The 71586-nt window shown below is 50.5% G+C and overlaps 1 protein-coding gene across 3 annotated transcripts; it reads right to left on the bottom strand.

The window, feature by feature from the left end:
- Window positions 1-12525: 12525 nt before the first annotated feature.
- Window positions 12526-69753, bottom strand: DUSP22 (dual specificity phosphatase 22). 3 transcript variants are annotated; one of them, XM_025383557.1, is made up of 8 exons: window positions 69271-69753; window positions 58057-58090; window positions 50967-51049; window positions 29351-29400; window positions 18925-18999; window positions 16598-16769; window positions 16090-16162; window positions 12526-13066 (listed from the first exon to the last, which is right to left on the bottom strand). In XM_025383557.1, exons 1-8 carry the CDS (start codon window positions 69289-69291, stop codon window positions 13020-13022), a joined length of 555 nt encoding a protein of 184 aa, XP_025239342.1. In that variant the 5' UTR covers window positions 69292-69753; the 3' UTR covers window positions 12526-13019. The 3 variants fall into 3 exon arrangements, with proteins under 3 accessions (XP_025239342.1, XP_025239340.1, XP_025239341.1); XM_025383555.1 differs by lacking the exon at window positions 12526-13066 and having other exon boundaries at window positions 15671-16162; window positions 69271-69464; XM_025383556.1 differs by lacking the exon at window positions 12526-13066 and having other exon boundaries at window positions 15741-16162; window positions 16607-16769; window positions 69271-69507.
- Between the last annotated feature and the right edge of the window lie 1833 nt (window positions 69754-71586).

The following is a 71586-nucleotide window of genomic DNA, read 5'->3' as shown; positions in this document are numbered from 1 at the left end:
GAAGTTTTCTTTCCACACATGAACATTTGTCTAGTGCTAGTATCAGATCAAAAAGTATACAGCTGGGACAAAAGAAAATCTTTGCCACCCAAGTGATGCCAGTCAGGCTAATTTCCCAAATCTCAGGTTGTTTTTCACTTCCGAAGAATGTCACGGTTTTCTGCTTCCTAACCTTTGAGTCTGAACCTGGTAGACGTCGAAGAGGGTGGTGGTGGTGGTGCTGACTCAGTTTAGTCCGGCTCAGAAAGTCAGGACACCCACCATCCCACTGAATCATCGTTTCTTTACACGGGTGGTTGTCACAGCCACCTTTTTTTTTTTTTTTTTTTTGAGACGGAGTCTCACTGTGTGGCCCAGGCTGGAGTGCAGTGGCCGGATCTCAGCTCACTGCAAGCTCCGCCTCCCGGGTTCCCGCCATTCTCCTGCCTCAGCCTCCCGAGCAGCTGGGACTACAGGCGCCGCCACCTCGCCCGGCTAGATTTTGTATTTTTTAGTAGAGATGGGGTTTCACCGTGTTCGCCAGGATGGTCTCGATCTCCTGACCTCGTGATCCGCCCGCCTCGGCTCCCGAAGTGCTGGGATTACAGGCGGGAGCCACCGCGCCCACACAGCCACTTTTTAATCACCCCATTGCTTCTTTTCCCACTAGATTTTTCTTTTTAAGATCATTCTTTTCCAAGGACTTGCAGGCCTTTTTTTTTTTTTTTGGTAAAAGTTTTGGGGCAAAACAATTCTTACCTCTGGAGCAAGAGGACGTTGGTTGAACCACCTCAAAAGGATATCCGTTTGTGTTTGATGGTTTGTATTAGGCTGAGTAGCAGTCACTGGGTCAGAATTGCATTTCTCAGAACACATAATTCAGTGCTCGGTCTGTCCAGCTGTGGATGAAGCAGCTCTGCCCACCTCAAGTGCGCCCCAGAGCATGCCCTTCTGTTGAAGCACCTGCCCCTGCTCCCAGACAGTCACCCAGGTCCAACTTCCTCCTCCCTGCTTGCTCAGTGCTTGAGCCACTAGCCTCATCCGCCCTCCCACGAAGCTTCTGGGGGCCTCTTGCTTCTTTTTGGTACCTTTGTCTTTCTTGAATCTTCCAAGAATTTGGGAGACTTTGGAATTGTCTTTGCCTCGTCCAGCAATGTCTCTTCCTGACAAATCCATGTCTACTCACTGCCATCTAATCACGATGGCGCCCAGCTGTGTGTCCAGACGTCCTCGGTGGGATCCTACACACAGAGTCCATGCCTACTACTGGCCTCAAAGATGACTTCAAAGTCCTATAGCCTCAAGGCATATCCTCAAGGAAACCCATTTTCCTGCATGACTGTATTGAGTGGTGACAACGCCGTCCTGTAGATTGGGTAACTGTGGTCCCCTGCGCTAGTTGTCTTTTTTTATTAACTTAAAAACAAATCCATTTCAAATCAATTATGCCATTTGTTTAGGCTGTCCCAACCTTTGCTTCTAACTGATTCGGAAAGGGCTTTGTTTTGTTACTTGGCGAGCTCGTTGTCCCTGGGTTCCAATGCGGTATAGGGCAGAGCCTTGGACCCAGAGTCGGGCTGCAGTGGCAGATTAGGCTCTACTAATCTCAGAGCTAAATGTGTGCTAGTTATTTTACAGGTTTGTTGGGAAAAAGAGTTATTTTTTGTGAAAGTGCTCTGTAAGCGGAAAATATTTTGAAAGCATTCTAGAATTGGCCAAATAAAAGTAGTTTCTGGATTCTGACATAGATGAAGGAACAATACTTCTTTTTTTTTTGTAATCTCAGAAAGAAACTATTGGACAGAAAATCTAAAGAATCTGTTTTTTTTTTTTTTTTTTTCCTAAGAAACTACATAGAAGATGTTGCAAACTAAAACAGATTTGTAAACCTGGATGCCATGTGTGGTCCTGAAGTGTTCACAAAGGCCCTGTGAAGTCCAGGCCGGGAGCCCACAGCAGGAACGTGGTGGTCAGTCCAGTGGCTCGGGATTGATGGCTCAAGTTGTTCAGTGTTAACCTGGGCATTTTACAGAGCAGTGTGGGAGTCTGGTATCAGAAGCTGTGCATCTTTCAAAGAAAAGTTGCTTTAAACAACCGTTTCAACTGCTACAGTGAACTTTGTTCAGAGCTAGTTTCACAGCAGTCAACATCAAACTCTTCCAAGAAATGAGCATTGTGAGAAAGGTAGTGAATGAAAAAATCCAGGAAACAGAGCAAGGCTATCAGATAGTAAGTGCATGGATTTGAGTGAAAGGTGACAAGAATCAGGTCAATGATATGCTCAGAAAGAGATAATAATTTAAAGACCCAAACCAGAAGGTGAGCGAAGCTGGAGGGTGGAGCTGCAGGAGCCGTTCACACAGGCGGAGACGAAGGTGCTGGGCGCCAGGCTTCCCTCGCCTCCAAGTGCGGCCCCTCCCTCTCAGGTGGGTGCCTGGCGTCAGCTGGGTGGGCGCAGAGTGGGGCCAACCGTAATTTTATCATCTGATTTAAATGCAGAAAAGGGAATGAACGTGTCAGAATGATTTTTTTTAAGCTTAAGGAAGCAAAAAAGAAAGCTTTAAGAGGCTGAGAGTCAATTCCTCATTCTTCTTTTTTAACAGAAAGGCCCAGAAACAAATGACGCCCACACGTGGAGACGCCTATGACGCTCCAGGTGGCCTAACGCTGGCCCTGCCTGTTTGACAAGCGTTCGAGGGTCCGTGGTGGGAGGTGACCCAGCGCCTACAGTGCACTAGTCCCTTCTAAGTGGCGGAAAAGCCCCAGGCCCTGCCCTCAAGAAGCTTCAGGTCTCTTGGCAGGAAGGCTGGAGCCCCACCTTAGAGAAATGCACACGGGGATTCCCTGCACAGAAAGAGGCACTGGCATGACTGGACCTCATCAAAAATTCACAAATACTTAGATCACATCATCAATAGAGGTGTTCTGTGATTTTTTGTTTTGTTTTGTTTTGTTTTGGTGCAGTAGAGGTAGTCTTAACAAGTTGTATCTACATAAAATGACTACAAATCTGACTCTGAAATGCACTCGGGGAAATGGTAATTTCAAGACACCCTAAAAGGGTTTCTTTGACAAAGAGAAAGGGAGAAGCTTCTGCCTCTATTGGCCTCCGGCGAGATGTCCATGCGGAGTCTCTTCGTGGGAGGGATGCCACAGAACACACTCAGGAAAACAAAGCAGCTTTCTCATCCAGGGTCCTCAACAATCCCCAGTCATCTTCAGTTACCTTTGAAGAAAGGACTAGAAAGAATGAAAGAAGCTGTGAAAAGTCAGATAATTTTTGAGACCTTTTCACTTCTGTTTCTGTAGAAAAAACGAAATGGAACCAGTTGGCAAGTGTCAGGTGTTAGGGAAACCTGATTAATGTCAGCCTTCTATGTGACAATCATTCATAATCATGGGATAAAATAAATAAGGGACAGAAAAAAGGGATGCAGCAAAACTTTTCTTTTATTGGACTTTATCGTACCAGTAAAAAAAAAAAAGAAAAAAAAAGAAAATAAATATTACAGTAAAATAGGGGTATGAACGTGGTGATTCTTGGCACAGAAAGAGGGCACGCTGCATGACAAGTATTTCAATCAGATCACATCGCTAAACAGGTGCACTGTGGTTGCTTTTTGTTTTTGCAGTAGAGGTAGTCGGAGAGCGTGGTGGGTGCCCCTGAGCTCCGGCCTCTGCTTGGCAGTACGTGCTACTCTGGTCACACCCAGGTGAGGTGGGGGCACAGGGCCGGGCACCTCTGCACCCTTCCCCAACCCTGGCTCCTCGGAAGGGCAGTCCCTGCCGGCAGCTCCCACGGGGCAGGTGGAGATGAGGTGAGACTGAGCTGTAGTTGGAGGACCCAGCGGCCTCCTCCTCTTGTCACAGGTGTAAACCCCCCAGTGTGCCGTCTGCACCCCTAATGCTGCTTCCGCCTCTGGAGAACCCAAAAGCCACCACAGCCAGTCACAACAAGGAGACGATGGTGATGGCCCCCACATGGTTGCCTCATTTGTTGAATCCTTCTATGGAGAGGCCCCTGAGGCATCGAGTCCAGGCAGTGGCTCCCGCCCACTCCTGACTGCTTTTCCCTCCCAGCCACCAGCCCAGCCTCACCAGGCCTCAACCAAGCCCCAGGGCCTTCCACAGCCGCCCACAGCTCACAGCACAGGAGCCTCCTGGGCAGGCACCTGGAAACCAGCCCTTCCTGCTTCCAGTCTCTGGCCTCCCCAGGACAGGTCCTCAGCGTTTGCAAGTGCAATGCCAAGGCCATGCCAGTCCCGGGCCTTTCCCTGCAGGCCATTCGTGCCCCCGTGCCGTCACCCCTCCTCCCAGACCCCCATCCCCGTCCAGGGTACCCCCCACTGAGCAGCCCCTGTGGGCCTCCCTGCCTGGGCTCCAGGCTTCGCTCTGCTCATGGAATGTTCCGGAGTGACTGCCTTCTCTCCCCACCTCCTCTGCACAGTCTCCGAACAGAGGCTGCCCAGATTAAATATTCCTTTCCCTCGTGGCAGTCTGTGTGGTGCCAGCCTTGCTCTCACGGGGGGCTGTGGGCACAGCGGCTGACGGGGCTGCAGACGAGACCACCCCTCTTCATGGGGGTCTCTTAAAGGCCACCGTTCATGGCAGATGCTCCCATGCCCACAGCGCAGATGACCTTCCCCGGGAGGGGTTGGTTCTCCGACAGGCTTCCAGGAAAAGCAGAGATCAGTGGGGCACACAGGCAGGAATGCTCCCAAAGCAGGGGTCACGGTAAAGCTCCAAACAGCACATTTCTGGAGCACAGACTCCCCACTCAGACCCACTTTCAGTGTCAGCTTGTTGACACTCAGATGCTTCTCAGAAGCTGGTAGCACTTCCTCCATCCAATCACTGAGGCGCCAGCCCTACCCACGGCTATGGGCCAGGGCTGCCTGTGTGAAAGGCAACCCACCCGCTCTGTGCCCACCACCCAGGCCGCCCCACACACTCTTCCTTGCTGCACTTCCTAAAGCCTGCCCTGCCCAGGGCCTGCTGGCTCCCTCCAGGGTCCAGGTCCCAGTGGGCTCAGCTGCCACCATGGCCCAGCCCTGCTCCTCAGCCTCAGGGGCTGGAGGGAGCTCCTGCCAGGCTGGTTGCTCTGACACCCAGGGCTGCTTCTCTTGCCTGGTCTTGAGGAGCCCTTCTTCGTCTGAGTTCTTCGGGATGGGCTGCTTCCTGCCAGGACCTGGTGCCAGGCTGTGGGGAGGGTCCTGCCTCGACCACTCTGGACACACAGCGTGCTTTCTTGGACAAGCACAGCACATCTCTGCGCTTCTGAAGATACCTTGTGGGACATGCGGAGCTCACCTTTCACAGAGATGGAGCATCGAGAACAGAAAGCCCCCACCACTGCACACACAGGCAGTTCTATATTCCTGTGGAGGGCACCCTGGGGCCCAGGACACCCCCCACCACTGCACACACAGGCAGTTCCATATTCCTGTGGAGGGCACCCCGGGGCCCAGGACACCCCCCCACCACTGCACACACAGGCAGTTCTACATTCCTGTGGTGGGCATCCCCAGGCCCAGGACACCCAGGGCTCAGCAGGCTAAAGCAGAAAGGTCTGGGCAGAGCCGTGCATCGTCGTCCTATTGCACATGCAACGAGCACCCTTTGGCTGCAAGAATCACGCTCTGCCACTCCCCGCCTTCCTCCTTTACCTCCCCACACTTGACAAGGCCTCTAATCGAATGCACGCCCATCCTTGGAGAAGAACATGGTGGCACGATTGCCAGCAGTGCATGGGTTTCACCCTCCTCACCGTACTGGCACTTCAAAGGCACTGGGGTGACGTGGGCCACCTTGCCTGTGACTGGGGTCAGACTGCCTGCATTCCAGTCCTGACCTGGCTGCCTCCTGGCTGCCAGACTAGAGTTCAGTGTCTTCATCTGAAAGCAAGATCATAGTAAAACCTGTCTCACAAGTTGGTCACGAGGACGTGATTTCCAAAGAAAAGGTCCTCTGCCAGTTCTCACCACGAATCAGTGCCCAGTGGCTACTGGCCATGCTCAGGTCGACCACCCTGCCGTCTAATGGGAGGTCTTTGGGGAGAGAAGCAGCTTCCCAGACACATCAAAGGCCACCCAGAGAGGCTGGCTCTGGCCACATCAAATGCCACGAGACAGGGTGCTGTCTGCACCCCTCATCCCTTTAGGGAGTTTTTTTCATGGCAGTGGAGGGGAGAAGTTCCCCACATGAGTGTGTTGCCTCCTCGGGGACTTCCCCAAGGTATTCCAGAGAATCAGGATCCAACTGAACCTCAGCCAGGTCCGCCTGGCCCCAGCCACTTCAAGGCTCTCATCTGCTGATGCCACCTCCGCCCCAACCTGTGCACCTGGTGGTCCTGGGAGCTGGAGGGTCACGGTGATGGGAGGGCCTGGCAAGGCATGGAGCAGGTTTCTTGCTGTGGAAGTGACTTTCCAGGCATGAAACGATGGCAGCCCACCCTGCCGCACCTGAACCTGCAAACAGCCGCTGCAACCAGCCAAGATTCGGTTCCTCTCCTCTCACACCTTCCTGGCTTTCCCTGTGTCACCACACTGGCCCGGCTTAACACAAAACCCAGGAGAATCCCAGCAGCTGACCCTGGCACATGACAGGCCTCTCCCAGGACACTGGCTCTGAGGAAGCTCTGTGGGGCTGGGCCTGTTGCCAGGAAGGGCACACCCTTTGTAAAGCAGAAGGTGGCATTTCTTGGGTGCATGTGTTGGAGTCTTCTGATTCTTGTTTTCAAAAAAGGCTGCCCATCAGTGTCTGGGGAAACCCAGCGCCGACTGTGAAGCAGCAAACCTGCTCACCAGCAAGGTGCACTCCTGTCTGAGCCGACGGGGCCGCTGCTGGGGGTGGGTGCCCACGGCCCAGCGCAGGACCATGGACGACGTGCCTCTGAGGGAGAGAGGGGCCAACCTTCCCGCCACTGCTGGGCATTGTGGGGGCTGCTGCGTGGTGATGTGGCTCCTCGGGCCAAGCTGGGAAGGTGGCTCTTGCTGGGATTAGCACTTTTCCACACCCTGTCCCCTGTAACATTATTCCTTGAAGGAATTATTAACCCAAAAAGCATCCCTCACCCCCGTCATCTAGGGTTTTTTTTTTTTCAGACGGAGTTTTGCTCTTATTGCCGAGGCTGGAGTACAATGGCGTGATCTCCGCTCACTGCAACCTCCACTTCCTGGGTTTAAGCGATTCTCCTGCCTCAGCTTCCCAAGTAGCTGGGATTACAGGCACATGCCACCACGCCCAGCTAATTTTTTGTATTTTTAGTGGAGACAGGGTTTCACCATGTTGGCCAGGCTGGTCACGAACTCCTGACCTCAAGTGATCCACCTACCTCGGCCTCCCAAATTGCGGGGATTACAGGCGTGAGCCACTCCACCCGGCCTATATAGCTTTTAAAATCAGGCCTGTGTACACAGGACACGCACAGAAATGACCCCTTCCAAAATGTCTTTTCTGCTAAACCTACCTCTAAACCAACAGCCGCCACCACACGCAATTAGAATATTGAACTCCCCATACTTTCAGGCACCTGCTGAAATACATTTCTTCCAACACCAAGCTCTAAAAACTGAACTAGAAGCTTCAGGAAGGTTTGCTGTGAACTTCTACCTCTTTATGACCAACAGTTTGCATACAGATGTGGAGCCAAAATAAACCCAAACTTGCAGATGTTCAAACGCACACTGGCAAATCTTTCCCCCGATGGAAAGAAACACATGCAGACCCAGCACTCGCACCCTTCAGTCAGATGGTAATTTAAGCTGGTTAAGTCCAAGCCGCAAGAGAACAGTAATTGTGATACTGCGAGTCTCAAAGCAAGCTGGGCCTGAGGGCGGAAGGAGACCCGCTGCAGGTAAGAAGGGAATTCAGCCTCCAAGTGGCAAGTCAGAGGCTTGTTTCTTTTTCTCCCTTTCTCTGGGTGACGAAAAGGAAAGGGAAGAGGAACTGCCCGCTGCAGTCTTGGTGATTTCTTGTTAAGTACATATATAAATACAGCGTGTTGAAAGCATATTCTCAATAAAATTATTAATAACTCAGGATGGGAGGAGACATCTGATGTGGGATCACAGGGGTGTGATTCTTAGTGTGTTCCTTATTTTTATGACGGGAGGCTGGTGTGCAGAGCAGCACCGTGACCAGCTCTGGCTGCACGATGAGGGCTTGGCCATTTCCCTGAGCGTTTTCAGGCACCTGCTGCCTGAGCTACCTGAATGGCCAAGTACCTGAGCTCAGCACGCTCCGAGATGCTGCACATCCTGTAGGCTAAGGTGTTCTTTGAAGTAAAATTAAATAAATAAAATTAAAACAATAAAATACACATGGCTCCCACACGCACACCCCAGTCAGCAGAATTTATGGCTGTCTTGTGTCCAAATAACACGAGGCAGCTCCAGAAGTTGGAAACAGAATTCTCTGCTGAGACTGAAACTAGAAAGAGCTGGCACCCAATAAACAAGAAAAGCCACTAGCAGGAACCCAGGGAAAAGCACAAACGACGCTGAGAAGATCTGGAAACACTCAAGTTTAAGGAAGGTGATCTGAGAAAAGAATCACCTGGGGCAGACCAGGCGCGGTGGCTCACACCTGCAATCCCAGCACTTTGGGAGGCTGAGGCAGGCAGATCATTTGCGGTTAGGTGTTCGAGACCAGCCTGGCCAACATGGTGAAACCCTGTCTCCACTGAAAATATAAAAATTAGCCAGGTGTGGTGGCACACGCCTGAAGTTCCAGTTACTTGGGAAGCTGAGGCAGGACAGTCACTTGAACCCGGGAGGCAGACGTTGCAGTGAGTCGAGACTGCGCCACTGCACTCTTGCCTGGGCAACAGAGTGAGACTCTGTCACACACGCAAAATAATAACAGTAATAATCGCCATGGGCAGAGAGAGCAGGTGGCAGCAGGGGTCTGCCTGGGACCCAGAGCGGCAGCCTCAGGAACAGCAGCCCTGCTCTCGGATCACATGTGCCTCACCTGCTGCCCCCGCAGCGCCCCAGCCCGGGGACACGGCAGGCATGGACAGAGCCTTGGCTGCCAGCTTCAGGTCCTGACCACTCGTGCTCACCGCACAGTGCTCCAGGACTAAGGTAATCTCCCCAGATCTTGCTAACAACAGAACAGAGCCAGCCTGACCAGGGGATAACATTAGTCTTTGGAGAACCAATATTTTATCCTTCACAGTAAAACAGGAAATTGGAAATTTGAATTCAACCTTCATTTTCATGAGTCTGGTCCCTGGAAATGTGTCCTGGATGATGCACAAACATGAGTATCTCACTTGCAGAGCCATGTTACACCCAAGCACAGCCCCACTTGAAGGCCCCTGATCTGGGACCCAGTCGGCCCCTTCTGTAGCATCTTCCTTAAGCCTTTTTGCAGAGGCACACACACCACACAGTCCGGGAAGATGCTGGGACAAAAGGGCCACTGCAGTTAGCAAGATCCCAGGGAGCGGGCAGGGCACTGGGTCCCCACTCCCACTCCCCAACATGCAGTCAGTCACCAAGAAGAGTTGCGTGTCCTTCCCCGCCCTCCACCAAGCCCACTGGCCTGCTGGGCCCCTCTTCACCTCCACCACCACGACCCGTGGCAGGCTGCGGTTTGTTCTCACTGGGGTAGTCCTAGCAGCAGCCTCCTGGCTGGCCCCACATGCAGCCCCACCCCACGTGGGCACCCGAGTAAGCCTTCCGCCTGCACCCCGTCACGTGTCCCGCTGGCTCAGCACCCTTCCGCAAGCCCCCCACTCCCCCACCGTCGGCAGCACTTACAAGGCTACGGGCTCAGGAGTCAGACCTCTGAGAACACGGGAAGGTGCTGCCCCTCTGAGCCTGCCTCGCTCCAAGGGCTGGCCTAAGAAGCAAACCTGACTGGTCAGGCGTTGGCTGTGCCCACAGCCTTGCTGGCACGATTCCACTACTGCCCGGTCCTGGGAAGGCTGCTCTAGTCCTGCAGTGGCTGTCGTTCCTGACACCAAGGTCTTTCATGCCCACGCGCTGGGCCGGGCCTCCACCAGAACTCTCCTTCCTTCCCACCATGCCCCACTCATTCCATGGCTTACACTGCAGGTCTTAAATTAGGTACTGCGTTTTCTAAGACACTTCCCTTAAATGTGCCCACCTCGTCCAACTGGAACGTGTCTTTTCGCCCCTTTCCCCACACGTGGCACTAGGGCAGCTGCAACAGTCCTCACCACGCCGTCCTGGAAGCCAGCAGTCCCCAAGCTTTTTGGTACCAGGGACCGGTTTTGTGGAGGACAATTGTTCCATGGACCGGAGTGGGGCAGGGATGATTTCGAGAAACTGTTCCACCTCAGATCACTGGGCATTAATTAAATTATCATCAAGAGCGTGCAACCTGGATCCCTCGTGTGCGCAGCTCACGATAGGGTCTGTGCTCCTAGGAGCATCTGATGCGGATCTGACAGGAGGCGGGACTCAGGGGCGTGGACTCGCTCGCCCTCGGCTCACCTCCTGCTGTGGCTCAGTTCGTAACAGGCCATGCACCAGTACCAGTCTGTGACCCAGGGGCCGGGGACCCTGCTGTGACAGCTCTCCTAACAGCCAACCCCACCAGGCCACAGTCTCTCTGAGAATCAGGGGTGTGTCTGAGGCCTGGCTGGATCCCACAGTGCCTGTTACGATGAATATAAATTTGTCAAGTGAATGAACGAATGAATGAATGGAGAGCAGCTGACCCAGTTAAGTCTCCTCTGCCTGTAGGTTGTAGTTCTGAGTTTCAGGCTAGAAAAGACCCGTGTTCAAAGAAATCGAAGAAAAAACAGCATAACGGAAAGAGCCATGGCCCTCAGCCCACCTCACTGTACACACCCAGGTCTTCACGGGGCTCAGAGGTGGCCAATTCCCATCTCCAGGGTGACCCACACGGCCTGGCCGGGTCGTGAACAGACCGGAATCTCGGGGCCTCAGCCCACCTCACTGTACACGCCTAAGTCTTCACGGGGCTCAGAGGTGGCCAATTCCCATCTCCATGGTGACCCACACAGCCTGGCCGGGTCGTGAAGAGACCGGAATCTCTGGCTCGTAACATCTAAGATGGTCACCACCACCTCAGCATGGCCGAGTTTCCAGACAGGTCCGGAATTGGCTGCCCCCGCTCAATGGCCCAAAACAAACTCTCAGAGACTGGAGGGAAGCGGGCAAGGAGAGGTTCCTGGTTTCAACACTTGTGCCAACAAGTGTTGGCGCCTGGGGCCTGGGCCTGCCTCAGTGGAACCCTCCGGAGCCCATGAGGGACTCTGCTGAGCTCCTCCCAGCTGCTTGCTCCAGCCACAGCTGCCCTTGTGCCCGCATTCCTTCCCTCCCCGCCCACTGATTTGGGACCAAAAGATCCAGCAGGTTCCAGTCCCAGCAACGTGGACATCTTCAGGCACATTCCGAGGGGCATCTCACGGCCCCTCTGAGCCTCAGGTGAGTGAAATACCTTCTCTGTCGGTTTACAAAGCTTAGGGGAAACAGTTCGTGATCTGCAGACCAGCTCGCCGTTATGAGATGGCGGGTGCTGGTGTCAGATAAATCCTGCCGTAAGACACGGCAGTGGGAAGTGGCATTGGCTGAGAGCTGGGTGACCCTGCAGACAGGCGCTGTTGCATGAAAACCTGTTTTCCTGCTGTGGCCACTGCCTCACACTCCAGGAGACACACACAGGTCTTCCCGGGACTGTGCTGGGGCCTGGCTGCTGCCTCCCGAGCGGGCCCCACAGGAGACACATCCAGGGTTCGCTGGTCTGGCCCATGAAAACACTCAGAGGCACCGAGGACAGAGCTACCTGTGCCACACCAGGCACGCACGCTGCTTCAGGATAAGCGTCGTCCCACCCGAGGTGTTTCTGTTGCCTGAAACTGATCAGAGGGTCCCCTCACGCTCCTCGGGACTGCTCGGAGGCTACAAGCTCAGGAGTCAGACCTCTGGGAACCTGGCAAGGTGCCTCACCTCGCTTTGCCTCTCCTGTGGCCCCCAGCCGTTCCCCTGAGCCACTGCCAGGAGCTTCCAGGCATCAGAATCTACATAAAGTCTGCCACCTACAGTCAATCAGCTCGTGAGTTCACCTGCCTTTAGATCAAGCCAAACTTACCCTTGTAGAGTTAAATTTCCCTTTTCTCCCACCAAATCAGAGAAGGAAAATGTTACAAACTGACTTAAACTTCTCTTCAAGTCAGGTGATGTTCCTTCAGATTAAGAGCTGAATATGGAATCAGAGTAACTGTATTCAGTGCCGTGCAGCCGACGTACACGGCAGGGCTGGCTGCACCCTCCTGTGCACACACAGCTCATTCCAGGCACCAAACATGCAGTTCCCACTCCGTGCAGGCAAAACCTAACTCTCACGTCCAAATTTCTTTCACCTCACACTGATGGTCTGTTTTTCTTTCTTGGAGACATGAATCCACCTTTTGTAGCATCTGCTTTAGCGCCTTCTGGAGGAAAACAAGAGCCTCTAAAATAAAACCAGGAGCAGGCTTCAATCGCACAGGCAGAGGGGAGCGTGGTGGCTGCCCCTTGGCTCGGGAAGAACGCATTGCACACGACCTTAAACGTGGCTAAGTTGCCCTTTATTAATAAAAACATCGCGCTTTCGGTTAATTCCACCATGGAGAACACAAACCAGAGATAAAACCCACACCAAGGGCTACTTCCCAAGCCGGGGCATTTGAGAACACACGGGCAGCGCTCACGCCACACAAGCACACTCGGCTGTCCTTGGGGGGCGTTCACAGGAAGGAATCACGAGTGCGCAGCCATCCACACAGCAGTGCAGCAAGGCTCCCGGGGTCCTCACAGGCATCCGGGCCAGGTACAGAAACCTCCACAGCAGTGGGGATAAGGGAAAAATATTTTCTCTTGCTAAAGAATATGCTTAGTTCTCAGCATAAACATGACTACGTATATATTCAGCTTCAAATGAAAAACAAGTTTACAAATCACTACTGGATACTTAAAAATACAAACTCTACTTTGCTTTTCTTTTTGGCAGCACCAGCCTAAACTCTGCGGGTTTGCAACATTTCAGACACTTCAGGTACATTACAGTCTTCTGAGAAACGCCCAGTACTTCAGAATTCCCGGAGCGGCTGTGAAGAAAGAACATTACTGGCAACAAATGTTAAAACACCACTTCAAGAACTCCAAGAATACACTGAGAGGCTTGTAAAGATGCAAATATTTAAGCATTCAAGCTAATATCCTAAATCATTTTTCCGTTAACATATTTGTATTTATTTTTGGCTTAGGAAAAACATGTACTTTATTGGCAAATTGTTTAGCTGTAGCTGGATGGATGGTTCTACAGCCACATGCCCCTTTCTGGGTGTACACCCAGGGCCTGCGCACGTGCGCGGCATCAGGCAACGTGTTTTCCCCAGTCCCCAGAACGCTTACCGCTGACACACCCTCCACGTGCACGGGAAAACCGCTCTTCTCATTCAGGGCTCTTTTTGGGGTGGAATTCAGAGAAACTGGGTTGCAACATCTTTTTAGGGAGAGGTCGAGTATGTTTTTTCATCTGAGTGACTGCACGCTTACGGAATTTGGGTCGGTATAAAGGACTAGACCACTGAATTGGGTACAGCGTCCCAGGATGCCTGCAGCCCCCAAGGACAAACTGTAGATGCTCTCGTGGCCTGAATGTGGAATTTTACCCACCAGAAAGCACTGCTGGAGCCCAAACTGGCAACTTTAAATAGCTCAATGATATCGGTACCTTCCCCTCTGGTTTCAAACGCAGCCATGACCAAACATTTTCAACTGCGAGGCAAAGGTGACTTGCACACCAAAAACACCTTTCCAAAAACATTCAATGAGGTAGCTCAGGTCAATTATCAAACCCAAGTGAACACCAAGAAGCTTAATAAATGCTCAGGCATTTTAAAATGCAAATTGCTACAGTGCCTAATAAATGCTCTTTCTTCCCAGTTCTTGCAGGTGCGTGCAAACCTTGAGGAGGAACCCCTGCAACGTGAGCACAGCAAGAGGCTGGGAGTGAATGAAGCTGGCAAGGAGCAGAGAGCAAGGGCGCCCTGGTGCAGCCACCTTAGGCTAGTGCACCTGCCCACCACACAGCTCAAGTGCAATCAGTTCCAGAGAACAAACACCAAGGAGAACTCAGGGCTCGATGGGCTGGAAAGTGGCCCTGACTCGAGGCGCTAGGGAACGCTCAGCCTGGTGCATTCGCATTGACACTGAGGCAATCTAAGACACTTCCCTTAACTGCTGAGTTAGTATAAAGTTCTGGCCCACTGGACCAGCTCAGGGCAGTCTCTCACCCTTTCCAGGGCCCCAGAGCCACCCTCCATCTAGGGGAGTCTGGCCCTGCTGCCCCCACCACACCACCCTGGGTGGGTTCTGGGAGTGGCCACGCTTTTAGCCACTCGCCCCTGAGTTCTCACGGTCTGCCCACAAGCACAGACTGCTCTTTGCTGGGTAGCTTTTCAGAGGTCGAGCTCCAATGCCTTCCATGTGGAGTCCTGGACAAAAGCAAAGGTGGCCACACCAACCCAGGCAGCAATATGCATTCTGTGACTTCCAGCAGTGAGAAAGAGTTCACACACACACATTCATGTGCACATACACGTTCACAACGTACACACAGGTACACACCTAGGGTGCACATACCCTCACACAGGCACATGCATGCATCCATTCACTTACACTCACCCACACCCACGTGCACTCACACCCCCACGTGCACTCACCCACACCCACGTGCACTCACACCCACGTGCACTCACACACACCCACGTGCACTCACACACACCCATGTGCACTCACCCACACCCACGTGCACTCACACCCACGTGCACTCACCCACACCCACGTGCACTCACACCCCCGTGCACTCACACACACCCACGTGCACTCACACACACCCACGTGCACTCACACACACCCATGTGCACTCACCCACACCCACGTGCACTCACACCCACGTGCACTCACACACACCCACGTGCACTCACACACACCCACGTGCACTCACACACCCACATGCACTCACCCACACCCGCGTGCACTCACCCACACCCACGTGCACTCACACCCACGTGCACTCACACACACCCACGTGCACTCACACACACCCACGTGCACTCACACACACACGTGCACTCACCCACACCCACGTGCACTCACACCCACGTGCACTCACACACACCCACGTGCACTCACACACCCACGTGCACTCACCCACACCCACGTGCACTCACACACACCCACGTGCACTCACACCCACGTGCACTCACACACACCCACGTGCACTCACACACCCACATGCACTCACCCACACCCGCGTGCACTCACCCACACCCACGTGCACTCACACCCACGTGCACTCACACCCACGTGCACTCACACACACCCACGTGCACTCACACACCCACATGCACTCACACACCCACGTGCACTCACCCACACCCACGTGCACTCACACACACACGTGCACTCACCCACACCCACGTGCACTCACACCCACGTGCACTCACACACACCCACGTGCACTCACACACCCACATGCACTCACCCACACCCGCGTGCACTCACCCACACCCACGTGCACTCACACCCACGTGCACTCACACCCACGTGCACTCACACACACCCACGTGCACTCACACACCCACATGCACTCACACACCCACGTGCACTCACCCACACCCACGTGCACTCACACACCCACGTGCACTCACCCACACCCACGTGCACTCACACACACACCCACGTGCACTCACACCCACGTGCACTCACACCCACGTGCACAGCCACTGGGCGGCATCCCGGGGGCAGCAAGCTCAGGCAGCCAGGGTGGGAGTGGGCAGCGTGAAGGGGCCTCGAGCAGGGCTGGGCAGTGTTGCTTGGGAAGGAGCCCTGAGTGCCCCACCTCACCCTGGCGATCTCCCTCTCCTGTCCCCAGCGGCCACCACCACCGCACGGCCGCCCAGCCGGGCACACTGAAGACAAGCAGTGGGAAGGAAGGCAGCAGGTCCCTCGCGTTAGGTTTCCGTCGTGTAATTATCGTAGGCCAGCGGAGCCAGCGCCGGAAAACTGCTCCACCGCCTGGCGCCGGGCTGGGGCTCCACGCGCCCTTGCTCCTTATATTTACCCAGAATGTTTTTGGCTTCTTCTGCATCCTGCAAAGGGCTCTCTCCGTACTCTTCCCTCAGCCACTGCCGATACTGGAGAGGATGAAACAAACCCGACACGTCACACAGGTGCACACACAACCAGGGAAACAGACAGCCGCGGAAGTCGGAGCTCTGTGGTTGGCTAGCCAGGGTCAAGCAAGAGGAGTAACGGCTCCTTCAAGGTGCTGGCCTAGGACATGAAAATAGGCCAGACCAAGGAAATGGTACGTCACCCAAAGGGAGAGAAACAAGCTAGTGGGGGTACCAGGCACAAGGAAAACGACAAAAGGTAGGCGCCTGTGGCTTCAGCAGGTGCACAAGGGATGTGTGATGACTTCTGAGGGGGCGCAGCTGGGCGCGCTGGGAGCCGATGTCCTCCGTGGGCCTTTCAACTCCAAACGCCATGATGCTGGCTGTGTACGGAGACTGTGGGCACTGCCCAGGGGCACCGGCCTGAATCTCTGATGTCCCCTAGGAATTGCTTACCTGATGGACCTCATGCTTCTCAAACTCCTGGAGCTGTCTCTGGAAGCCCACGTTGGGGTTGGCACAGGATCTCCCAGCACGCACGGTGTGCAGGGCGTCCTCCCAGCCAAAGTCGGTGACGGTCATGATGTACGCGATCACCAGCGTCACGCTCCTGGAGACCCCGGCCAGGCTGCGGGGCCAAGAGAAGCACACGTGTGAGGGCAGTTTCAGATCCCCGGGTCCATCGCCCAATCCACGTGGAGCGGGGGATTCTGAGGACCTTGTTTAGAAAGTCTCCCTGTGCCTTGGATGATGTGTGGACAGCAAGCTCACTGCCAGGGAGCCACTCAGCGCTCAGCGTACCAGCCTCCTCTACTTCCTGGCACCAGAATCGCACGCTTTCCTCCGCTGCCTGAGCTTCGTTTATTGGTTTTCTATGGGCTGTGGCTCCAGATGCCCCCTTGCTCCGAGCCCCTCCTCAGGTCTCCCCATTTCCCCAGACAGATGACGTAACTGAGATTCCAAGGGAACTTGAGGCTTCCAGGGTCTACACAACAAACCCATTTATAATCTACGTTTGTTTAGGGTGCTTCATGTTCCTTAGAAGTCTAGTTTTCTTAGCTACACGAGGGCTAGATCTGTAGTTTTTAAAGCCCACGACATACAGAAGCCCTTACCCAATCTTACTTTTGTGCTCTTTTTGACACAAATATGCAGAGTACGCAGCAGGCACACTGTGTCTGCAGGGTGGGAGTGAGGCATCCTGCAGGCAGCAACGGTTAGGGTCAGTTACCTGGAGCGGGCCGAGGGAGGCCCGTTTTACATGTACATGCAAATGAGGGTGGTCACAGGAAGGCTGTGCTTCATCAGACTTGGAGAGTTCTAGCAACAGGTTAGGATGGGGAAGTTTAGCAAATGTCTCGCTTTTAGAAAAACCTATCTTTAGAGGTACCTAACTGAAATATTAATTCCTGGAATATCAGGCCGACACATATTCAAATATAAACAATAATTTGGAAACCCCACTCTCACGTAGTGGCTCTTCACTAGGGTTTTGTAGTAGAACCGCTAGGAGAGATTTTAGAAGACAGATCCTCTTGGGCTGCAACCCTGGAGATTCACATTCACCAGGAGCCAGGAGAGGCCCAGCAGCGGGAGCCCCAGAATTCCGCTTTCACTGGCTCCCTGAACCCCCAAGGTATGTTAAAGCCAAACAGAAATGAACGTTAAAATCCTACATTTGTATTTATTACACTTTCTACTCTTTAAACAAGTGAGATGAAAAATCATGTGATTTCAAGAACTGTATGAAACTGCAGACACCATTCTGAAAACAACTGAATTATCAGCGTCCTCCCGTGTCATGGGTTATTGGCCCTCAGAACACACCACACTTTCCACAGGTGGCTTCTCTGGATGTCATGCGCTGGGTCCCTGCGTCCCCTCTGTCCTGGCAGGGCTGCCACCGACCTCAGCAGCAATATTCCCCAGGAGTTACCACTTCACAGACCTAACGAGCTTACAGAGGAACTGTTTCGGGGAATGTCAAAAGATTGTTAGACTTTCAGTTAATTAATAACACACTTCATTCAAGACGGAGAGGGGACATGTCCGGCCCAGCACTTACAAAACAGAGCCTTGGCTCCAGAATTTTGGCGACTGGTTCCGTGAACAAATTAGCCATGTTATTAGTATGATTACGAGTGCTAATAAAAATGCCATCCCACTTTCACTAAGAACGCTCTCTGTGCCAGGCGCACGGCCAAGAGCTTCAGATGCCTCATCCTCGGGTTAAATGTGATACAGCAGCTTTCTTTTCACTGTGTGTACGTGTGTGTGTATCTACACAAAACATAGCAGAATGCAAACAGACACAAAACAGCGGAATGCAAACAGACAGCTGTCACTAAACTGGGTCATTTTGGCGATACTGAAAATCCACGTTTACAATCAAGTCTCCTAAAGAAAAACACAACAGTGTCTCCAAAAAGCCACTGAGGTTTCAGGGATGAGCCTAGAGAATCTGTGTCATCTGTAAAAGGCGGCTCTGACGAAATGCTGGAGGCAAGCCGGCAAAGGGAAGTTTCTGTTGTCCAGTAACCTTCACGGTCCCTACAGAAATCCTAACAGTGGAGATGGAAAAAAAAAATAAAAGCAAAACGAGTTAGGCTTCTCCTTCAACAGAAGGCAACGGTGACTAACACACAGCACTGGACACACGGAGCACGCATGTGAGACCGAGAGTTTACAGCAAACTGCTGGGAGGTGAAACCATTATTCACACACAGAAAACACTTGACAGGAAGCCGAGCCGACCAGAACACGCTAAAGCGAGACACACGCACCAGTGTACGAGGCAGCTCTCACCGCGCAGCCGGCACTCATGAATGAATTTAATACTTTCTTTGAAATGTCTTGTCCTGGGAAAAGAAAAAAGAGAAACGACATTGTCTACTTTACTCAATGTATGATGAAAAGAAATTTCTACCTGAGGCTTCTTTCTTAAAATGTTAATTGATTTTTATGTATAATTGACACAAAATTCTACATATTTATGGGCTACAGTGTGACGCTTCAATGCATGTATACATTGTATAAATGATCAAATCAGGATAATTACCTGATAAATGTTTAATCACTTTAAACATTTATCACTTTGTAGTGATAACATTCAAAAGCTTCTCTTGTAGCTCTCTTGAAACATATACTACATTATTATTTGCTGTAATCAAATAATCCACCATGTAATGGAAACCATAACACGGCTGGGTGCAGTCGCTCACGCCTGTAATCCCAGCAACTTGGGAGGCTGAGGCAGGCGCATAACTTGAGGTCAGGAGTTCGAGACCTGCCTGGCCATCGTGGTGAAACCCCATCTCTACTAAACATACAAAACTTAGCTGGGTGTGGTGGGCACCTGTAATCCCAGCTACCAGGGAGGCTGAGGCAGGAGAATTTCCTGAACCAGGAGGCACAGATTACAGTGAGCCGAGATCACGCAACTGTACTCCAGCCTGGGCAACAGAGCCAAAAAAAAGAAACCAGAATTTATTCTCCCTGTAGTTTACTGAAAGCTCTCCCAGTCCCATACCATCAAAACCCGGTCATGCTGTCTGCGGCGGGAGCGTCTCTGCCTTAGAAGCCGTCATTTACAATGCTGAGGCCTAGGGAAGGCTGTGGGTTGTGTGGAATTTCTCTGTAAGAAATCCCTGAAACTCACAGTGACCACGGAGTGGGGCTGGGAGAGGTCTGGACAGCCCCCCCATGTTCAGTCTGAGCCCCTCAAAGCCCCAGCAGCACACAGGGACCCTCACACCGGCTGTGGGTGGTGCAGGCCACCGTGACACGGGTGAGGAAGGTGTCCATGTCGTGTGGGCTTTCCAAGTCCTAAAAGCTAATTTACTCCTGGCAATCTGGAAAATCTAGAAGCATTCTCTCAGACTGGTCTCCCTGGACTTTGGCAGTCCTGTCTGCAGCTCAGTGGAGAGCTGTGGGGAGATGGAAATTCTGGCTCTAATCCCTCTTTGCCATTTACTGGACCATGTGGCCCAGGACAAGCCACTTATCTTCTCAGTTATAAAGTGGGGCTGGCATCTCACAGGGCGGATGAGATAATACGTGCCAATATGCTCTGCAAACTAAGGTCCTAAATAGACTGAACGCAGGGGCACACCTATCATCCCAGCACTTGGAGAGGCTGAGGTGGGCAGATCACTTGAGCTCAGGAATTCGAGACCAGCCTGGGCAAAATGTGGAAACTCATCTCTACAGAAAATACCAAAAAAAAAAAAAAAAAAAAATTAGCTGGGTGTGGTGGTGCATGCCTGCAGTCCCGGCTACCTGGGAGGCTGAGGTGGGAGGATCTCTTGAGCCCAGGAGGTGGAGGCTGCAGTGAGCCGAGATCATGCCACTGCACTCCAGCCCGAGCGACAGAGCGAGGCCCTGTCTCAATAAATAATAAATAAATAATAGAAATAAGCTCTAAATGACGACGCATGCCTTAATCCTTTCTTCTTCTAACTCTTAGCTCTTCAGACTGCCCTTTTCTCTTGTCACTCAATCAGCCCCCAGCTGTCACTCACTCAGCAAGTAGTTCAGGGACTGCCTACTTGCACGGCCGTGTGCCAAGCCCCTGAGACACAAAGCCAGGCAGGACTCAAGCCCCACTTTGGTGCGCTCCCAAGCGGCATGTGTGTCCCGCACCACTCAGACCTCATTCTGGACTGGTTTGTGGGTTAAGTGCAGATACCTCAGGGGACGGAGAGCACATGTACCTCTCCAATGTCTTCTACCTTTGAATGGCTTATGAAGCAGCAAAAGTTGCCCATGGACTAAACTGACTTCTCTTTAAACACTGATTGAATATTGACAATTTGCCAGGGACTCTGATAAACTAAGACATTCAGAACGCCAGGGCACATGAATGTAGTAAGAATGAGAAATTCAGGCACGGCCTAACAAACTCACCCAGTACCGACTGCAGAAGAAACTCAGCAGCCTCACGGTAGATGCTCAGTGAGATGAGGACGGCCAGGGAGCAGAAGCAACTGTCCATGTGCACGCAAGCACGCGCAAACATGCACACACATGTTCTGCAACATCTCCAAGTGTCAGCAAAGCGCAAATCCCTAGGAGACCAAATCAAGGACTCCAGACTCTGACCTGACATCCCTAACTAGCACATCTGCTTCTGTTAGCTGTTCCAGGGATAACTGCTCCCAGACGTAAACTCATAAGGTGGCTTGGTACACAGCAGGCAAGAAAGGATTCTTGCTTTCTTGCTGTAATCCCGAAATCTAAGGTATCCGTGCTGAAGGAGACTTCAGAGCAGACACCCACCACAGCCAGGCCGTGAAGCCAAGTACACAGCAGAGTGGGGCACCAAGGCGACCTCTTGGGCAGGAGCCTGGCCCCCAGCAAAGAGCCAGGCAGCCAGGTGGGAGCTCCCCACCCCTTCAGCAGGACTAGCCACGTGGGGTTGGCAGGGAAGTCTGTGGTCTGCAGGTACTGGAACAGGAGCAAGACACGTCCGTTGCACTGAGTTTGTCTGGGAAGGACGTCCTGTCTTCCTGCAGCTCTGTCCACGCCGAAGTAACGGACTTCCTGTCCACGCCGAAGTAACGGACTTCCTGTTCACGCCGAAGTAACGGACTTCCTGTCCACGCTGAAGTAATGGAAAGGCCGCGGGTAGGGACTTCTGGAAAACCTTTCCCTTCCTGAAGAGAGGAAAATGGTCTATCTCTGCCCCTGACTTCCCGCCACGGAGCCGGGAGCGAGCGCCGTGCTCAGACCTGCACTACCTGCTGCCAAGTGTGTCTCCCTTAGAACGTCGTGTGTCAGTCAGACATGCTATTCCGCCACGCGTGGCCAAATTCCTGCTACCTGATACTACGCAACTAATTCAACAATGTTGAAAACCTTGAGCCAACTCATCTGGCCCAGACGTGGCTCCAGACGGCTGGTCTGCAACTTGCCTGGTGGTTTACACCAGGGGCCTGCCCTCCTTGCAGGCCCCTGCACACGGGAGACAGGCCAGTGCACAGGCTGGGGCAGCTGACTGGCTGGCTGCAGGGGTGCAGCTGGACGGCGCCCTCCTTGGTGCCCCAGGCTGCTCACACTGCTGTGGCCCCCCCCGGGTGCCAAGATGCTGCCCCCGCTGCAGGACCCGCTCTGGTCTGTTCCGGGTGGGTCTCTTTCTGCTCAGAAGGAGCCGTGTCTGCAGGCACAGCAGCCAAAAAAGCAAAAGCAAATCTAGAAATGAATGACGACCGCCCGAGTAAATGAAAAACCACAGAGCACCTCAGAACACACGGCAAAGACCACACGGCAACATGAAAGCCAGCAGTGCCCCTCTGACTGGGGACAGGACCGGGTCACATTCAGTTCTGTGAACCTCACCAAGGTCTTGTAAAGATGACAACTGAATCCCTCCACTGAAACCTTGGAGTGGGAACCACTTCTTATATCTGGCTTTGACATCTGCACGTCCCCAACCACAAGCACAGTGAAACCGGGCTTCTTACATATTGTGGGGTTGAACCTGGGTCCAAGAGTCAGCCTTGCCACATCTCAAAATAAAAGAGGGGTGTGTGCTCAGCCTGGCACCATCCAAACCCATCCGTGCCCAGGCAGCCGAGTGGGCATGGGAAGGAGCTGAGGAGGTTATGGAGAGGTGACCCCACTCGGCACCACCACCCCCGGTAGCTCGTTCTGTCTGCAGTGAGAGTTAGTCCAGTAGAGCCCACAGGACATAGCTCCTACCCACCACCGCATTAAGGGCCTGGGCTGCAGAGCCCCTGTGCGGGCATCACGACAGGGCTACTCACGGCGCCACGCCGGGAGCCGGAAGGATGCCAACAAGGCGGCTGCTCAGAGCCCCCCCCGCGAAACCTGACTCATGGACACAATTCGGCACAAGGCCAAGCCAGAGCAATATTCCTAGAAATGCCTTTTCCAAGAAAAGCCCAGAGGCAGGCGAGCACTCTGCCACTGCGGGGCAGGGCTGTGTGGGGTGTTATTTCCAGGGAAGCTGATGGCAGACGCCCCAGCTCTGGTCATTAAACTCCCTCCTCCACAGCGGGAAACACCCACGGTCCCAGTCCTTCTATTGCTCAACTGCAGTTAGAAGCAGAAGCGCGCGTCTGAGGCACTATCCCACCGCAGGCTGTTTCGATGAACACAAGTTCCCTGTTCCTGCTCTCCGTCTCACTGGCGGTTCACCTTGACGTCCACGCACAGCCGTGTGGCACAGGCTCTGTCCACAGAGTGCCAGGGAAGGTATGCACAGGAAGCACGGACCGGACCGCGCTTGGTTAGAAACGCACCAAACAGCGCCTGGGGCTATCACGCCCGCTCCTGCCCCTGGTCCTTGGAGCACACCTCGGGCAGCAGGGGCACCTCCAGGGAGAGGGAACTCGCAAACAGCCCAGCCACCCGCAGCTGTCTCCCTCCCTCCTCACGGACCAGCATCCTCTGCCTGGTTCCTTTCCTTTCTGCATCGAAGGCCAAGAGCCAGTGCCCAGACGGGCTCTACTGACCTACAGAGAGTCTAAGAAAAGATGGTGGGTGAGCCTGTCAGTCACACTACGTGGTGTTCACTTTTGAGGCCGGACAACGACTTCTCACTCCAGAACTGCAAGATCTGGAGGCCTCGATTCCCACTGTAGGATCTAAGGTGGTCCTGTCCTGCTCAAAAGGACCTTGCCTGTTGGAGTGGGAGCCCAGAGATCTGGCTGAGCACCTTGAATGGCAGCCGGTCCTACCCCAAAAGCCCGTGGTACCAGACCAGGCTGTAACAGCAGCCGAGGCCACAGGAACCCAGGGGGCTCCTCCTTCCTTCAAGTGATGCAAAAGTGTGTGTGCAAATGAAAGCAAAGGAGAAATCCAAAAAAGGCAAGCACCCTTATATATAAAAAAATGTATATTTTTATACATTACGTATGTAAATATGTATGTTTTTGCTTAGAAAAAAATGTTTTTGTTTGTTTGTTTTCTAACAGCAAATGAGCAGAGTATTCTCTCTGGGTCCAGGCTCTGGAAGGTGGTTTCGTATCAGAGAGCTGCTTCCTCCCGGGGCAGAATCTGTCCGCAGCCCCCCACCCACAGGCCCTGCCCCAGCAGCTCTGCAGCGAAAGGCTGACGGTGACGCCCCCAACTCCAACCCGAGGTAAGTGGGAAGGGCGTCCTCACCAGACAGGCACGGAGGAGCTGCCCCGTGAGCGCACAGCACTACACACAAAACCAGCCCACATTTCTATCAGTGATTCCCAACTTCGGTATGACATTTTTAATGTCAACATTAAAAATAAAATTGGGGGACACATATATTGTACTTTTCGTTTTGCCAGACAAGGTCTTCTTAAAAGCAAACTAAAACAAGGAAAGACCTGTCTACTATTTACTGCATCATCCCCCAGAAGAATATTTCAACATCAAAAAAGAAGGACACAGTCTAAGACTGATCGATAGTTCTTTAAGTTGAATAAATGAAGTCTTTGAAACTGAATGCCACTTTCAGCTCTCATTTCTTTCTCCTTGAGCAGGAGAACATCGCCACGGGCTGGCAGAGCCCTCAGGAACGGTCCGGAAGCAGGACCACAGCAGTCCAAGGGCCCATCTAGCTCTAATCTTGCAAAAGTGCTCCTTTATAATAAAATAAAGAAAAACATAAATGAGAGAAAAAGAGAGTTGAAAGTACAGAAGGTGTCAGTTAAAGAAAATACAGACAAAAAGATAGGGAGATAGAATAAGGCACGGACGTTTTACTGATGTTTTCAATACAGGCTCTCTGTATTGCTAATGCTGCTTCTCCCCACAAAAACCTCAAGAAATTTACAGACCTGCTAGATTCTAAAACCACTGAATGTCACGAAGGCGTTACTGCAATGATGCAGGCCCACCGACTCCACAGCCTGGCAGAGATCAAATGCCCTTGGACCTCACAGAAAAAGAAAAAAAAATCTATGATTACTTGCTTCATGATGTCAAACTACAAAATGCCAATGAAATATATTAAAACAGGATGAGTAAATAAGTTAATATGCATCTAACCATTCACTTTCAAAATACATTAATACTCTGTACTTGAACAGACAGAAAACATAATCATATTTTCAGAAATGCTTAGTGTTCATAAAAAACAATTTCACCAATACCATCCCACCTAACACTATAAAAGCCCCGTGAGACAGGCGTTTCAGATAAGAGAAGAAAGGTTAAAATGACTTGCCTAAGAAATCCCAGAGAGAAAGCAAAAGCAAGTAAGTATTTCCAAAGCCCTTAATTCCCTAACCCACACCACGCTGGCCACTCGGGGAACATGCAGTGTGTGCATTTGATAGAAACTCTAGGATGCCCCTAATTACGACAAAATCATGCAAAACACACCACAATAGGTCTGTGGGGTTATCACAACTCTGAGAACTTGAACTTTTACATTTCCTGACTTGGCAAGGCTCGCTGGTTGGGGAACTGTGAGCTGAAGTTCTAACATGTTAACGTTATCTCAAACCAGGTTTCTGCATTTTAAGTTCCTGGAAGACCAGAGTGGGAGATTTGAGAGGTTTAAGGCCAAGACAGAAAACTGACCTTTCTGGGCAGCTTGCAGCAGCTGAATGTCAAGTGACAACAGCTAGTCTCAAAGGTCACAAATCTCTTCCTAAGCATAACTAGCCAGAATTCCTGTTAGCGCAGGGATTTGTGGGGAAAATGTAAGACATAAAGTGTTCAGTTACATCAAAACTGCCATTCCTTTTCAACATCTGTACTTAAGTTTAAAACAATGAGCAACATAGGTTTCCAGAATCTATTTTATCATTGCACAGAGAAACTCCGAGGCATCAAGAATTTTTTAAGTGGCTAAAGAGCTACGATTTCAAATCGTTTAGATCCCGCAGAACACATTTTCCAAGTGGCAGGTAAGACTTCTTTCGCTTTTGTTAACTAGAGAATAACGAACATTTGTCGTCTGACCATCCTCACTGGTTGACGATACAGAAAGCAAAAGTGGATCGTCAGCACCGGATACTTGGTGAGTAATAAACACCCTAATAAATGCCCTGAGAGAGGCAAGTGATCTGCCTGCCAACCTGAGGTGAATCACTTGATTACACTGTGAAAATACGCTCCCCATTAGAAAGTTCACCATGGCTTCCAGCAGAAACCGTAACCGGTAAAAAGAAACGCAAGCTGCTTCATCGCCTGCGTCTTCACAAGCTGAGTCACGCCAAGTTCCAAAGTCAACTCCACCATTTCCACATAACTAGTACAGCAAGCAATATTTAGAGTCAGGGACACATGTGTGCCGAAGCCTGACTTATTCATAAGCTTTGCTGTTACTAATGGATTAAAAATAAACGTTTCCCCAAAACATCACACAAGAGCACGACTCCCAACAGCAGAGTGTCCACCTCTCTCCGCCTTTTCACGAGCTACGGTCCCGACTTCCTCCTCCAGCTGACACAGAAGTCGTACTGTTGTAGCTTCACTGGGAAGTGCAGCAGGGCACATCCTCCACACGCAGGCCCCACACACGGCACTGCCACACCCACCTAACCCCTAAGCCCACCTACATTTATAGTTTGCCTTTGTAACTCTTTCTTTGTCATCCAGACACAAAGAACGAGTTACAAAGGCAAACCATAAACTTAACAGAACCTCTTTACATATTTGGGATGGGAGAGAACTAATTAAAAGGGTAGGAGGGAGGTGGGGGATGAAAAATTGCTTACAGAGTAAAACGTTCACTATTCGGGTGACGGATGCACTAAAAGTCCAGACTTCGCCATTAAGCAATATATTCATGGAGCAAAACTGCACCTGCACCCCCTAAATCTATGCGTATTTTAAAAAGAAAAAGTACGGGCTGGTCCTTCGGCACCAAAGGTGACTGCAACTAGGCTGGTTTTGACAGATGATCTGAACTGACCCACGAGACCTGGAACTCAGAAAAGAAGCTGGCGTATCTCTGTCTCCCCTGTCCTAGGCTTCCTGGGCACCAAAACTTGTTATCGCAACTACCTTTTCTGTAACTCTCAAGATACGTTAATACACGCTGAGTAAAAACAGACTCATTTGTACAAGTGCCCAGAGTTCACAGAGAACACCTTCACATACATGACCTTGCCTCCCAAAATCCTGAGGGCAGGCATTTTCAGATGAGAGAACAGAGGTGCAGATGGTTAAAATGCCCAAGGTAGGGGTAACTGGCTTTACAGTTGAGACTTTTTAACATCTATGTCGACTGCTTACGTGTCTATAGCGCGAGGGGCCACTCCACGCTTAGATCAGGTCACTGTCACAGACAAAGACGGCACTCAGCTCCAAGCAAAGCTGGGAAGCACTAGGGACAGCTCAAGGACACGTAGCCACCTGCACTGACAACAGGTGTCCAGGGTCACATCTGAGTTTTTCTTCTACAGAATCAAATTGCCAATCAGGTACTGACAAGTTCAACAGCATGTCAGAATCTCGGTTTGAGATAAGAGCAAAGCAACCATTCTAAAAATAGCCACCAAAACACGGGCAGAAGATTGCTATGGTCTTCAGAGAAAGGCAGCGGCTCACTTCCTTCCGTGGGCACCATGCCTTCCAACCACTTCTGTTTCTTGACACGACCAGGAACCAAGGAAGTTCTCTAATGCTGCTTCTCCTCCTTCCAGGCCGAGAGCCACTCTGTTTTCCTAGGAAAACCCCTCCTCCACCATCCTCAATCTTAAAGGTTCACCTTTCTGTGAAGTATCAAGAGTGCATGTGGAAACACAGCCCCTGGGTAGCACACAGTGGCTGCAGCTTCCCACCTCCCATTCCCCTCCTCATCTACCACCTCACTTTTCCCATGTCAACCCATCTTACTCCAGCTCTATTTTTTTTCCCAAAAAGGTAGATCTCACAAAATTATTGCATAAACTGTGATTTCTCTGCTCTGCCCCAGTGAAGACTCAAGGTCGGCTGATGGCCAGCGTTTAGTAATTCCCAGAGTGGTGGGACACCTGGGATCCTGAACATCGGGGCACACGGCCTGCACTCCTGATTCGTAGGGTATGCATGCACCAGTGCTTGGGGCAGAAAAGGTGAATCCAGACAAGCCTGGGGACTCTCAAGTTCACGAATTCACCACAGCCTACAACTTCCCTGTGAAATGCAGTAACACGTAGTCCAGGAGGGTTGCTGTGTCTTTGACCTGTGTCATACAGCACCGGGCCAACCTGAGAACCAGAGGCCGGACTCAGCGGCACGGGCTAAGTACTTCACTTCCAGCCCCAGCCTCTCAGCCTGCAAAAGTCACATTTGTGCTTCAGGAAAACTGTCATCTACTCCACACCATGGTATTTCCGGGTTCCTTCTACACAGCCACGAGTGACTGCTAAAGCTGTAGCTGCCGTGGGTCTCCAGGGCCCTGCCCCCTATCTTGCCAAAACCTAATCCTACCCGTCTCCACAGGATTTCTTCAATACGGAAAAGGGGGCAATTACGAATCTCTCTCTAGGTGCAAACAGAGTTAAAACGACATCAAAGGTTTATTCGGCTATGAAGAAATAGAGGACCGGACTTTCCTAAGCCAGAACGACCTATTCGTCCAACTCAGCCAGGCTTCAGCGGCCTGCTGTCCCATAAGGCAGCTGCCGGCCTCCTGGGGTGCTCAAGCCCTGGAAATGCAGCTGGTCTGACCTGAGACGTGCGAAGTATGAAACAGCACACCAGAGTCCCCAGACTTTGTATGAAAGAAGGACATAAACTTGCTCATTAACTTTTTATATTGAGTACGTATCAAAATAGTATTTTAGATATACTGGATTAAGTAAAATATATTATTAGAATTAATGTTGCCTGTTTCTGTTTGCTGTTTAAAATGTGGCTCCTAGAAAATTTAAAATTGCCCATTTGTGGCTTACTATCTACTTCTATTGGACGGTGCTGCTTTAGACAAAACCCAACAAATCCCTTACGGTTTTATTTCTAGAGGAAAGATGAGCACACTAAAGGGTTAAGGTACCCTTTTTAAACATCAGACCCTTCTTGTGGACATGCCGTGGGTCTCTCTGCGTAACGGAAGGACCAGTCAGCCGCAAGGAGCCTCCTGCCACAGCTCATCCCAGTGTGCCCAGCATCGACTTCGCAGGCTCACAGCCTCTTCCCTGGGGCACCAGGCCTGCAGGGTCCACCAGGGTCCCACGGGCTCTGACGACTTCACAATCTTCTACTTCTTTGACTTTACCGTCCTCTATTCATTTTTTTAAATGTCTCCAAATAAGACAGAAAAAAGAAACTTACAGGTTTTGAGATGGTGAATCCGCTGCTGGGATGCACAGGTATTTAACTCCCTGCAGAATAATAAAAAGTAAAAACATAAAAATAAAAACATGAAACTCAGTGGAGAAAAAGTATTTAAGGAACTATTTACTCAAGTCAAAAAATAAAAAATAAAAAGGAGAAGTTTTTCACTCGTCTTTTGTTGCCAAGGAACTGCAGAAAAACTAATTAAAGTTCCTGGTTATTTTCCGTGACCATGCGTACAAATAATCCTGCTTTGGTCTGCAAACAGCTTGTAGGTTCAGGCAAAACTCAAAGGTCACGTCAAACAAGTGAAATACTGGAGTACTTTTCAGTAAGTTTCCACTACTTTCAAAACCAGCATCTCAGATGCTAGTTTATATATTCCAAATTTTTTATATGTTTCATTTAGGAATCTGAATGTTCAAAAAGGAAGCACTATTCGTAAAAGCCTTAACATAATAAGTGAAAACTATAATGTCACATTACAGCTTTCTACATCAATTTTAGTATCATGACAGCTACAATTTCACGGATGCACCAACATGAGCTTTACCCTAGGGATAATAAAGGTTTATATATCAAACAAACATACTTTTTTCTTTTTTAAAGAATGACCAAATTTGAAAAAAATAAACTTCATATACTTCTCTATAACACTCAGAAAAAAGGTTTATGTAAATCCATGCTATAATAGGCATGCTAAATTTGAGATTTATTTTTTTAAAAAAACTGGCTGTTTCTCTTTCGGAGGGACTGAAAGAATGTTTCAAATGCTCTGCCAAGTAGGAACACAAAACATAAAAATCTGATATTCTCTTTGTAAGAGATTATAGCCTGATGAAGAATTAGATGAATTATTTTTAAATTATTCCTCTCTTAATTGCCTGATCTCACAGAATCTTGCCACCATGTCACAGACAATACTAGGGGTGAGGGGAGCGCATCAGAAACTGGAAAAGTAACCAACCCTGAAGAACAAAAGCACAGGGAGGGAGAAGAGTGACACAGCAAACAAGCTCAGGTTCCTTGGAAGATGCAGTTACAACGCCGCACATCTTCAATAATTATTCACAAATAATTTTTGCATTTTTTAATTAAACTTTTACCATTAACTCCTATTGTCAGGAATTTCTGTGCTGTATTTGCTAATAGGAACAACTCAATGTGTAGCTGCCCCAACCCTTCCACACCCGACACATTTAATAACTCCTGGCATTGGGAGTCCTCCTTTTCCAGCACGGGCACCAGACACGCTCGTGTCCCAACCGCCCTTGCGATGAGGGACTCCCCACCTGGCCTCACGGACCCAAGGGTCCACCCTCAGAGTCAGATGGAGAGCTACCGAGCGGGATCTGGGAAGCACACATGGGCTTCGCAGGCGCAGGGCGGGGACAGAGCACGTGCGCTTCGCTGGCGCAGGTGGGCACAGGCGGGCACAGGTGGGCACAGGCGGGCCGGCTCGTGCCAAGGTGGGCGCTGAGCTTGGGGCCAGTTTTCTGGGAATCGCTCCTGAACTTCAGTCTAAAACCTGTTCTCTTTCCATTCCGAGGGAACCATGAGCTTTGACTCTCTCTTAGTAAGAGCTCAGCTTCCTGCTGAAACTGGGTCAGAGCAGGGTCTGTTCACCGCAACTAGGACCTAAGTGAGAGGATCTGTGGCCTCTTCCAGTGATGACGGTCGTAAGTGAGAGGATCTGCGGCCCCTCCACAGAGACAAGGGGTCAGAAAAACACGTTCCCCTCACAGTTTCTGTACAGTGTGAATCAAAAACATTTTTCCCCTCACAGTTTCTGTATATTTTGCTTCCCGCTGTGCATCAATCTTTACACCTTCCAGTAAAGGCCCTTCTGGGTCTTGAAGGAGAGGAGTTTTTACTGCTGTTTATCCACATGGGAACATCTCCCTTAAGACCGAATGGGCCTCAGCCACGCCAAGGGTTAACTGAGGATCTGCTGGTGGAAGAGGAAAGTGAAGCAGCAGCTTCTCCCTCCTTTGCCTTCATTCTGTCATCCCCAGTTGCCTCCTCCTGTCTCTGTCCTCATTTCTCCCTGGCCCGTGGGCTGTGCTCTGCCGGGAACACTGAGCAGTTGTCTGAAACTCTAAAGTATCTTCAAACCCAGAGAGTATTACAGCTGGGACTTAAAGGGAAAGCAAACAGAAAAGGAAATATTGTTGTTAAAAGTAATTTCAGTCCTTTCCCTCATGGAGGTCAGACAAGCTTGTCGGTATAGGTGCTCATACCTCCTGCAGCCACCGTTGAAATGACTCATTCACTTCTTTCCTTTTACTCTTAAGTGAGAGTTGGCAGTCGCTCAGTCCAGAAGCTTGTGAAATCCATTCCTCCCACACTCTTCCTCCACCCTCCCTGGAGACCAGGACCTCCAGACAGACCAGAAGCAGTCTCAAGTTCCCACCTTCCCTTCTAGTGCCATCTTCAGTGTCAGCGACTTCCATCTGGCAAGGAAGCTTAAGACGCGACGGAAATGCCCGCCTGTCACAGATGCTGACTGACAGCCACTCTCTTCTAGCAGAATCTGAAATCAGCCTGGTCTACATATCGAGAGGAAAGAAAGACAAAAAGGAGGACAGGAAAAGAATGGACAGAGGGTCTGCTGAATAGCTCTTTGCTGGCTGAGAGCACTCACTCTAAGTACCAGCCGTGGGACCGGACCGTGCTGTGCTTCCAGTGGCCGTCTCCGTGTGTCGCCGTGTTCCCCTCTGCGGCACCCGATGCATAAAAGGACCAAATCAGGTTGGTCCCATGAGGCAGGAGCACCTTGTCATGTGGGCACGAGAATCTACCCACAGGAGGACGGCAAAGGTGCTCTCTCCATCTGAGAACACCCAGGATGAGAAGGCAGCTCTTGGCCACGCTGGCCCTGCCCACATTTGCGGGGATGGGCATGTGGAGCTGCCGTTTCCCATCTGTGAATCTGCTACAGAGGAACAAAGTGGCTCCCAACCACAATTTGGGGACCCCCTGCGGTGAAGGCAGGACAGATAAAAATATAAAACCTAAGTCAAGATTATATTCTGTCGAAGACGGAGTAACAACAGCAACAGTAACAAACTTTCCTGCAAGGGTGCCCGGCACGTCGCAGGCACTCGCTGAAACGTCCGTGGAGTGATGAGCAGGAGGATGAGCACAACGAGCACAAAGGCCACACTGCGAGATGAGTGCAAGGAAAGAAAAACACTGCGAAGCACCATCCTCTGTCCTAGTGACCACGAGATGAGAGCTGGGCTTCGGCCCACACCATGCAAAGGACAAGCCATCCACACATGCTCGAGGGACACCAGCGTTCCTCCCGGCCACGGGAACAGGACGCAGCTGAGAGCCAGTCGGCGTGATCCACAATAAGAACATGCAAACTCGGTCCAGGAAGGAGTCAAAACTGTCAAAAAGGTTCAGCTGCTCGCCGCCCAGGAACACCTATTTATCTTGGTTTAGTTATTAACAAAGCATGAAAAGTCTCTTCCAAGCCACAGACTACAGAATGTGAGTTGCCTTAAAACAGCTTCAGATACTTGCACATGTGCACAAGTCACGACAGTTAATTACTAATTCAGAAAGCAGCATGAGTCCCCCAATGCCACAAGAAAGCTGGGCCCGCTTAACTACAGAAGTTAAGTTCTGCAAAAGTTCTAACGTGAGGTGGAATAGATGGTCTCACCACATAGGTCCTAAAGACAGGACCACGCTTCAGTTTTGAAGTTTACAGAAATAGAAATAGAGGATATGTTTAGATAAATTATGGGAAGTCTAACAAACTTGGAGGTTTAAAAAAAGCAAAAATTCTAGAACAATCTGAAAAATGTGTAAGTAACAAAAATAGCAACAATGTTTCCATTAGTATAGTGTTTGCTATAAGGTATTCACTCCTTCATGCTACTGCTACTATTTGAAAAAGGTAAAATGGGTTGTCTTCCTGTTGCAATAAAATTCTCACTAAATAAATAAGAATTCAGCACTTTCCATAATGTCCCAAAAAAGCGGACTGGTGGGAAGCCAATTAACATAAAGTTTTATGAGGCTATTAAATGTCAAGTTACAGGGCTTCAATCTCGAGTGCACTGAAGGACAGAAACAGTTAAGAGAAAGGGGCTCTGTGTGTGCTTCAAGACCGTCATGATTTCTGTGAGGACAGAGAAAGAGCAGCTGATGACGGCATTTTACGTGGCGTAACATGACGAAGTGAGCACCAGAAAGAGGAAAGGCGGAGGAAGAAACAGTCTCTTTCTACCTGTGTTGAGGGGACCACGTGGACACTGAACGTTACTAACACCACACAGCACGTATGAAACCATTAGTATAAAACCACTGGTATAAAACCAGGTGATGTCAAAATTAGGAAGATGCAGGCAAGAGGCCGGAGAGATGGGGGGTCTGCTAAGGAAAGCTTTCTAGTGGAGGTTTTGTGTTCAGGCTTTGAAAGAAACAACAGACGTCACTTGGAGGAGAAGAAAAGCTCAGAAAGGGTTCCAGCAGCTCTTCTGGAACCAGCGCCCAGAGCTGTCTAAGTCCATCTTCTCAAAAGTTCTAATACTTCTCAGTTTTCTGTTTCAGCAAGTATAGTAACCACCAAAAGTAAGGCTTTTACCTTTCTTTGGGCCTGAAACTAAAGATTACACTTAAAACGATACGGAGGCAGGTCCCTGAGAAGCAGGGCCAAGGTTCTGATTTCACGACTGGTAAAGAAAGAGATCAAACTCTCGCTTGTTTCAAGTATGATTTCTAACATTCACTGTTCTTTTCTTTCTGAGGCATCGTAAGGAGGAGAGTCTTCTGAGGAGCCCAGCTGACATTCTACTTTCCACAAGGAAGATAAGCCCTTCAGAAGCCACGCCTCTCTTCCTGCAAAGCCAACAGAACCCGGTTACAGGACAGAACTGGATCCCTGCAGGAGCCTGTTCAAAACACAAGGAGGAGGAAAGCAAGTTTCTAAGGGCCAGGATCAGGAAATCACGCAATGGAAACGTTATTTTGGCTGCTAATAAGCATGTCACGACTAGAAGCCCCGGTTTCTCATCTCAGCTGGTACGGCAGCCGTGACAGCACGGGCGAGCCCAGGAGGGGTCCTTCTCCAGCAACGGTGTCTGTTATTTGACCGTGAGTCCCGTGAGGGAGGCGTCGGGTGCCCTGCTGCACCGGCCTGTGCAGCCCCTGTACACACTGTATTCACATGGACCCTCCACCACAATTAACAACTGAGTGAAACCAGCCAGGGACCCCTCAAGAGCTACTTTCACCACATTCCCGGAAGCCTGACCCCGAAAAAAAAATAGAATTAAAAGCCAAATTTAAATTTGAACCACCCTCCCCTGATCAGAAGCAAGGTCACAGCTTACAATACGATGATGAGAAACACACAGCAGAAAACTCTCATTGGAGACAAGCTCTCTCTACACTATTTTGTGGTAAAATACACATAAGATTTGTCATCGTAGGCCGGGCACTGTGGTGGCTCGTGCCTGTAAACCCAGCACTTTGGGAGGCCAAGGCAGGTGGATCACGAGGTCAGGAGTTTGAGACCAGCCTGGACAACATGGTAAAACCCCGTCTCTACTAAAAAATACAAAAATTAGCCAGGCGTGGTGGCACGCACCTGTAATCCCAGCTACTCAGGAGGCTGAGGCAGGAGAACAGCTTGAACCTGGGAGGTGGAGGTTGCAGTGAGCTGAGATCACGCCACTGCACTCCAGCCTGGGACACAGCGAGACTCTGTCTCAAAAAAAAAAAAAGATTTACCATCGTAACCATTTAAGGTGTACAGTTCGGTGGCCTTAAGTACATTCACACTGTTGTGCAACCATCACCACCACCCATCTCCGGGACTTTCTCATTTTCCTAAGTAAAACCCTGCAGCTATTAAGTAATAACTCGTCATTCCTCGTAGCCCCTGACAACCACCTTTCTCCCGCTACGAATCTGACCACCACGGTCATATAAACCTGACGGCAAGCAAACCGTGTAAACAGTCTGGCCACACTTGAAGATCGCAGACCCAGGAGATGGCAAACACGAACTTGAAATTGCTTTCGATGCACACTGCAGGTGGGATGAGCTGTCTCCTCTTTGCAAGGTGTCTTTATTCCACAGAAAGCACGTGAAAATGCTCACTTACGTGTGTGGAAGCCCAACTCGGTGCCTGGCACATGCATTTTGATTATTTCTCCTCCAGGTATGACGTTCACATGGCCCATAACATTTGCAGGAATTATGTAAGGTTAAAGGGAAAGAGCAGAATTGGAAATCCCATCCCAAGGACGATTACACCTGGAAGAACTTATGTATGCCTATGGACTAAGTACTGGAAGTCAACACAAAAAAACAAAATAGGCAAGGTCCAGCAGACAAGACCTCTCCTCTTTTTTGTTTGCATCACAGCAAAAGTCCCAAATAAATTACTGTAGAAAGCTGCCATGGCAGATGAATATGCTCCTTTAGTGAGGCTGCATTACTCATGTTTTAAGTCCGGGTTCTAAGCTGAACATGTATTTTCTTAAAGCACCCATTTGCCACTGATTCTTCCTGCATTTGCTAAATTTAGGAAACAGTACTACAAATAATAACTTCCAAGAACTCTGTGGTACTGATGGGCGGGGAGGGAGGAGGGGGTCAGAGTGGAGAGACAAGATTTAGCCTCTGGTTTGATTCTGTGAGACAACATGCAAATGAGAAACCTCCAACACCTGTGACTTCTTTCAGGTTAGTCAAAAACCGACATACATTTGACTTGTCAGATCAACAGATGAGCACTCAAAAGCTTATTTTTGTTCAAGATATTTCAGTGCAAGGCTAAAGTGGGCACAGTCAGAATGCTGGATTTCCTCCAGCCAGTACGGGCTGGGTTATGGGAAGGCGGCGAGGGAGATTCACTCTAGCTCCATCTCACCACTGAAAGCCCTATCAGGTGCTTTCGGTTCAGCTGCAGGACTTGCTGATGTACAGAATTGTGACTCAGGAAAACTGGGCCAGTTTCAGCAGTCACTGGCATTCCGTGGCATTACTTAATGAAGGTGAATTCTGAATAGCCCATATCAAAAACTTGCCATGAGTGAAAGCTGCTGCTTAGAAAACAGCAGTAGGTATTTCTAGGAGCATTCTCTGTATGTATCATCAGGGAAAAATTTATCTTTTACAAACATGACCTGATCACACATCTCAGCTGCTGAAAAATATTCAGGGGCTCTCTCCGCAAAGTAGAGAAGACCCATTTTCACAGTGTTTCAACATCTGTCCACACCCTTCCTGACCTCGCATCCACGACATCTCCCGCCTATCACCCCTGCCTCCCCGAACGCCAGCAACCCTGGGTCCACACCCCTTCCTGACCTCGCATCCACGACATCTCCCGCCTATCACCCCTGCCTCCCCGAACGCCAGCAACCCTGTGCTGCCGTTAGTCTCCCAACATGTTCTGTGCTTTCCTGCCCCCGGCCATCCTGCCAAGTCCCTGTGGTTTTCTCTCTCTGGAATAGCTTTCTGTGTGGCCCTTCTCCGTAAAACCTCCCTGACGTACCCACCAGGCTCTCTGTGGAGCCTTCCCTCACCTCCTCAGCCTCCCCCTTAGCAGACTTCAGCCCCGTGCTGGGCACCCCATACCACCAGCAGCACACGGCGCATGGCCCTGGCAGAGAGGACTGGCACTGTGTGAAGGCCCAGTCTCTCTCACTAGACCCCCGGATTCCTGGAATGCCCAGGGCTGTGGTCAACATCCATCAGTCTCCTGGCACCTCTCCTGCAAACGGTTCCAAGTGAAGAAAGGAATGCACGAGGAGGGGCATGCCGTTCCAGAATTTTAAACATGTGGCCACCAACCCAATGTGCCCCGACAGCACTGTTCCCAGGCTGGCCACGGCACCTGCAGGCAGCCCCGCAGTCACCGTCCAGCGCAGGCCGACCAGTCCAGGGCGCTGTCAGGCCCGCGCCTCCACCTTCGCTCGCCTCCATTCTGTACGTGGGGCTCTGTTGCAGCATCTAGGGAGAGCGGTGAGCGTGGAAAACCACGACAGGCAAAGACAAGGCAAAGATGCTGGGCATTTTGGGGGCTGCATTAAACTGGGGGTTACCCAGCCCCAAGCTTCAGACCTGGCTGGGCTCCCGGAAGCCCTTCGTTTCCTCTCAGTAATGCTCCTGCTGCCCAACGGCAAAGCCCAGGGTGTGAACTAGGGCCCGTGTTCACAGGGGCACAGCTGTGCCCGCCGATGTCCGTTATTGTCTGTGGCTCCTCCCCTCATGGTGGAGGGTACAGTAGCTGCAGCTGAAGTCCCCAAAGCCCCAGATACTATCTGGGCCTTGACAGACCAAGCGTGCCAAGCCCTGGTCCGGACAGTCCCATTGCACGAGTCACTCTCGTGGCTGACAGCTTGTTTTTCATGTCCCATTTGTCTTCGACATTTAAACGACATCTGCTGCAGCACACTACCTTCTTAGAATTGCAGCATTCCTAATCGGCAGTTGAGCTTAGTTCTCCTTTAATGCAGAGAGGGAGAGAAGGATTTCCCTTGAACACAGGACTTGACACAAGGAAAGTCAATGTGACATGTGAAAAATACTGAGTGCAGTGCCAGAACACAGTAGGTGCTCAATAAACGGCAGCTGACAGGACTGTCGCCAGTGACTCTCCCTCAAGGGCAATCCCATCTGCACAGTTACCAGCAGATACGGCACCACACACGCCAGGACGCAGAAGCCCAGGGCAGGTGACTCCAGGCACCAGCAGGGAGAGGACCACACTGCTCTCCAAGCTGTGTGCTGTACCGACCGCCCTGAGCCAGCCTCCCGTCCCGGCAGGACGCAGCGGCCTGCCTCAGACACAGCTCCCCCCTCAGGGAGGCGCAGAGCACTGCTGGGAACACTGTGCCTGCTTTGCAGTTGGCTAAGCCAGTGAGCCCTCGGAGCCCTTCGCTGGTGATGCAATGGGTCCATCAGCTGCAGACGGGTTACGGGCTCCGCAGACCGCCGCTTGTCTTCAGGCTTGGACACAATGTGCAGCATCTAGGAAGCCCTTTTTGAACAGCACGGACGAACCCTCCGGCTGAACCCCACGTCCTCGCTCTGGGATCACACTCTCACACTCTAGAAGCTGTTTGGAAAGAGGCAAACGCTGGCCCAGAGCAGGGTGCTGCCCTCCAGGGCTGGCCAGTTCTGCACGGGCAGGGCTGAGGCTCAGGACGTGCAAAGGCTGGACGTGGTGAGGGCCATGGGAGCTCAGGGCAGAAAGAATGTCCATGGGTTGGGAGAGTGGATAGAAGTGAGAACAGCAGCTCTTCTGTTTCTCCTCCACACTGGGAGGGACACCCCTCTGTTACGGAGTGAGTGAGTCTGAGAGACGTGCTGCATTCCCGCTCACCGCCTGGTGTTCACACGGCAGGTGCGGGCGGGAGGACGTCTTCCTTGCTCTGCTTAAGGACCAGCAGGTCACTGCCCCCGGGCCTCCCCTGCCCTTCTCCACGCCCTCCGCCCTCTCCGTGCCTGCCATTGCTACGGGCCTCCCCTGCCCTTCTCCACGCCCTCCGCCCTCTCCGTGCCTGCCATTGCTACGGGCCTCCCCTGCCCTTCTCCACGCCCTCCGCCCTCTCCGTGCCTGCCATTGCTAGCAGTCTGATGGGCAATTTTTATCTGACAGCTGCATCCTCTTGCACCACGGCACAGAAGGAGGCCCTAGGTCACCTCGGTCAGAGCCCACATGTGGAAGCACAGGGAAGAGAGTGCCCCGGTCACCAATGAGGCCAGAGGACACTCACTGGGGCAGCCGTGCGGCTAGAAACCCACTGCCGACGCAGGGGCAGCTGCAGAGGGTTCATCAGAAACCTCAGCCTAGAGGACAGTTTTAAAAACCAAAAGGCAAAAACCAAACACACTTGGAAACGTTACCCTCCTCTGCTAGCTATGAGATCTTTTTTTCTTCAGGGCATAGGGTGGAGCCCTTCCATAATGCAATCTAACTGCAGCCTAGATCTACTCTCACTGACAATCATTTAGAGGAGATTCCGAACTGCTTTCCATTTGGGTGCTGCGGGGCGGATCTGGAACGAGGTATTTCATAAAATAGATACATTTGATTTGTACCTATTCTACCCTGGCTAGGCTCTGCCTCCTCCCAGGTCAGTACAGCTGAAATGATCCTGGAACTACTCTGCTCAGGAATAATTTCCAAGAGTAGGGGCCTCAAGCTAAGGTCTGAGCTCTGCTCTGTTCACCCGAGTTGCAAATTGACAGGGAAGTCTGTGCCTTTGCAGCCATCCTAAGATGGCAAAGGGAAGCCCTACGCGCCACTTCCCCCGCGTCCTCTCCTGGCACCGACCGTGGCTGCGCCTCTCACGGAAGGAGCCAAGGGCCTTGTGGATTAACCTCCACTAGCTGGGAAAAATCTGAGAACAAAAGTTGGACCTCAAGAGAAAGAGGCTCTAACTCAGATTTCAGATGCACCTACTCCCTTCCCATGCCCAGAACCTTCCCCATGCATTTCATTCGCTTTCCCATATGGGAAAAGGCGGCCAGAGCCAGCTCGTGATGCCCCTGCCCAGTGATGAATGCTGAAACCTGACGCTGGCAGTAGTTGTGGAGATAACTGAAAGGAAAGAGAAATAATATTTCAGTCCAAACCTAGGCTTTGATACTGTCCACCCCAACACACGCACACATGTGCACGCACACACACACACACACACACACACACGTCTTTAAAACGTCCCAGGGAGTCTGGCCACACCGAGGGGAACCCATTTTTAAAAGCATGGACAGAGCTTCTTCACAGCCTGTAATAAGGTGATGAAACTAGCTAGGTGCTATTGCTTCACTCTCAGAGTTTTAAAATAAGGTTGGATCACTTCCCTTGCAGGTGTGGGCAGACGCAAGGTCCACCTGCATTGCCGAGCAGGCAATGATTATTCAGGGCACCTGAAAACAGCAGATTTGCTTAAACCAGTCTTTGGTAAACTAGGGCACATTTTCTTATGGCTAAAAACAACAATGGTGTCCGGAGAGCCCTTTAACCTGGCTCTGGGTCTTAGCCAACCCCCCTTTAACTTCCCATTTACACTTCGGACTGCAGACTCGAAGGCCCTCCCCACCAAGCAGCCACAACCCACGGAACCTCCCTGGAGTAGGTGTTCTCGTCCATCACCACCAGCGCCACGAAGCTCAAGCTTTCTGTCAGCCACACACACACACAGTGCTGTCCTGACCCAGAACCAGATGCTACACACACAGTGCTGTCCTGACCCAGAATCAGACGCTACACACAGTGCTGTCCTGACCCAGAACCAGATGCTACACACAGTGCTGTCCTGACCCAGAACCAGATGCTACACACACAGTGCCGTCCTGACCCAGAACCAGACGCCACACACAGTGCCGTCCTGACCCAGAACCAGACGCCACACACACAGTGCCGTCCTGACCCAGAACCAGACGCCACACACAGTGCTGTCCTGACCCAGAACCAGACGCCACACACAGTGCTGTCCTGACCCAGAACCAGACGCCACACACACAGTGCTGTCCTGACCCAGAACCAGACGCACCTTGCCCTCCGCGGACGCTCTCCATGGACATTCCCCTCGGTCGTTTCTACCAAGCTGAGCCTGTCTTCCCTTTCAAACTCCTTCCAGAATCGCATCTCCTCTGAAAGCATCCCAGACGTACTATTCATGTCACCCAGCCTCCCCTTTCCAGTGTCCACAGCACCTAAAACAGCCAAACACGAGGGTCTTCTCGGGTTGGGGTCTGTGAAGGAGAAGCTGCAGCATCTCAGCGTGGGCGAAGCAAAACACAAGCTCTTCACTGGCGCCAGAGGGCCCCGAGGCACCCTGCAGGGAACCCCAAGGACTGTACTCAGAAGAGCTGAGACTAAGTAGAACCCACACAGCGGGTCACAGGAGTAACAAACATGTGTCTGTCTCACAAGGTCATGTGCTCACAGGCTGCGAAGTCCATCACGTAACACCACATAAAAGCAAGACGCTGGAGGATGGCCCGCCGTCATTCCCCAGTCATGCTGTCCTAGCATTTTCTTGCATGGTTTTATTCAAGAGCAAGGGCTTAGCTTCCTGCGTGCATACACTGCGATACTGTGATGCTCAAACCTTCAAGTCCAGCCTAGACCTCTCTCCTGAGCCCTGGACCTGTATTTCTATCCACTGATGAATATCACACGAACATCCCACCCACGGCTGAGCTTGGTCCCCTTCTTCCACCTGGCTCTGCTTCCTGTAGCACTCACATCCCCGGGACGCAGAGCCGTGGGTACTTACGGCTCACTGGCTGTACCCGCAGGCATCCCTGACTCCCCAGCCTGAGAAATGACTTTCTGTCTGTATTTTGAAGATGTCTGATGAGGTGCCTGAGTTTATGGCTGTTGTAACTTCTTAATGGATTGTTCCTTTATTTATGTAGTTTCCCTCTTTACCCTAATCATTATTAATTTTTCTTTTGCTTTCAATTTCATTTTATCTCATAAAAACTATCGCTATGCCACCTTCCTTTTGCTTGATTCTTGCCAGAGAATCTTTACCCTTCTTTCATTTTCAAGCTTGCTATGTCACTTTATGGAAGACTTTCAGATCAAATCTGATCCTTTCACTTCTAAAAAGAATCCAGTCCCCAGCATCCCAGTTCAGACCCTCATCACTTCTAACGAGGATTACTTCAAGAGCTTTCGAGGGTCTCTGGGGTATCCACCTCCCTCACTCCACTCCATCCTCGAGGCAACATCCTGCAAAAGAAATCTGAATGTGTCACCTGGCTTCATTCATGAATCTTTGCCGGGTCTCTGCTTACTGCAAGATGAAGTTCAGACTCCACAGCTTAACAAACAGTCTCTGCTAATCTGCTCTGATCCTGCTTTTCCAGTCTGGCCACGCTGGTGAGCTCTCAAGAGTGCCAGGACACACCTTCTCCTTGCATGCCCCATCCCTCAGTGTGCGCTGTGCCTCTGCACGTACTGCTTTCTCTACCCAGAATCCCACCTCCAACTCAACTGCCATCTCCATCACTGCCTAGCAAACCTCTGTTTTCATTTAGGACCAAATTTTCACCTCTGTTGAAGCCTTGCTGTCTGCCCTGCAGTGTTAGCTGCTTCTCCTGGGTTCCCAGGGCCCTAGCCTCTGGTATGTATTTTTAAGGATTTCCACGCCTGCCTCTCCTTAATTCTGGGACACATTCCGCTTCTCTTTGTATTTTATCCCCAATCCCTGCTACGAGGTAGGCGCTCAATAAATGTTTGCTGAGTCTGAAGGGATAACAACTTCCAACGCAGCCAAAAGGAGAACTGAAGACAGCACCACCCTTGCCCGTGCTGACCACTGTCACCACTCTATCATCAGGTGGGGCTCCTCTCCCCGTCCCTGACCTGCCCTGAAGCACTAAACCTACGGAAGACATGCCCCTCGCCCCCCTCCCCACTGAGTCAAACCACACCAGTCCTGCGAGGCTGTCTCAACACCCCTCTCCTGACAAAGGCTTCCCCAGATCTCCCAGCCCATGGCCATGCAGCCCGTGCGTGGACTGGCAGAGCCCGTGCCATCTACGATAGGTACTTTGGCTGCAGTGGCGTCTATGCACTACATGCTTCTCCCAAAACCTGGGTTTGGAGATCCTGGCAGATCTCGCCCCTCACACATTCCCCACCGTGGACGGGGTGAGGTGCAAACCAGGAAACCCACTCCAAGAACGCAGTCCTCCACACACCTGTGCCAGGTGATTGCTCAAGCAGAGCAGTCAGGAGGAAACGTCCAGACTCCGGGACTTAACACAAAGGCAAAATCTAGAAAGAGCGTTCTGCAAAAGTCTTCAGCTGTAGGGAGAGGCTGGTCAGTGAGTGTGAGCCCGAGAGAGAAGGTTCCCAGCTGAAGGACAGGGTACCTCTAGGAAGCCAGGCCAAAAGAGCTCTTTGATTTAGAAATTTAAAAAACCGTTTCCTCCCTAGACTCAGTTAAGTACCGGAAGATCTCAAGCCCTCTGAGTCCAGCCATGCAGGGGTTCTAGGGCTCCATTTGCAAGTGAGTCTGTGGCAGCAGGACCAGCAGGCGGGGGGGGCCGCCCTCACACACCTGACTGCCACACAAGAAGCCTAGATGCAGCTTGCTTCAAGAAACAGCGATTACTAGACAGTTTTCGATCCCTGCTATAATCATTTCTATTTGAGTCATATCTATTTAAATCTGGGGTTGGCTTCAAACAAATTTGCCTCAACACACGAAAGCTGCTGCAGCTTTTGGTACAGCAAGTACCACTGATTCTGGGTGGCTTCAAAGAGGTTTTCCTAGAGAGGTGAAACAACTGAGGTGTGCTGGAAACAACTGTCAATCTGAAAACCATTCCAGGTCAAACAGCAACTGGTTTTCAAAAGACTTGGACCTTTCTAGCAACTTGACACCCACAGTGTTTTTCGGTAAGATAGCTGAATTCACCCACGCAGGAAACAATGGCCAACGTGAATAGGAAATCTTGCCCAGTGCTTCAAGCTGTGTCCCCCGGGGATCTGTGAGTCCTGAAAAGGGGCACAGATTCATTCTGTGTCCAATCAATCAGGCAGAAATAGAGCACACAGGAAATAAAGTCTAGACCATTAAAGAAGTGTCTTGGGCCATCTTCTCCCTCTGAAGATTAAGATGACTGAAACGAAGTGGATGACATACTTGCTTTGGACCAATTGGCCATGGACAGCAGGATGTAGCCAAACACAGACTGCCTTCCAGTCAGGCCTGAACATTCAAATCAAATCTACCTGTCACTACCAGACACACAGAGCGTGGCCCACAGACGCCCTTCCCTTCTCTGTCTCCCTCTCTTCACTCAAATAGATACTTGGACATGATCTTATTGTGACAAATAAATTCAAGAATTTTTTTCTTTTTTAAATAGAGGAAAAAGTGGGAACCATCCATTCCTCCCTCCCTTCCCATCCGTCCCTCCCTCCCTTCCCATTCTAGTTCTCCAGGAAATAACCAGTTTGAGGAGTCTGGCATGGTCCTTTCCAGCCCTTATCTGTGCATCATCATGCATATAAATGTAATAGAGAAATACACCATTGACTTTAAATTTTACATTGATGTGATTATATTATGGGTATCATCCTATAACTTGCTTCTTTTTCTTAACAGTGGACTTAACCCTGTGAACACACAGACGTCTTCCTTTTCTTGTTGAATTGCTGCCAAGTATTCCTGAATACGGATGAACCATCACTGACCACTCCCCTTCGGCCGAATGTGGGGGTTGGCTCCAATCTGTTGCCATTACAAACAGGGCTGCCATGAATGGCTGCACACCTGAACATCCGCACTCATCTGTGTGTATGAGATGTGTGGCTTTGGGGCGTTGTCCTCCTTGTGCCTGGAGAAGTGCAACCTATAGCTTCTGTGACTTGCAGGTTCTGGACAGGAAAGGCCCTGGGGTCCTGAGAGCTGAGGCCTGCTGTGGTCACCTGGTGAAAGGTGGAGCTGGAGGTGACGGCCTGCATGGCAGCCTCAGTGGCTGCTGCAGGAGGGCCACAGAAAATGAGGCTCTCCCTTGACGAGAACACAAGTCCCTGTGCCCTGAACGTCCTCTCAGCTTTTCCTAATGATGATAAGCTCTACGAAGTCTGTGACGGCGTTTCCACAAGCTGTGTCCCCACCCTGGCATGGGGCTTGACCACGGCAAATCCACCTTTAATTGACTGTCACTGTCTGTGTCTTGGATGCATGGTCCTCCTTGCAGAGCCAAGCTTTTAATGCCAACCAAAGGTAGCTGTCTAGAGATCAGTCAGAAAGTCACAGGAGCTGTGCAGGTGATTATTGGTTGTTAATAACTTAGGAAAGGATCATTCCGAACTAGAAGCCACAGCAGCTCTATAGAGCAGGACATCCACAGGCACCACTGCTTACCAGAGAAAGGAGGAACTACACAGACAGCCCAGTTCTAGAAGCCAGGCTGCATTGGACTAACCGATCCTCTGGCTTCACAAATTGCTCGTGATAAAGAAATCATTCTTGACCCAACTCTACTTTCATACCCTAATGAACCACCAGTGACCAAAGACACGACAAGACATGACTTCTCACTTTGGAATGGGGCTACAAAGGTGCATATCTCACCTTTCATTAGCAGACGTCTGCAGAGGGGCCCGTGTGTGCTGGATCCACGCTGAGTGCGCTAAGGACCAGAGAAACCCCAGCACGGCGGCTGCCTGTGTGGGCTTGCAGGCCAGCTCAGGAGCCCGGTGTGGGCCATGAACACTTAGGTCATCAAGCACAGGTTAAATGGATGCTTAATACCCTACAGAAGTAGTGACAGTGCACACATAACTCATGGCCCAACTGAGAGTACAAACTGAAGATATTACAGAAAGGGGGCAGAAGTCCTGAGCTCAGAGGGCCCTGACGGTGTCCCTTTCGGAGGAAGGAGAGCTGGGGCTGAGCTTGGAGGGCCCTGACGGTGTCCCTTTCAGAGGAAGGAGAGCTGGGGCTGAGCTCAGAGGGCCCTGACGGTGTCCCTTTCGGAGGAAGGAGAGCTGGGGCTGAGCTCAGAGGGAGGGCCCTGACGGTGTCCCTTTCGGAGGAAGGAGAGCTGGGGCTGAGCTCGGAGGACCCTGACGGTGTCCCTTTCGGAGGAAGGAGAGCTGGGGCTGAGCTCAGAGGGAGGGCCCTGATGGTGTCCCTTTCAGAGGAAGGAGAGCTGGGGCTGAGCTCGGAGGACCCTGACGGTGTCCCTTTCGGAGGAAGGAGAGCTGGGGCTGACTCAGAGGACCCTGACGGTGTCCCTTTCGGAGGAAGGAGAGCTGGGGCTGACTCAGAGGGAGGGGAGAATTCATGTGGGCAGGAGAGGGTGGGAAGAGAGGAAAGAGAATACACACATGCCTTCTTCAGCTTTAAACACCCTTTATCATCTTGCTTCTGGCTTGCTTTACATTTGGAAAGCCAACAAAACTTCTGTTCAAGAGAAACGGGGTGGATCAGCAAGAGGAACACGTGGCAGGAAACCAGGGCCCCTCCAGGAGCCTCAACCTCAGGGCCACGTGGCTGCTGGGCAGTGACCCAGGGAAAGAGGACGGGGCCATCCAAGCAGACTGGGCATCTCACCTTGGGGAGCTTGCTCATCAGTAAGCAGGTAAATAAAGACAGAAGTACAGGCATACAGATAACAACCAGAGGCAGAAGCCAACCACAAACTAACACAATTGAAGTCCTGGCACCAACACTTCCAAAAATGTCTTCAGTGTTAAAAGAAATATAAACAGAATCACCAAGAATAAATGTCTGCATATGAAAACATCTCATTCTTTTAAAAATACCATAAATGGTTCACACTGAAGACAGAAAATACCCAAGCTGAACTCTAGCTCATAAAATCTACCTGGTATACAAACAATACCCGGTCTTCATAGATGAGTATAAATCACTTTTTCTCTACCTGATCCTGCACTGTAATCTTACAATACGTGTTATTTTTAAAAAGGTCAGGTTCTTCGTGTTAGAAGCTTAGTGAAGGCGTGATAATATTTCTTAAAACATTTTTTGTTAATAGTGAGAAATAGTTTTGTTTCCTGCAGGTGCTCTGGTTAAATACACAAAATGAAAAATGAAACACCGAAATTTTTACATTAGAAAGAGTTCTGTTTCTTTTTTTCAGGGGAAGGGAGAAACCTTTCATTGCCCAATATTATTTTCTCAGCAACTACAAACAATATCGGGTTTCTGATTTGAAAAATCACTGTCTTTGCAACCGAGTTTTCACCAACCCTCAAACCCAGAACCATCAGCAGATGCTGGAGACGCTGCCCCCGCCCAGCCCCACAAATAAGGAGACACTTCTGAGCAGACACGAGCAACCCCCTGACAAAGTCCGAAGCATGGAAACAGGTGAAGGAGAATTTTGTTTTTTCCTCTTACGCAGGTCTGGGCTTACTTTCTATTGAAATTATTATATGTGGCAATGATTTTCCGCCATTTTACCAGCATCATGTGCTCCAAAGTTTCGATACCAAAAGTGTACTCCTGAAGCGCTATGGCTGGCTGCAAAACCCTTGCCTCTGTAGTGAGAAGGCCTCGGTTCCAGCCCTGGCCCTGCCACGTGCTGACAGATGATGAGAAGTCGCCCAGCCTGGGTAAGCCACAGAGGCACCAAAATAACACCATCCACCTTGCTGGACTCAGGGTTCTCAGAGGGTCATGTCCTGGCATTCTCTACCAGCTGGAAGGCCAGGGGTCACATTTTCTGAATTCCTAGGCATCGCCAAAGGCCCAGTCAGATGTCTCCAGATTTGGCGGCAGAAGAGGGACCTCATTCTCCGGGCTTCCACCGGCTCTGTTCCTACGGGATTTGCACCTGCTCCAAGCCACGGCTCTTCTCTCACTGTCATTAATGTTTATAAAGCATCTACAATGCATATCTTGTGCATACACCAAAGGCTCTGCCAGGGAAGATCTTGGGATGAACTCATTTCTGTTACCCACAGTACCTGTCCCAAGGCCTGGAACGTAGTAGGGGCTCAAGAAATGAATAAATTAGTAACCCTTTGTCTTCAAAGGGAAGAACTATCTGGAAAGGGACGGGATGTGTGAAGAGGGTATTTGCAGCAAATAACAGCAAAAATCTTGCTAATTAGAAGTAAAGAAGAGCGAAGATCAAAGCTCTGTGCTGGTGATGGCGTGGGGGGGAAAGGCACTTTCATACATTGCTAGAGCAAGCACAAATCACACAACCTTTTTCAAAAGTGATCTGGTAAGATCTACCAATACCACTAAGGATATCAGAAACATCGGTCGTGCCAGGAGAGAATGGAGGCAGCGAGGCATGCCGGGAAAACCACCGGTCTGAACGGGGACTCCCGGCTTCCATCAGGCTATCCAGACAGCCGTGGGAATGAACCCCAGGCAAGCCCTTTCATGTCTCCCGTCGTCCAGGTTTCCAGGTTTCTGTCCACCCAGCGACGGAGCTGGGCTTGCTGATCTCTAGACCCTGCTTAGCTGGGACTTCTGTCTCAGATACACAGCGGTGGGGCACAGAAATAGGCCAGAGCTGCTCAGAATCTCAGATGTGACTTTAGGGCGGACCAGAAAGCCTGCAAGTCCCCAGGTTTCTATTATGTTTCTAAGATCTTCATTCTGGAAGGTCTACTCCTCAGCCACTCTTCTGAAGAGGTAGAAATTGGAGACACAGGCCTTTTTCCCTTGGCTGACCACCTCATCCCTCATGGTCCAGGGGATAAACACACCTTGTCTCATCCACCCAAGACACACTGGAGACCATCCAGCCGCTCCCTGACCACAGGCAAGGCACAGCCACTCTGAAGGCCTGAGAACAGACCTTCCATGTTATTTAAGCTAGCGGCCATCAATAAACACGTGTGGTTTTGAAGATCTCAGAAAATAGAGGAGGCCCAGCTCTCTCCTCGCCTACCATTTATCCCTTCACCCTCACTTAGGGGCTCTCACCAACCGGGGGGTCAGCGCACTGCATTTGCTTGGCCCCGCGCAGTCGCCCCGCTCACCTTCATCCCTGCCCCGTTTCTCTCCCAGGATCAGGGCCGGCAGAACATGGAGCTGCCGAGGCATCAAACCCATCCATTAATTCCCCACCGACTGCAAACACATCATTTCCCGGACTCATCTCGGGCTGCGTGAGGACACAGCTTCCGGATCTGGATTTGAAACTCAAGACAGAAGGCTGCCTTTATGCCCCAGGCAGACAGCTAAACAAAGATTTGAAACTTCTAAGAGTATAACTTAGTGTGGGCACCACCAATTCAAGTAACTTTGGTGCCTCACTCTTCCCCACTGTGCAATCAGAGGCTGTTGTTTTAATTTTTAAAATAAGAACAGACCATGCATTACTTGCGAACTTAAAGATTAATAAAATGCTAAGGGGGCAATACTAAACTACATTATGCTACAAAACAGTGGTATAACACTTAATAAATATAAAATCACATGGAAGTACTTATTATGAAGCTAAGATAATAACAGCACCCAGAGACCACAACAGGATGTCTCCAAGAAAAAGCCATCCCAGTGAAGAAAAAGGGCAGCACTTCTCTCTCTTTTTAATGGCAGAATTTGTCCTTATAGACTGAGCTACAAAGGGAATAAAAAAGCATCTGCAGTGTGTTGTGCTGGGAACACAGTTTGCCCACACCTCTGAGGTTTTACACAATCGGTGGGCTTTTTATACGTGAGTTACAACCCCTGCTGCTTCACTCGCCAGCCTGTGGCTTCCCGAGTGACAAGGGCTGGAGCTTTGATTTCTAACACTGGCAGATCTCCTGTCTACACAGAGGTTACAATGGGAGCAGATTTAAGGGTCATGTGCACACACGAGTGTGTTCCATTAAATGGAGTATAAGGCAGGGAGGCAGGCCTGGGGGCTGAGGGTGGAGAGGGCATCTCTGCAATTTATTAAAATAAAGGAAACCTCAAGCCTCATCTTGTGATTTAAGAGGAAGTCAATCATGACCAGTTTGCAGTTTAACTTACCATCTTGGCCATAGCTTGGCTGTATTTTAAATACAAACTACTGTTGACAGATTAAAAAATGGCTATTTTCAAAGGAACTGTTAGGCTCCAAAAACTGTTTTGTTGTTGTTGTTATTTCCAATAAAATCACGCTGGAACACAAATTACGGCACCTTACCAAAAAAATTTATGAGCTAAACAATACAAGGAAGTAGGAGCTCGGCGATCTGGAGAAATTAATTGAGGTTTGTTCACCATCTATGGTTCTCTGGTACTACAATGTTTAGTAGAATCATTTATTATTCTACATTCTCACTAGTTTTAGCTTGCTTTATACTAACTAAAATCTGGCAGCCCTTATGGCTAAAGAGAATAGATACAATTAAAAAACATTACCTACTCTTGCCTAATAGAAATCTAAATGAAAACAGCCTGAACCAGGATTCTTTCTTTCAGAACAAGTCACCCCTCCCTTTCCAACACCCCACCCTAAAATAGAAAAACACAGACACATCGCAACCACACAGCATTATTTTCTAAAAGGAGGTAACTTGGGCTCTGTCAAGGCCAATAAACATAAATAGATTTTACCTCTAGCCAACAGCTCAAACCGTCCATTAGGGTAAATTTAAAGATGTTTTTGGAATTAGTGCACAAGCAGACACACCCTGTTTACCCTGAAAACCTAAAACACAACAGCTTCTACACGAGTCTCCAGGTTACAGGGCCCTGGGAAACCTCCAGGCACAATTTACCTTCTGTTTTCTTTTACCCCTGAATGCCAATGGTGGCTATTTCAGCTTAAATGGGACAAAATCAGGAAATGAGCAGGCTGAAGTGTTTTGGATTTTAAAACCAGAGATAACTCTGAAAGGAATGAAAATGGGCTTTAAATGTCCGTAAGGGCCAGTGGGAAATGCAGCATCAGCTTATTGCGAGGCATTTAGTCAAGAAAGCCAAAGTGGCAACGCAGCAGGAGGGTGATCAGAAAAAGCACACACCCTTGCACCACGCCACAGACAGCGCGTAACGTAAATACGGCCTGAGCACAATGGGAGAGACCGCAGGAGCAGGTTCGCACGGACAGAACGTGGCTGCCTTCGTGAACGTCACACGCACTCCCACAGAATACAAACGAAGACACCCACACACGCCCCCCGGTGCTCTCTTACCTCCAACATAGGCCTGGCACTATCGTGGACAGACAGAATATGTGTCACCTTGTTCTTGCTCAACTGTTCCGCATCCCTGGCATCTGTCAGAGAAGAAAGGGGATGGACATTTTGATATCTTTGCAAGTTAATTACTCCTAAACTCTAGCCAGAAAAAAAAAAAAAAAAACCCACAAAATGACTTGCATATTTCTTTCCTGAAACTTCATAACTGACCATACACGTAGGGAATTTCAGGCTACTGCTTTCATACCTTTTGTCTAGCTTTATTTCTCATTGTCTCATCTTTTGACCCAAAGTGACAAAGAAAAAAACTTTCTATGAGGAACAAGAGTCCCTTGAAATGATCAGGCACAGAAAGGCCTCTGGAATGTAACAGCAGCCTCTGCTCACTCCTGCTTGGCTAAATGGCTACCTCGAACCATCTGCCATGTGGCCCCTAGACTGATGCCAAGGAGCCATAAGATGCCGTACATCACAGTTCAATATCGTATAGCCAGGCATTAACCAACGTTACTTCGATAAACCAATGAGAATTCCTGCTGAACAAGTTTTTGTAGTCACCACTCTCCTGATTCGCTTTTTTTTCTTTAAAAACTCGAGCCTCTATTTTATTCTCCGGGGCACTCCCCAAGGCAACTTGAAAGTGTGTTTCAGGCTACAGTCCTCAAGCTTGGCCCAAATAAACTCTCTGTATTAATTTTGCCTCAGCTTCTTCCTTTTAGGCAAAAAACGTGTTAATCTAGAACTTGAAGTGCACTTAGATTAATCAACGTTGTAATCATGATGGATTACATCATCAAGAAGCTAAATTTACGAGACCATTTTGTAGTCAGCATTTGTAAGAGACGACCTTAGGTCAGTCTTTTTGCATGAGACACATAATATTAGGGATATTTAAAATATATTTTTTTTAATTCAATGACCTCTTAATGATTAGAATTCTTAAAAAGCTAAATACAAAAGAACCACTAACTCTGGAAGACAAAGGAGCCTGTGCGTTACTTCTTTCCCCAGATGTCAAAAGCATGGACAGTTCTGGAATCAGACAGGCCTGTGGTTTACATCATCTATATTCACTTTAAAGCACAATTAGAAAATGAAACTCGCTCTGGAAATTCCAAACAGAATTGTCTATCAGCTCTCAGTTGGCTATTAAATTATCTCCATATGAAACTAGGAAGAAAACAAAATTATATTCCCTTCCAATGTTCCCACCTGCAAAAAGAAGACTGAATGGTGTGATCCCCTGAATTGGAACCTTCTACTAATCTACAAAACGGGGGCCAGCAGGAAATGAGGAGGTCCACTGCCCTGCGCCCCCATCCCAGCCTGGCCAAGCTTTTCAAAATGATACAGGAGAAATGGATTGAAAGGCAAATGTTTAGGCCGGGCGTGGTGACTCACGCCTGTAATCCTGGAACTTTGGGAGGCCGAGACAGGCGGATCACCTGAGTTCAGGAGTGTGAGACCAGCCTGGCCAACATGACGAAACCACGTCTGTACTAAAATTACAAAAATTATCTGGGCGTGGTGGTGTGCACCTGTAATCCCCACTACTAGGGAGGCTGAAGTAGGAGGATCGCTTGAACTCAGGAGGCGGAGGTTGCCGTGAGCCGAGATCGCCCCACTGAACTCCAGCCTGGGCAACAGAGAGAGAGTCCACCTCAAACAAAACAAAACAACAACAACAAAGAAAGGCAAATGTTTAATTGTCACGGTTCTGGAGACTATTTCATGGCATGGGAAAATGCTCAGGGTATAATGTGAACCATGAATGTGACACAAACCCAACGTATATAAGCACAGAGACAAACACAGCAGGGAGCATGGCGGGACTGGTACAAAGGCAGCCCCAGCTCAGAGACGGAATTACAAGTGGGTTTTTCCTTATCGTTTACGCACGCGCGCGCGTGTGTGTGTTCTACATGAGTGGCTCCGAAGTTTAACACCCCGTGAACTATCAAGAGGCTCAGTTAGAAAGGTGGAGGCCAGAGCTTAGTTCCTGATCCAGCCCGTGGCTGAGGCATCTCCATTTCCAACAAGCCTTGATGAGGACGCAGAAATCAAGAAACGTTGTTCTAAACATTCAGCAATGTCAGGAAAAAAATTTAACTAATATCAAAATACCAGTTTCATTTTAAGACTCTTTTCATTGCTCCAACCTCTCAGGCTTCACATTCCAGGCTACTGCTTTCCCAGATTCAAATTCTCAAGCTTCCAATTTAGGGCTATTGCTTTCCAGTATTTTGCCTCAGTTTATCTCTGACCGGCTCATCTTTTGACCCAAAGTGAGAAAGAAAAAACCTTTTTATATGAGGAACACGAGCCCTTTATCAGGCTCAGAAAGGCATCCATCATGCAGGAACAGTCGCCTCTCACTCCTGCTTGAGCTAAACAGTTACCTCGAAGTCCCCTGCTATGGATGGGAGCCATCTACACAGCACATGCGGACTCACTGCCAACCCCCACCCCTCACAGGTTGGGGTACCAGCAGGGCTAGCTTGGAATTAATTAGGCAGAAGCTAGAATCGTTTTGGAAGCCACAGGCAGCCAGTCCCACATTCACACCAAAATGGGATTTTCCAATCGCCACCAGCATGGACGTTTTAGACAAGCAGTGAAACAGACGAAGCCAGGGCTCCGGCGCTCCCCGAACCCGCAGGAGGTGGGACAGGCACCCAGCAGACGTGGGGCAGCCTGACGGGGCCAGCTCATCTTACCCTCCCGCCTGGCTCCTCCCGACACCCATTCCGCCTGGCGTTCGAATTTTAACAATCCGTATTTGTTTCAATCTACTTTTCTCCTTTCACAGCAGCTTTAATGAGATATAATTCACATACCATAATATGGACCCTGATCAAGTCCATGATTCAGTGGTTTCATACGTTCACAAGGCTGCGTAACCGTCACAGATCATAACTTTAGAACATTCTCTTCACCCAGTAAAATGCCTTTATAATACAAATACACAGTGAATCTTTTTAAAGTGGCCTGGGGAAAAAAAAGTATACATTTCTGAATACAGAAGACCACTCGATATCACACAACAGCCAGCGGACTGCTGGACTCCGAAGCAAAGGGAAGCACTCCAGGGCCAGTGCTTCTCCTCCCCCTCACTGCAGGCTCGCACCACGTCCGCTGATGCATCCCTTCCCGTGAGGCACAGGCTCTGCCCACTTACTCGAGTGCATAAAATGCTTAATGAAACCTGCTGGGTGATGACCCTGGAACTTTATTTCTTACGGACTTCACATTATTGATTGTCCTGGAAGGCCAGGGAGCAGCGAGGTCACGAGCTGGGAATCCAGCTGTAAGGCCCAGGGTGGAGCTTCCTCGGGGCACAGACACAAGCTTGTATATTTCCAGCGCGCTCCTCCTGAGCACAGACCTACAGGGGCAGAACTCAGCACGCTGGTGCTCAGCACGGGGTCCTCCAACCCTCAGCACAGCATCACCTGGAGCCGACTGCACCCCGGGTCTACTCCAACCCTCAGCACAGCATCACCGGGAGCTGACTCCACCCCGGGTCTACTCCAACCCTCAGCACAGCATCGCCGGGAGCTGACTCCACCCCGGGTCTACTCCAACCCTCAGCACAGCATCGCCGGGAGCTGACTCCACCCTGGGTCTACTTGATCAGAACGTGCACTTTAGCGAGAACCCCAGAAGGCCACGTGCACCCTAACAGCGAGCCCCAGAGGGGACAGACTTCGGCCTGGTGCCAGTGGCTCCTCCCCAACTGCCAATCACAAATGCAACAGGCTGGTAACTCATAAAACCAACAGGAAGGTAACCAGTGGGAATTCACGTGGAAAAGTAAGTCTGGATGGACATATGCTGACCTATCGAGCATGGTTATCTTGTCTCAGCGAGCTGACAGCAGACTACCTCTGACCAGGCTGGCCTTGTCCAAACAACTGGGTACCCACCAGGGCTGTCTGTCTCCCTGGCAGACACAGAACACAAGCTCTAGACTGCGAACATGGTCTCAACGCACACCACCGCCAAACACACCGTGCCGAAGAGCGTTCCCTCTTTTCTAGAATCTGTGGACATCTTCAAACAATGAGGGCTTCCTGTGTCAGCTGACATCCACTGTTGCTGGTGCCCAAATGGAAGGAAGCCACGGACCCACCCTCTGGCCCAGGGAGGGGCTGCTCTCTCTGGCTTCCCTCCCGGCGTGTGGGCAGCCCCAACAGAGACGCTCTCACCAAAGCGTCGAGGACCCAAAGGCCGGGCTCAGAGCTGGGTTTGTTTGTGGGTCTTCTCCAGGAGGAATAGTCACCAGGTGCTGCAAAACCATTTGTTGATTCATTACAAAGCTTTTTTTTTTTTTTTTAAGGGTTGCAGAGTGACATGTGAGGGATCCCACTGAAAGGAAGGAGGGGAGAGGAGAAGGAAGGAAGGGAGGGAGAGAAAAAGGAGGGAAGTGGGGAGGGAAGAGAGGAAATGGGAAGGGGAAGAGAAGGGAGGGGAGGAAGGAGAAGGGACAGAAGAAGGGAGTGACTGTCCACGTTCCTTTCCACTTTCCTGGTTCTTGTGTTACAAGAGGAACGTATTACTTGTGATTTTAAAAGAGCAAGATAAATGACTATATGAGATGCCAGGCGAGAGCACAGATGACAGCTGGATTCACCGCCCAGGAAAAAAGAAAGAGGCCACATTCCACACAGGTTTCCACCCTTGCCAGCTAATGCCACCCAGCTGCCTACTGCAGACCTGGCATCTATCGGGCCCCATGGCAGTAGCAGTGAGTGTGTGGGTGTTTATTTCTCAGGACACCAGGTATTGGGCACTGAGCCACCGAGGGCATCGCCCATCGTCTGGGTCAGCCCCGCGACAGCCCTGTGAGGCAGACGCCATCTTCCCAGTCCACACCCCCAGGTGTGTAACTCGTCTGAGGACACACACTGGCCCCTGCCTGTTCTGCACCTGCTGTTGGACTCTTGACAGCCTGAGGACAGGGACGCTGGTCCACATCCAACTCCCAGCACACTGTGTGCTCCCGACAAGCTTGTGCAATGAACAAGTGAATTCACAGCACAACGGGGGAAAATACTTCCTCTCCTTCCAGCCCTATTGCCAATTCACTGCACTCTCCTTCCTTTCTTTCAGACAAGCCTTGTACCTGGAAAGCATTTAATAAACGTTTGGCTAATGAGTGAATAAAACACAACCTCATGCCAACATCAGAATAACTCAAGGTAGTAACACAGCACCGACCCGAAGAACAAGGAGAGGAGGTGGGCTGTCCACAGCACTCTCAGAGACTAAACCACAAAGCACGAGACCCAGGAAGCTGGAAGGAGTCCTATGTCACGGAATATTTAGAAAACAGGTGTAGCGTGTAGTATGAAAAGAATTTTAAATATTTTCCTAAAGCCATCCTTCCAGAAAAGGTAACCTTTCATGATTAAGGCTGAAACTCTCACATACTATTGTCAGAAGTATTGAATTTGGTTCATATTTATTAAAATGTTCAATTTCAAACCTTTCATCCAGCAATTCTACTTCTAAGAACTTATCCTAAACTCTGTTCTCAAAGACACTCCCTTTCCCCATGAAAACAGTTAATACCTCACTAAATAACTCTGACATTCGCTTCATTAATGTCCCCCAGCCTGCCCCCCACAACGGGTTTGCTGCTTTTTCAGAACCACAATGCTTACTAATTTAGCAAGCCCAGTACTATTTTTAACATGCTGTACAATCAGCAGCTGTCAGCTCTGTGCTTAATTCTCCTGGAGGCCAATGAGTGAGCTGGAGGGAGATGGGGCGGGAGGTGTGTGGAAATAAACATCATACAGAGTGCAGAGAAATAATAAAGATTATTTGCACAATCAGTTTGAATCTGAACTCGGAAATTTCAGCAGCATCCAGAAAGCCGACAGGAGTGGCCAAGTTCCGGCTTGTGAGGGAAGGGAGGAGCAGGAGCTGCCGACGACACGGTCCGGCTCTGTCCAACCTAACACGGTGGGGCCTTGTCTGCAAGCTTCCCAAGCCCCTCCCAGCCTATTAAGGGCCCCTCATCTCTATCCTCCCACCTCATCTCAGTGATTCACTTACACAAACTCTGAATGTCACCTGGCAGGCGGATTTGGCCCCTCCCTGGAAGCCGATAGGCCCAGGGACCACCGAGCTCTAGAGCTGAGTCAGTAGCCGACAGCGAATCAATTAGTACCGAACAAGGGGCAGGAAATGTGTGAGAAGAGCAGCAGCAGCAGACGAGGAGAATCTGCCAGAAATGAAATTGTCACTCTTGTTTCCCGGGTGACTTAAAAAGAACAGGCTTCTGAAAATTTCTCAACAGTAACTAAAAAATGAAAGTGGTCAAAGGTTATAAGTCAGTCACGTGATTGCTGAATGTGCCTGTTGTCCACCATCTTTTGATGATAATGTCCCAACGGGTGTGGAGAGTTAAAAGGAGCACCTGAGGCAGAGCTGGAGCCTCACAGCCTCACCCCACTCCATGAGGGGACGGGCAAGGGGTTGGGGTGCACCCAGCAAGGGGCTTGGGTGCACGTGGTGGCCACTCCCAGAACAGACCGTAGCCTGAGCCTACACTTTGCCTGTCAGTCTCACCCATGAGAAGTCTAAAGCTGATCTTTTAGAAAGTGAGCTCACTTTTGGTGGAAACAGCCCAAACATCCACGAACAAATAAATGGAAGCAAAATGAGGCCTCTGCACACCATGGAATACTATTCGGCTTTAAGAAGGAAGGCCATTCTGACACTTGCTGTGACATGGATGAACTGTGACACTGTACTCAGTAAAATAAGCCCATCTCAAAAGCACAAACACTGTGTGATTCCACTAGGAGGAGGCTCTGAGAGTCGTCAGATTCTTAGAGGCAGAAAGCAGAAGGGTGGCTGCCCGGGGCTGGGAGGAGCGGAATGGGGAGTTAGTGTTTAACAGGGACGCAGTTTCAGTTTGGGAACGGGAAATGTGCTGCAGAAGGATGTTGGTGACGGCTGCACAGCAATGCAAATTACTTAAAGCCACTGACCTACACACTTTAAAATGGTCAAGAAGACACATCTTATGTTCTGTGTATTTTACCACAACAACAAAAAAGCAAGAACTCACCTTTGAAGTTGCCGATGTACAGGCCGGGCAGGATCTAGGAGGAAGACAGACACAGACGTGAGCCTGGCAGACTCTAAGTGGATGGCGTTGCAGAAGGGGCCTCACCCAGCAGCAGGATCCCTGCAAAGCCCAGGCGCTTCCCCAGTACAGCCCCTCCCTGACAGACACGCGGGCGACCCAGCACCCCCAGCGGCCTGTGGAAGGCTGCAGGTGGTGCCCATCGCCTTGCTGGGTTGAGGGCCCAGCTTTGACCCCGTCATCCTCATTTGCAGCCCTGCAGTGCTGGTGGGCATTCTGAGGGCCCAAGTCCCCTGCCCCGCCTGCCCACCCTGGCCCCGCAGCCCTGGCGGCCCCACAGCCCTGTGCTCTGCTGCACGAGGCCACTGCACACACGGTGCCCGCTGCACACACGGTGCCCGCTGCAGGCGGTTACGCTGCCGCCCACCTCACCCTTGGCCTGTCCTGAGCCCTGAGTCCAGGGCTGGCCCCCGACTCGGCCCCCCACTCAGTGCTGGTAGCCCTCCGTGTCCCCTGGGTGGCGATGCTGTTGCGAGGGCATGACCACGTGAAGACCCATCTGTCTGTCGGGAAAACTCCTTGGGCAGCAAACGAATCGTGTCGCTCACTGCTGCCTCCCGAGCCCCAGGCCAGGATGACAGTCAACAAGGGGTTGTTAAATAATTAAATACATGATCCAACCTGCAAATATATGCAAGTTAATAAAAACACACCTTTGTTGCAAAATGTCCAAGGCAGTGGTTCTCAAACCAAACTCCCCATCAGAACTCCAGACTCTGTTAAAAACACAGATTTCTGGGCCAGCCCTCCTCTCCACCTCCAGCCCCCATACGGAATGATTTAGCAGATCAGCAATGAGAACTGGGGGTGGTTTCTTTCACACCCATGATTTGCGAAATCGGAAGCAAATTCTTGTCTTGCCAGCACTTTGCATGGACACTCTGAAATTTAAATAAGGACACGGTACCATTCATTAAAATGTGCTCACTGTATCACTCACCATGATTTCCAAGCACATACACCCAGCGGTTTTGGTGACACTTCACCACAGATCCCAGGATGTCCCAGCCTCACCCTCCTGTCTGCCACTCCCATCCCCGCAGCTCCCCTGTCTTCCTTCAATCCCACTGAGAAAGTCGAAAGAGCCTGTAGTACGGTTCTTCATGTTTGCTGATTTCTTCAAGAATCTTCCTGACCACCGGCTGCCTTGCTAAAAACGGATGGCTCATGTCTAGTCATTGCAGGGGACCTATCGTGGCTCACATCAGGGCAGCAGTGCTAGGCCCAGAGTTAGTCTCTCTGCAGAGGGACAACGAGCCAAGGGGCCACGTAATGTATCAACCAAACTGGGACGGTCCAAGAATGAAAACAGGCTCTGCTAATCATTAGTTCAGGAAAACAGGCAAACACCAGCAGTGCCCCGGGCACAGGGCTGTGCCATCACCCTGGCTGACTCAATACCCAGAGTGGTAAGGATGCGAAATTAGCTTGGAGAGTGCCCCATGGGACGGAGCTCAGTTCTGTCCGTGACTGAAGTCACCGATGGAGGCAGGTCGGGTTAGCCCCGTAACCAGGAGCATGTGAGGTGACGTCTCAGAGGACAACGCCAGCACCCACTGCCCGGGAGCTGAAACACCTGGCAGGTCTTTCTGGAAGCATAACCAGTCTTTAGGATTCTCCTCGGAGGAAGGGTGGAGTCTATACTTTATCATTCCTATTTTGAAACACAGGAACAATGCAAGTTCGCCCTGGATGTGGATCCCGCTGACGTTCTCCGGCGATGCTTGGCTGCACAGAGCTTTGCTGTGTGTAGTCTCTCATTCCCAAGGGTCTCTCCTGTCTTTTTCAGGATGTGGCAGTAGATACTAAAGAGCATCATTGCCACGTGGCTCCTTTGGCTGGCAATGCAATGACCCCTCCTTGACCAAACTTTAGCCAGGTTCCTGAGTCCTTTTCTCAAGAAGGCCCGGTCCTTGGCGAGCAGAGACCTGCTGAGTGTATCCCCTAAGACCCCACCAAGCGCCCCTTCCTCCACCCCGACGTCTAATCCAGTTCCCCTGAGTGGCGTTCCACCCACTCCCTCACCCTGCCCTCCGCTTTCCATCCACCCTCGTCCCTGCCACACTGGAGTCGAGTCCTCCCCTGTTGCAATAGTCTTGAATGGAGTCTTCCTTGCTGGCTTAAGCAAGTGTCAAAAACACTTTTCTTTTACAGCAGTGACTGCAAATGGCTCCATATCTCTACAGTTATAATCACTGGGTGATTTTCTAGATCAAAATGTTTCCAGACCATAAGCATGTGTATCTGCCCAAAGTCAGAGAACATACTGCTGTGGATAGAGTTCCTCGGGCACAACGCTGCACACTCGGGGTACTGGTGTGACTGAGAGACCGGGCCCTGCCCTCACGGAGCAGCTCATGTAGGGAAAGTGGAGGTGACCTGACCACTCTGGGGTCACAGAGGGCTTCCTGGGGACAGTGGCACTCAGGGGAACTGCAGCCCAAGAGGAGCAGGCAGACAGGTAGGGGACAGAACAGTCAGCCTGGAGAAAGGGTCCTGTCTCTACTGGGGAGGAGTGGGAGAGAGGTGGAGAGAAGGCAGGGGCCAGTGCAAGGAGATGGCCCTGCACAGCGGACACTGTGGCCACTGGCCGCTATCCAGACTCTGAGTTAGGTGCCATGAAATGAAATACTACTAAGATGCCTAAGATGTGTGGGACTGTGAGGAAGACAATCTCATGCATTTTAACTTAATACATCTTGAAAATGGTATGAAAAACAGGGAAGGTAGAGCTGTGCGCAGCACACTCCCTTCGTCACCACGCGCACCTCGGTGACGGCGACGGCGGGCTCCCGGAGGGGGGCTTCTGCATTTCTCTCTGAGCTTGCCTACACCATCTGACGCGCTAGTCCTGTGCATGCACTATGCCAATTTATGGTGGTTTTTTTTTGTTGTTGTTTTGTTTGTTTGTTTGTTTTAAATCAAGAGGGATTATTTGGAAAACAGATTACGGCCCATCTTTGCTTTTTTTCTTTGTACATCTACTGTTTTCTCTACTAAACACAAACTAATAAATTTTATATTATCTTTAAAATTAAATGAGGGCATGAGAGTAGACCATCTCCACATTCTAAATGTTGTAGAACCGTGATGTTCTGACTCCTGAATTCACCGTCTGGAGCCCGGCTTGCTGCAGAACCATCTCGAGCAAACCACTCTTTTCCCACCCCCGTGTCGAGTCCTCCTGCCCCGATGATGCCACCTTCTCCCAGTCACCCCGCATGGAAAACCTGGGGCTCCCACCGCTGTGGCACCTCTCTCACTTCTCCGCTCCCCTCCTCACGGTATCCCTCCTCGGCCTTGCCCAGAGCCTCAGTTCCCACGGGGGTTACAGTAGTAAACACTGAACTCACTCCTCTGTCCTATCAAATTAATTTTCTAAAGCCATATTCTTCCTGGGTGATTTTCTACCTCAAAATGTTCAGTGACAACCCTTTTACTTAAAAAATCAAGGCCAAACATTCAATACATATTCAGCATGGCTTTCGCACGTTGGCTCCAACGTATCTCTGAAGGGTTCCCCTAACTTCCTTCTCACGTCCAGCCCAGCCAGGTCACCCCCACTCTCCCAATACCCCTTACTGGTCCCACCTTGCAATAGCACTTTCTTTGCCCCAAATAATCGTTCTAAACAGAGAAGTTCCCACTGTGTGGGGTCCTTTATCTCCTGGGTATGCTCGAAAATCACAAACCCTGTAATGGCCATTTATTTTATTGGTTTTCCAGTCTCTGAAACCCTTTCCTAGGTTTGGGGATCTCCTGGGCCCAGGGAGTCTGGGTGGGAAGCAGAGCCCGGCTCTTAGTACAGAAGCTGCCAAAGCCGGACACCTGCTCACATGAGCCTTCGCTGCTACATGGGTGTGCCCCGTGTGTGACAAGTCTGCTCACCGACGGCAGGGACAGCCTGGAGTGTCCTCTTTGGCAACAGAGGCAGCAGGGCTGTTGGCACCTTCAGAGTCCACTGGCTGCAGCATCAGCATCTTGCAGTAGCCCCAGAAATGCTCTCAGTGACCAGTTTAAGCATCTGCTCCCGCCAAGGTTGCCCCGAGTCTGGCTCTCCAGCTACCAGGCTGTCTGCTCTGCTCTGTTCTACCCAAGGTAACCACGTTTGGATGCTGTTGCTTACCACCACGGACCCTGATGTGGGCTTTCAACCTGGAAATCACAAAAATTTTGACCCATCTACTTTCACGATATTTTTGTTGCTGGTAATCCCTGCGTACAGAGAGAGAGAACATGAAATAAAATCGAGTAACTTTCCAGCAGAGGAGACCTGGGAAAAACAAGGTGTTCATCTGGTACAACCCGGCTGACCAGTCAGCCCATGCAGGAGCTGAGCTCAAGCCAGAAGCAAGAAACACAGAGAGAAAATGAAATCATGACCACCTGGTAGAAAGCCAGGCCAAGTCGGAAAAAAGAGTTTGTAAACGCAACTCGGGAACGTCCCACTACGCTAAAGTAAAAAGCACAGAATTGACGCTAATCCTCTTCGGGCCTCTGAAACTGTCCTTTCCCTGTGCTGGGGACGCTGGTCCTGAGCAGCCTCCCACAAGATGACCATTTCCAGGGAGGTCTCTCCTGACCACCAAACTCCCCGGCACTCTCTCTCTCATATCGCCTTGTTTTATTTTCTTCACCGCAGTTATCAGTGGCTAAATGGCTTTATTCATTTCCTGACTTTCGGATTGATCTTGCAGCAGGGGCTGCATCTGTCTTGTCTCCTAATGTGTCCCTAAAACCTGCCCAGAGTCGAACACACTGAGAGGAAGTCAGTGAACAAACGGTGATGAAACAGCACAGGCCACAGAGGAAGATGGTCTCTGGCATTCTGCAGGTCAAAGATTCCTGTTTTCTGTTACAAGACTGTCTGGGCATAGATAATATAGGCAGAACCCTTCTGCAGAAATGCTCTGAAATCATCCTAAAGATTCTCCATGCTTGATGGTTCCTCTTGATGGACAGCTTCACACCCACGTGTTACACTGTGCTAACTCCAGCTTCACAGAAATGCAAAAACACAAATCCTCAGCCACAAAAACGCACTTAAGCACAAAAGAATACTGCTTCTAAGGCAGGAAATATTTTGAGTTTATTTTTTAAACATTTCTTTTAGTCCTTCAGGATGCATGGAATCTAAGAACCCCACCCAAACTGATGTTGAGAAGTAAATTCCTGAGCAAGCAGCCGCAGAAGGCTGTGTGTGGGGTGGGGTGGCGGTGGAATCTTAATTCTTTCTATGTCAGAAAGGACTTTCTGGGTTTCAAAGCCAGGGATGAAGGGGAAAAACTCTGGTGGATTCCTTGAAGGGTTAAATGTCACACAGACTTTTTAAATGCCATTTGGCCATGGACTTAACCAGGTTGCATATAAAAAGGGAAGAATATGAGAATATTCTCCTGGGCCCTTAGAACACTGCCTTTAACATCTGCTCTTCAACATGAAACAAAAATGTAATATTAAATGGAGAAAGAGCCCTTGGGGGGTGCTGTAGAACCCACCAGCACGTGGCCATCTGTCTGTCAGTCCTGCAGCAGCGGCTGAGTGTTCACTTCCTGCAGGAGGCTTCTCTCCAAGCTGCCTGGGACTAATCTGCATGGCGGGGTCTTCGTGTCTTTCATACTAACAACCCACTACAGGATCTAACACAGTGCCTTGACAATAGCAGGTGTTCAATAATAATACCATGAACAGGTGAATGGATGGATGACTGGACTACGCAGGCAACCAAGTCACCTGCCGCCAGGTGGAAACACATGAATTTAGCAGCACAAAAGTGCCTGACCTTCCAGTCCCTTCCCATATGAAAATACAGCTTCTCAACCCTGTGGCCCTATTCCACCTTTTGCTAACTCTCCAGTTCCAGACCACACAGGCCTCAGGAAATTCTGAGAGGAAGAACCCTCGATAGTGGTTCTCGACTGGGGATGATTTCACTCCCCGGGGATATCTGCCAACGTCAGGGACATTTTTGGTTGTCACAGGTGGGGAGGAGGTGCTACTGGCAACTATTGGGTGAAGATCTGAGATGTTGCTAAACCTCTCATAATCCACAGGGCAGTCGCACAAGTAATTATCTTGAAATGTCTACAGGAGCAGCCGTTGAGGAACACCGGTCTGTGCCTAGAGGGAACATATTCCCCTTGAATTATAATCCTTTCCCAACTACACTCCCTCATCTTCCTAACAGGGCAAAAGCCATCCTCAAACAAGTGTCAGTCACATCCAAGAGTACTCAAAACAGACTGTATTTGAACTTTACAGTTTGGAAAACTGTGTTCTAATAAATTCCCATTTGCTTCTCCCAGTAACTCAAGTAGTAACTGGGGAAGGTATCATTACCCTCATTTCAGAGCCAGGGAGGAGGAGATTGGATTAGCTAACCTCCTAAGGTCTTTCAGTTCTACACATCTACGAATCCAGGAAGGAAAACAATCCTGACGCTGAGAAACATCTAAGTGACTTGTTCAAGATCACAGCCGTGAAGCAGCAGAGAGGCGGAGGTTCCCCAGGTCAGGCTTTTTGGTACCCAGCCCCTCTCAGCAACAGTGGGCTCCCCAAGGGAACAAGACGCACCCACTGAAGTGAGGCCTCCCAGCACCATGAGAGGCTTCCCGAGAAGAACAGGATGGCAGCCATTGCCACCAGGCAGCGAGAAATACAGGATGGCAGCCATTCCCGCCAGGCAGGGAGAAGTACAGGATGGCAGCCATTGCCACCAGGCAGGGAGAAGTACAGGATGGCAGCCATTCCCACCAGGCAGGGTGCTTTCAGAGGACACACAGCAGGGAGGAAGGAAGAGGCCACAAGAGCAGGCAGGCCGGATGCTTGATGAGCTGAACAAACCCTGGCAGTCAGTGGAGGGCAAGATGCCAACCAGAGGGTCCTCATATCCTGCCCTAGAACGCGAGGCTTCAGCCCACTTTGAGGCTGATCAAGATAAAGACTGCTGGCACATGAGAAGCATTTCGGGCAGCCTTCTCTGACATAATGTTTGGCTAGAGACTAGTCGCTGTTTTGTTTTTAATGGGGTATTGTAGTACTGAAGACTAATAAGTAGACAGTGAGGACGGGAGTTTTGTTTACAGGCTCTCCCCCAAAAGATTTGAGGGTTCAGACTCGAGAGAACTTTGAGTCAACTAGGAGTTTTCAAAGGCTCCACAGGAACACGACATTTGCATGCAACACCCTGCTCACTTTAACCCTAATCTTACCAGAGACATTTACTAGACGAACACCTCAGCAGACGAGTATCTTAGAGGCACTCTGCATTGTGGCTGAGCCACTGTGGCTTCGAGTCCCGGCTCTGCTACCCACCAGCTGGGTGACCCTGGCAGTTCCCTAACCTCTGTGTACATCGAGAAAACAGGCACGGAAATAACAGGACCTGCTTCATGGCGTTGTGGCTTACTCTACGTGGTAACGTACTCAAAACACACCATAAACTCACTGGCGATTATAATTTTGGCCAGCGTGGGGCATCTGCCTAGGAATTGCACACACAAACAAACAGAAACAATAAAAAAAATAGTTTTGGTTTTGCTGCCTTTTACCCCCTTCCTTATCAATGTCAAACATGAAGGAAGAGAGGTGATTTTGGCTATTTGACAAGTAATCGAAGCTATGAGGAGCTTTTCAAATTACTTTTTAGGAATTTTAAAACTGACTTGGGATGAATTGGCACCCAGCTCAAAGGACAGACTTTTCCTATCCTCAAAATCAGTAGAGACTGGGGTCCAAACCCAGTTCCGCCCTGCCTAGCACTGGACCTTATCTTACCTAACCTCTCCAAATCTCCATTCCCCAATCTGGGCAAATATAAGGTCGTTTGACCTTACAGGGCTATTGTGAGGCTGAGATTTTATAAAGTGTTAAAAAAAACAAATGGTTCACAATGGTGTTGCTTTTTTTTTTTTTTTTTTTTTGAAACAGGGTCTCCCTCTGCTGCTCAGGGCTGGGGTGCTGTGGTACAATCACGACTCGCTCCAGCCTAGACTTCCCGGGCTCAGGTGATTCTCCCACCTCAGCCTCCCAAGCAGCTGGGACTACAGATGCAAGCCATCACACACTCAGCTGATTTTGTTTGTTTGCTTGTTTGTATTTTCGATAGAAACAGGGTTTCGCCGTGTTGCCCAGGCTGGTCTTAAACTCCTGGACTCAAGCAGTCCACCTGCCTCAGCCTCCCAAAGTGCTGTGATTACAGGCACGAGCCACCGCACCCGGTCCTGCCTTCATTTCCTCATCTTTAATTTTCTAGAATACAAAAGCCTTTTTCCCTTCCATCTTCTGATAATCTGCTGTGTATACCTAATGGGAATTGGCACAGTATTTTGCCATACAGGAGACCGGAATGTACTGACAAGAAGAGCCATCATGGGGATGCGAAATAATAGAAACTGCTCTCCCAAAGCAGTCAGAATGGAGCCTGCACTGTTTAGACCAGAAATGTTCTTTTGCCAAAAATGACCAATGCGTATGAGATTGGAAAGAAATCTTGTCCCAGTAACCTCAGGGCACACACATTCCAAGTTACGTTAGTTCCCGAGGCATTGCACATATTTATAAATGTTCTTAGAAAAGGATTTCTAGGGGTAGCACCTTCCACTGATTCTGCAAATCAACATTCTTTTTTTTTTTACAGATGGGAAAAATATGAAGCCTCGTTCCAAGTCACACGGTAATATGTGGAAAAGTTCTGGTTAAGGCTCTTAACTCACTGGCCTCCAGCAATCTACTTTGCCACGAACTAACCTTGTGATTTGGGGTAGTTCCTCCTGATCTCACGTAAACATGTTTACTGCAGCAGAATTCCTTGCCTGGGCTGAATGCCCCTTCTAGGTCACTTTCATCCCATCTTCTGCTTTCCCCACTTTTCTGAAATTGCCTATGTTATCCTCTGGAGCCTCTACTCCTCCCCACCTTGTGTTCTCTCTCTCTCTCTCACTCCCACACACATACACACCCTGTGTTGTGCAACACAGCAGCCATCAGCCACAGTGACTATTGAGTACTTCAAATGTGGCTAGTCCAAAATGAGACGTGATTTAGGTATAAAATACATGCTATGCTTTGAACATATAAGTGATCTGGGGATCCCGAGATTTTTCCTTTCACAAAGACATAGCAAAAAACATGAAAACTTCCACGAATAATTTTATATATTAGTTACATGTTGAAACAATAGTTTTAATATATTGTTAGATAAAATATATTATTAAAATTAATTTCACCAGTTTATTTTTTAATGTGGCTCCTGGAACATTTTAAGTTATATACATGGCTCGCATCATATTAGTGCTGGACAAGCGTTGATCTATACTGAAGGTTCTGTGAAGGATTTTTGGGTCATTTACCACCGCACTCCCTTTTCCTGCCTCCCCACCCACCAGCACAACACCTGGCTCATAGTATGTACATAATAAACAAGCGTTGAAGCAGAGAAGTCTCTAAATCTCTCTATACATATATTTCTTCATTTATACACTGTGAGTCTCTATTCACAAGATACTAAAAGTCAAGCAATTTATTACCCATTTTGAAAGGTAAAAAGTGTATGAATATTACTGCTTTTGTTGAAAAGCATGAAAATAACGTTGATCCCTTAGGCAACCATCTGTATTCCTAAATATATTTTTTGAATTGTATTACACAAATACTATAAATTTAATGCTGAAAACGGTGGAGAGTGAACAGCTCAAGTGGGAAAAACTGTAGAAATAACCAAAGGAAAGCTGAGATACCGCCGTCATCAATGGCAAGGCAAACGGAGCCCACAAACTTACGATGACCATCTTTATTGTTGTTTTAATTTAAAAAGCAGAAGGCTCGGGGTGCGATGGATTCCAGTGCCCATGGGAATATAATACAAGTATTTAGCCGAGAGAGAGTCTGTTTCCAAACTTGATCACTCGCCAAAAAAAAAAAAAAAAAAAAAAGTGAATACAATTCTGTTTACCAAAATACCTCAGTATTGGCATGCAGGCCCCAAACACACAATAGTTCTTTCACAAACGGAGTAACCAGGACACAATAAACATGACATGGGCACGGGAAAGGTTCGGTTTTCCCTGGACTGACTCCCCACTGCATCTCCCCTTCCTGCCGGGAATCCGCACTTGCAACACTCCAGCCCAAACTCCCAAACCACTGCCGACCCCGTGTTGAGGGACACGGAAGAAAACACAGCCGCACTGCCATCCCCACGCAGTGTGGACGCCGACAGCGTGTAGAGCTGCGGGTGGGCGGAGCGCAAAGAAAAAGTGAAGCAGAAAAACGACTCATCCAATCCAGGACCATTCAAAGACCTGCAAAAAGCTACTGTCTGTGTTGTGGGCTCTGTAAAGTCTGGTGACTCCTTCCTTGAAACCAGCCCAGCACCAAGGAACAAAATCCTGAACCTTGTGGTTCACACGCACACACCCCGGCAACTCCCGGCCGCCGGAGCTGGCATCTGGCAGCGTCCGTGGACGGGAAAGGGGTCCCACGGGCTGGGAAGGGAGGTGCGGCCCAGACACTGACGGGACAAAGGGAGCAGCGCAGACTTTCTCGAAGGCCCCGTGGGGCCAGCCCCAGCCACAGGCTGCCCTCGCCGCAGCGTCACACAAGCTAGCGCGCTCCGAACCTTTCCTCCGCTTCCCACTCATCTAGAAACAGCTCAGGGCTGAGGACTCCGCTAACTTCTCTGTCCACAGAAAAACTATCTGCGCCCACGGGCGGCCGCAGACTCTGAGGGGAAAGAGGAAATGACAGCGGGCGCCCGTTCACTAACGATGTGTGGGGGGTGACGCTTCCAGGGCGCAGTTCGGGAGCGAAGAGGAGGGGAAAAAAGAAGCCACATCCATTCAGCTCATCTCCCGGCGGAAAGTGTCCAGGCTCTCCAAGCGCGCGGCGCGCTCCAGCCTCAGACACGCACCGGCTGCGAAGGCGGCGGCCCGGGCTGCCCACCCGGAAGCCGGGAGGGCGGGGGCGGGCACCCTCCGAACCCCGATCCGCAGTCGCCGCCCCGGCGCGCCGCCCCTCCCTCCGCGCCCGTCCCCCCGCGGGCTCCAGTCGCCGGGCAGCCCGGACGGGGGGCCGGCACCCGCCGCAGAGGAGGCTGCAGCGCGGAGCACACCCAGCGCGAACGCGGGGAGACGTTACCTTGTTCATCCCATTCCCCATGGTGGCTGAAGGCGAACCCTAGCGCCCCTGGCCGTGTGCTCGCGGCTCACTATGGCATGTTACGGGGAGGAGCGGCGGCGGCGGGCGGGGAGGAGGCGCGGGCGGGACTGAGCGCGCGCAGTGTCGACAAGTCGGCGGCTGGGACCGGCCGGGCCACCCGGCGCGCTCCCGAGGCCGGCGCGGAAGGCTGGGCTTTCCGTCCGCGGCCTGGAACTTCCCGGCGGGAGCAGCGCAGGGGCCCCGGAGCCTGTGCCGGGCAGTGGTCCCGCCTGGCCGGTCCCCGCCCCGTGCGCACCGGGCAGGCCCAGCGTCCCTCCTCGGTCCGCCCGCCCGCACCCTGGGACTTGTAGTCGGGCTCCCGCTCCGCCTTCGCGGACCCCGGCTCGCGGCCGCCGGGCGGGGGAGGCTCGGGCTCGGGCTCGGGCTCTCGGGCGGCCCCAAGCCCACGGCGCGTGCGCGGCCCGAGCCGCCCGCGGGGCGCCCGAGACCGGGGGCGGGGCCTGGCGGACGCGCAGGCGCTGCCCTGAGCCGGCGGCCGCGCTGGTCTCGAGCCCGCTCCAAGGTCGGGGGTGCCCAGAGCCCCTTGGCCTTTTCCCCCGGGGCGACTCCGGGGGCCGGTTACCAGCAGTCGCTACCCTGCCTTGGCTGCCTCCGTGAATCAGGTGCTAATCAGAGGCCTGGTCTCTGGGGGCTCCCCTGCCTGGGTTTTCTGAGGGCGACAGATTTAGGCCGGGGGATTTCCTGCGGCCCTGCCCGGTGCACCGAGACCGAGAAGGCTCGCGGGTGGGGAGAGGTGGGCTACGTGACTCACCCCCGGGAGGCCTGAGCTCCCTACGCTGGGGGAGCAGATGGCTGGATCTCTGACCGCAGACCCCACGGCCTTGGACGATGTGTGCCCCTGAATGTCTGCATCGTGCTTCTGGCTGGAACGGATCAATTTCTAACCTGTAGCAGAATTGTTCTGGGCATTCTATCAGCGTTCGTAAATTCTAAGTTTCTCTCCGGGGACAGAATCCTTGAGCCGGTGTTTTTTCTTTTTAATGTATGTATCCTCAACAATGTCCTGAACATAGTAGGTGCTTAATAAATATTTGCTGAATGAGTACATGCATCAGTCTGATGTGCCCTGGCTCACTCCTGCTGACCTCATTTTATCTTCTTGCCGAGCGAGTTACAGACATGCGGGTCTGCTGTGTGTTCCTTGAACCTGTCAGGCTTGCTGGGCTGTGCTCACTATCCAGACACCTGGATCCCCAGGTCTCTGCATAGCTGCCTCTTATCTCTGAGGTATCGGCCCAAATGCCATCTCTCCTAAGAGGCTTTTCCTAACCACCCAGTTCCAGGTGGGTCCTCCAGTCACTATCATATTACTCAGTATTATTGATCGGAAAATATATGTATTTGCTTTCTTTTTATCTGTCTCACTAGCCAGCAACTTTCAGATATACAAAAAAAAAAAAAAAAGTTGTCTTATTCAATACTACAGCCATGTGGCCTGGGACAGAATCTAGCACAAAATAGTGATTTTGTAAATATCTGTGAAATAAATTAATAATTTCTGGTGGCTGAGAAAACAGGTGAAGTTCTGAGGAATGTGAACGTTTGGAAAGAGCTTGTAGACTCCATCTGTCGCCATTTCTGTCCTTGTACACCATATCTTCTGGGCAAGAAATGGTATCAAAACCCTCCGTGTAGAAAGCCCTCACTCAGTATCGGCTTGCATGTTTTCTGTGGGTAGGATGGGACCAGACCCAGAGTGCCCTTTCTGCGTCTTGTTTTGGGAGCGTGTTCCTTCTTCACTGCCTTCACTTCCTCTTCTCCCGCCTGCTTCTCAGTCACCTGGACAGCCTGCTTTCCCCTCTGCCACACACTGCCATTAAGTAACTGTTTTTACCGCCTTCCTGCTTAGAGACAACACAGAATAGTTAGTGGACTGCCTGGGGAATCCCGTAATCAGCCTCTATTTCTAATTCTTAAGGAGGTCTTGAGCAAGATGATCAACTTTTCTGATCTAGCTTTTTTTTTTTCCTCTCTTTAAAACAAGACCATTAAACTGTGAATTTTTGAAGCTTCTATCCAGCAACCAATGAATTACTTCTGCAGCCCTCTGCCCTCCTTGGGCTGTTCATCCAACAGTCAGATGAATGTTTAAGAACACAACCAGTTCATAAACTGGTACTTGACCATGAATGACAAATTCATACCGATTTTTTTCTTCTGTCATCCGCTTGGAATATGTCTTCTCTTATTCATACTCTTCTTATAGATATGTTTCTCCAGCTTGGACCATGTGCT

The sequence above is a fragment of the Theropithecus gelada genome, chromosome 4 (genome assembly GCF_003255815.1).
Source record: "Theropithecus gelada isolate Dixy chromosome 4, Tgel_1.0, whole genome shotgun sequence".
Classification (NCBI taxonomy): Eukaryota; Metazoa; Chordata; class Mammalia; order Primates; family Cercopithecidae; genus Theropithecus; species Theropithecus gelada.
The sequence above is the reverse complement of the archived record's forward strand: the minus strand, read 5'-3'. Positions and strand labels throughout refer to the sequence as shown.

What these genes read in the sequence shown, in the direction of transcription:
- DUSP22 (XM_025383555.1), bottom strand. Translation starts at nt 69,291, where the DNA reads ATGGGGAATGGGATGAACAAG. An exon ending in GTACATCGGCAACTTCAAAG is followed by an intron (nt 51,050 to 58,056) that starts GTGAGTTCTTGC and finishes CTTCTCTGACAG; the next exon opens with ATGCCAGGGATGCGGAACAG. An exon ending in GTGCCAGGCCTATGTTGGAG is followed by an intron (nt 29,401 to 50,966) that starts GTAAGAGAGCAC and finishes ATTATTCTGCAG; the next exon opens with GGAGTTAAATACCTGTGCAT.